General features: G+C 36.8%; 1 protein-coding gene across 4 annotated transcripts; it reads left to right on the top strand.

The window, feature by feature from the left end:
- Positions 1 to 1,032: 1,032 nt before the first annotated feature.
- SPECC1L (sperm antigen with calponin homology and coiled-coil domains 1 like) lies at positions 1,033 to 59,501 on the top strand. 4 transcript variants are annotated; one of them, XM_074159300.1, is made up of 17 exons: positions 4,863 to 5,015; positions 10,495 to 10,648; positions 11,586 to 11,942; positions 12,000 to 13,219; positions 15,092 to 15,299; positions 22,127 to 22,200; positions 22,708 to 22,883; positions 24,687 to 24,838; positions 25,019 to 25,042; positions 26,523 to 26,614; positions 31,785 to 31,875; positions 33,776 to 33,859; positions 34,384 to 34,540; positions 38,086 to 38,188; positions 48,219 to 48,335; positions 49,177 to 49,236; positions 51,903 to 59,501. In XM_074159300.1, the coding sequence occupies exons 1-17, from the start codon at positions 4,863 to 4,865 to the stop codon at positions 51,990 to 51,992; spliced, it is 3,312 nt and encodes a 1,103-aa protein (XP_074015401.1). In that variant the 3' UTR covers positions 51,993 to 59,501. The 4 variants fall into 4 exon arrangements, with proteins under 4 accessions (XP_074015400.1, XP_074015402.1, XP_074015403.1 ...); XM_074159299.1 differs by lacking the exon at positions 25,019 to 25,042 and adding an exon at positions 1,033 to 1,073 and having other exon boundaries at positions 4,826 to 5,015; positions 10,489 to 10,648; positions 11,586 to 13,219; positions 24,687 to 24,850; XM_074159302.1 differs by lacking the exon at positions 25,019 to 25,042 and having other exon boundaries at positions 4,833 to 5,015; positions 10,489 to 10,652; positions 11,593 to 13,219; positions 24,687 to 24,850.
- The last annotated feature ends 2,245 nt before the right edge of the window (positions 59,502 to 61,746 follow it).

Below are 61,746 nucleotides of genomic sequence, written 5' to 3'. Positions count from 1 at the left end.
TTTGGAATTATTGAGCAAGAGGTACTGTTTTAGAGTGCTTCTGCAGCTTGTAGGCTGAAAGTTTGAGTTGTGGGCGTTATAAGAGAGCTCTGTGTTTTAGTATGCAGCTTATTTCCTATCCCATCCCAGACATGAAGTTGGTGACTGTGCTGTCTTACCTGCAGACACTTGGGGAAGTTCTGAATCTGTGTTTTACAAGGGGTTGAAAAGGCTTTATTTCGTAATCTTTTCTTCACAGTTCTGCCTTTTGGGGCTGTGAAAGTGACCTAAAAATGTCATTCCCTAATTATTTAGGGAATGGGAAGAAGTTGTCAGCCTAAATATATCAAAACGAAAGAACTTGTACAAATAGAGAGTGAAGGTGTACTAACTCCACTGCTCTTAGATGTGAATATTACAATTTTCCTCTGTATTTTGGTATTTGATGTTTCAAAAATGCTTAGTATCCTCAAATTTGATGGGTCAATTGTTTCTATTTTTCTTGGAACTCTTAAAAGGTAATTCTAAGATTATTTATAATTTTCTTAGTAATTCACACTTTTTAAATAGATAAAACTGCTTAATAGCTCTTGATACTTTGTGTTTTCAACCAAGGTCAAAAGGCTAATGGCTTCTTTGCTGCTTAACCTTCTTTCACCTTACAGGCACAGGAAACTACTTTTTGTACCCTTTTAATTGAGCCTTACTTTTGTGACAGCAATATTAGAATAAATAAAAATATTAAATAATGGATGAGATTAAAATAATCACAGTAAGAAATCATACACCCCCTACTTCTCCACCCCCCTTCAGTTTTCAGGTTTCTAAAGAGTACATAAGAGTAACCTTGAAAGCATTTCATGTTGCCTGGGTGGATGTATCATATCAGTTTACAGTAAAGAGCAGAGCCATGCTATTGGGCAAAACACTTTTAAATTATTATTTATGGAGTTGTATTCGCAGTTGGTATAAAACGCAGGACTGGTTTCACATGCCTCCACCAGAGCAAGGAGAGCGCGCTCCTGAACAAGATTCCCTTTTGTTTCCTGTACTATGTGTGCTGTGGAAAGAGAGACGTCTGGGAAAGGGTACAGGTTAGAGCGAATAGTTACATTTTAGTTTAGGAATGCTGTCTTTCTATCTGATATTCTGGGCTTGTTTTGGCTTTTTTCCATCTTGATTAATTTTATAATTGATATTGTAGTGCTAGCATTAATCAAATGTTTTCCAGTAAGATCTTGTGTCTGTTGATAGATGAGTATTTTGTTTAGTATTATGAGTCACCTCCAAAAGTCTCTCTTGACTATCTGATGGAGTTACAACTCCTAATAACACTGTAACTTTTTAGTGTTAAGCTTCTACTTCACTTTTTTTTTTTTTTTTGAGGCAGGAGGAGGTGTGTATAAAGGGAAAGGAAGTCTTCAGTAATTCCGTCTTTCTGCCTAGGGCAAAATGTGAACTATAGTTTATATGCAGTATTTGCTTTTTAAAACAATAGTGAAGTAATATTTTAGCTCTCATTTGAATTATTAGTGTTCTGTGTAAATGTTCAGAAAGCTTTGTTTGGCTAGTGAGCATTTTATTTCTTATTTTAAAATTTAGTGTTGGGCAGAGACAAATACTCTGTCTTCCTAAAGAATGTGATGTTCTTTAGAAGCATAAAGGTAGTCTTTCTCTGTGATATCTGCCGTTTGAGAAACTGGATGAAACAGGGCTTTTTCCACTTACAATTCAACAATATTGATGTCTTCTGTTTTCAGTGCTGAAACCCCATCCTCTTCTTCCTTCCTGGAGAAGGTGGGAGGGGAGAAATTGGCACTGAGAGGTCATAAATTCACTGTAGGAGCCTGAGTGAGCAGCTGCTTTTAGAACCTGTAATGCTAATTAATGTCTTGTCCTTATTTTAAGTTAAGTTGGACTCATTTGTATCTTTTTCTTAGTTTTGCAACTATAATTACACAATCTTCTTTCAATAAGAAAGTAACTGCTAGAGCTCAGTTTCTCTGGAAGAAAAACGGGAACAGCGGTACCTAACCCTCCCTGTCCTCCAAGTATCTTTGAAGTTCTTGGAAAGGTGGTTCTACCTTTGAGTTTCAGTAAATCACAAATAGTGTTTTTCAATGTCAAATTTATGGATATTTTAAATTAATGCTGTGGTGAAACATGAGGATTATACTTAGTTATTTTGTTTAGTTTTACTTATTTACATTGCTTTGCTATGCAGTTGCTGTTCTTGAAGCAAATACTGTTGCATGTTTTCAGGAACATTTCTAAAACAGGCATTTTTTACAAATCCATTATGGATGAGAAACGTTTGACTTCACACAGTCTTTTGGCGCTGTTGACCTGTGTGATATATTTGTAAGAGTATAAATGGTTTGTACTGTAAAAGCTAATGTTAGCCTGCATTTCCTTTTGAGATTATACATCCAGTGGGTTATGTTAATGTATTACTCACTATAATAAGCGTAACCCAAATGTATTGATCTTTTACAGTGCATGCAAAGACTATGTGTGCAGCGTGTTATCTGGCACGTTGTAAGAGGTGTCGGACTTGATGAATGTGCTCTGTAGACTTGATAAATGTGTATTGTGAGTGGCGTTGCTGGATGTCTGCACCCAGCTGGAGCTACTGCTTTATCTAGATGGCCAGGCCAGGTTGTCAAAACTCTGCCCAAATATATGCTAGTCATATCGTTGCCAGTACCCAAACCTTTGTTATAGCATGGGTTTAGTAGCTCAATGAGCTGCCGGAAAGCCATGGTTCTGATTTACTGGCTTTGTTGCAAGAGTAGAGTTTTTTTTCTTTGAGGTAACTTTTTTAATGCAGTCAGCTTCACAACAAGCTGTGCGCTGAAATGTGTTTGATTATTTCTCAAGCATGCTATGGACAACTTTTTTTATGTAGGCTGTAGAACATCAAAAATATCATTCAATAGTAATTATGCCAGTTTCACTAAACAACTCTATCCTCTTTGGTCTTTTTTGTTTTAGTTTTCAACCGAGTAAGATCAAAAGCACAAGTAAGCGTTCGACTCATAAACATGGAAAAGGCAAGAAATGTAACTGTGGCAACTTGGTCCTACCTGTAAATGTTAGCATCTGCTTCTGGAGTCTAGTAGGCAGTTGTAGCACTTAAAATTATGTGTGTATAGCAAACATATTACCTTCATGGGGCTTTTCTGGTTTGGGTTTGGTTTTCTTAGGAGTGTCTCATTTCAAATTATGTCTCTGTTATTTAATCTTCTGTGAAGGCGTTCTGATTACTAGTAGCCATATGGCAGGACCGGTGCATTTTTGACATTCTGATGATGAAACTGCAACAGCAAACAAAGTTTTCTGTGTCTGTTCGTGCCAGCTTTCAGAGCCAAAGGGAGTCTGGAAGCTATAAACAAATATTGTCAGTGTCTTACAATGGAACTTCCTGTTGCTTCTGTTAGCAGCACTTAAAGGTCTGAGGAGACAAAACTGGAGTTTTCCTGACTTTGATAGAAGTCAGACGTGAAATATGCTTGTATGCAGCTGAGGTGGTGATGGGGGGGGAAGGAGTGTGTATTAGTGTACAGCGTTAATTTCGTTAGCTGAAATGAATTAGTACTCCTGATCACTGTATTTTTGTGTAACACATCTCATGCACTCAGTTATCAGTCTGCTTTTTCTGTCTTTGAAATGCTTCACTCTTAAAGAGGTAAAAACAACTACATGTGTTTCATGTTTCTAATCGGCCACAGGATATTGGGCTCAGATAAACCAAATCACTCGCTTCTATCCAGAATCTGTAAGACTGAAAGGGGAGTGGAAGTTTCCTCCTCTTGATCTTCCTTCCGATGTCTTGTGACTCAAAGGAGATGAAGAAAACAGCTGCCAACTATCCCACTCTTGCAAGGGGAAAGAAGGTCCTGATGTGACTAGTCCTTCTGGTAGTCCATGCTTCAAGTTGTGGCTGTTGGCTAATCTACCCTTTCTTAGGTTGTCTTTCAGAATTAGCAGTTCTTGTGATAACTGCTGAGTTCAGGTCTGCTGCAGCTGCTCCTGGTTTGAGTAAAGTCAGCTTTGTTTTCCAGGGTTTAGTTTATTTGCTGATGGTTGGAATGACAGTATTGAGAGTTGTCTCTGAGAAAACTTGAAGGCAAGTTTAAGATGCTGAAGTGTCCTGCCTGGGGACCATGGAACGTGGGGGGTTACTGCTCATTTCTTCTCAGAGATAATCCTCATTGTCATAAGATTGGTATTAAATTTTGTAAAATCCCATGTGTTTATTAACATGATTTTTAATAATAAATGGTTTCAGGGAATCTGCGTTTTTCAACTACTTTTAATTTTTTTGTCCTGGCATTTTTATATTTTTTTTTTTAATAAAAGTACTTTTTTCTGTACAACTGCAGTTACTCTCTCGGTACTTTAATTACCAAGCTGGTGGTAATCTTTTCTCAGATCCAGTGTTGTTGGTAGTCAGGCTGTTGCCTGAACACTCCCACGGTATTTTCCTTCCCACAGTCAGAAATAAAGAACATTGCTGCCCTAATAAGCCTTTCTTTTGCTAGCTAACGAGTGAACTCGGCAACATGGGTCACTTATAACATATCCTCGGTTCAGTGCCATTTGTGGAAAGAGAACTGAAAAAAAAATAATTTGGAGTGGAGCTGTAGGAAGCGCTTAGTTCTTGGTAAAAATTCTTTTTTAAGAAAAAGCAAAAACCATTGGTCAGTCACATGCGTTCTGCTTGGCTCTAATTTGTGGTCTTTAATGCTCTTCTGGACTTCTGGTCTTAAGTAGAGCATTATAGAAAAAGACGTGGCTTTTCATTTGTATTTTGTTTTTAAAATTTCTTTCTTTCTGCTTGTAGATTTGTTTGTAAATGCATCATAAACAGACAGCCCAGAATGAAGAAAGCAAGCAGGAGTGTTGGCTCAGTGCCCAAAGTGCCTGGAGTAAATAAAACTCAAACAACTGAAAAAGCCAAACCAGAAAACGGCTCCTCAGTGTCTGCAGTAACAAAACTCTCCAAAACTGGGACATCAGCATCTCTTTTGAAGGTAATAACTAATAGAATGTTCTGATTATTTATATTTTTTGTAATAAAACTTTAAAAAAAACAGAATTTTAAGGCATGTCTTTCATGCAGCTTAGACTAGAGGTTTGTTATACGGGTAAATGAAGGGAGTTTGTGTAGTTACAAAGCACTGCCCAGGGTAACAGGAGCTTGTGTGACATTCATGCTGTATTTTTCATACTGCGATGTGTGATGTGATGGTAAGTAATATACTTTGCAGAACTTGGCTCTTCTGCAAAAGCAGCAGAGTGGAAGTTCCATTCTGATGAATGTTATTAGTAGTGTCATGTGTTATGCTTGAATGGCGTGTCAGTGACTAATGGGATTTGATAAGAGCTATTTACGAATTCTGAAGAAAGAACTAATGAGGTATCTAACATGAGAAACTTTTTGATATCAGTGATCCGTGTCAGGTCAGTGCAGCTACATTCTTCTGGCTGCTTTGGCCTTTGCTTTGTGTGAAGCACTGCTCGAGCTGAATTTTCACAAGTTGATTCTTGCTCCTAGAATGAGTTCAAAGGTAGATGGTTTTCAGCAAGCAAGGAAAAATAAGACATACTGAGGTGTGCTGGTGTGGAGTTTTCACCTGGGAGTGAACGCATCTGGGTTGGACAGATGGTACAAGCCTGCTTGGTCTGCCTCCCTCTCCTGGCATGGACACATGGCTGGACCCACCTCCTTTTGCCTCTCTGCAGCCCAGTATGTGGAGCTGGGGCGCTGCTGCTGCCCTGGAGCGAATGAACAGAACAAGAAAAAGGGCTGGTGGCTGCAACCGGGGCCTGAACCACTGTCACCTACAGGAAGCCAGATAGGCCATTTAAATAACTGGCAAATAAAGACCTAGAATTAAAGAAGTGGGAAGGGTTGAGGTATCTCTAATAACTATGCAGGATTACTGAAGTCAAAAGGTGTGTTCCCTTTCTCTCTTTACTTCTTGTTTTTCTTTTATGGAAGAATGGTTAATAATTTTGCTGATGAACTTGCATGCCAGGTTTCAGCTAGGTTTTCTCCCGGTGCCCCCCCCCTTTCCTTTGCCACCCAACGTATCTTGCTGTTTTCTTAACTTTAAATAATCTTTTGATGGTTGTTGACACTACTTATTTTGTATTTCTAGAAACCTCTCAAAGAATATGGAAACAAAAGTCCTTTGTAGTTTGCTTATCGAGTTTCTTATGTCATACCTCTCAGTGAGATAAAGGAGGAGGAGGATCTAACACTGAGGAAATTTGACCCAGTATACTTTCACATTTTACTTATATTAGTAACACGGCTGGCTATATTTGGGTATAGGATTAGAATTTATGACAACTGTACGTTTGAGGCACAGTGAAAATTTTTCTCTTAATTATGAAGACTTATCTCAGCTTTATGTTACAGCCAGGCTTACTCATATAGTTAGGTGTCTTTTACTTAAGCTGCTGGTGTGCCAATTGTGTGACTTAATAATAATGACAACTCTTATCTTCCTTGAGTATTCCATACTTATACAACAAAGTTAGTTGTTTGTATTTTTTTATATACTGATACTAGCAAATCATGTTTATAATTACTGGCTTGAAAGAAGTATCAATAGCAAGTTGTATTGTTTTTAAAATAACTTTTTGTATAGTTTTTTATTTGATCTTGTTGATGAAGCATTTGGCACGTTGTTTTCCTCATAGTGGTTGTAGGATCTTCTCTTAGACTTGATGAATTGATGTATTGGATTCTTTGACCAAGAAAAAAATAAGCTGGCATTAAATAACTTTAATTGCACCATCTTACTAGTTTATTCAGTCCTCAAAGTAAATGTGCATAGAAGTGCAGAAAACTTTGAGTTGGATATTGAATGAGAGGCCACTATTAGGAGTACTATAACTGGTCTCAATTCAGTCAGTAATGATGTTGCAAATTTGAAAATTACTTTGTAATTGTAGTCTGGTTTTTTTCCTATTTCCTTCATCATATAACCCTAGCCCAGTGTTAAGCTTTGGGTGGGCTTCTTCCACTATGCATTGTTCCATAGATTTTTCCTTTTCTATGGAGTTTTCTAAGTGTGTGGACAATGAGCACAGGAAGAAACTGTGACACCCACCCTTCTGTACAGCTGAACGCTGTTCAGAGGTCAGGCTGTCCCTCCGCTTCAGAATGCCTCTTTGTCAGTTACTTCTTTGTAGGTTTTTGGCTCCCACTTTGCCCAGGACTTTTGTAAAAAGTTCAGCACCCCCACCACTCCACACAGGTTATTACAGCAGAAGGTTAACTGCCAGCCACTTCTAGTTTTTAATCTGTCAAAGAATATTCCGCATATAATAGTGTATTCTTATTTTTAAGGTAATTATTTTTTGACTTCTTTAACTAATGAGCTTGTGATCATGCTAACACTCATAACTTTAATTAGACGGCAGTTGTGTTTCATACAAATGAATTGCAAAATCCAGTGTCCCTGGAAAGCCAGGACTTGGACACCAACATTTGAATATTAAAAATTAGAATGTGTTTTCAGTATTCATGTGTCTAGGCTTCAGTATTTTGTTTGCAAAATGCAGCAACTTAATTACAGATTGTTGTGAAGTTTGGTGTTTCAAGCACTCAAATGCAGCAAAAGCAAGCATCAAAGAAAATCCCAGGTAGGAATAACTTTATATATATATAAAAATGGAATTGAATGAGGTGCAGTAAATAGGATATACATGTTGAGAAGCTAAGATGAAATGAATTGTAGAGGTGATCATTCAAGTTTCATTGCAATGAAAGAAAGATGTGGGAGAAAACGGAATATGAATTTTGTAATTACAGTGGGGGGTTTTTATATAGCAAATCAAAATAGGTCTGGATGAGCATTTCTAATTATATTTTCTAATGTTTCATATTTTAATGTAGGAGGTTTAATGCTAAGCAGGATAGCACTGTTTTCAGCAAATGGGAGAAACTGTTACTCCTTGAGGAAAAAAACCTGTTTAATAAACATGCGACATTGATTCCATTAAAAATACATGCTACAAAAATACTTTGATTTTTTTAAAGTCAAGAATGGTTGCCATTATGGAGCGTTAAGAAAAGAGAGCCGCTGGTTTGTAATTTTTCCAAGGCTTTGCTAAATAGTTTTCTTTGCCAAGAGTATAGTGTTACAGTTTTGAGAAACTGTTTACTAATTGGCTGCAGAGGAGGCAGTGCCTTCCAACCTAGACTAGAAATAGTTTATGGGTAAGTCAGAAGAAGAATGGCTGTCTAAAATTCCTTTGTTTAGCAAAGACTGGAGATGACTAATGTCAGAGAGTGTGTATTTTGCTTAGATTTTTTTTTTTTTTTCTTCAAGCTGAGTCACATCTTGACCTATTTGGCTTGATAACATGTACTTGTACTATAAGTGTCTAGAAGCTTAATCTAATTTCCCCACTCTTTCAACAGGGTAAAAATGCTGACAGCTCAGATAGTTGGCAAACTTGATAGTTCAGAAGAACTGATTGGCAATAGCAAAATAGAAAATCACAGTTCTATGCCTTTTGGTAATACCTTGTTTTAGGTGACAGTTGCATCACAGCATTGTTTCCCTCCCCCTCTACTCCCATGCCTACAGAATTAGTTTAGATCAGATATGAAATCTGATTAGATTACAGGTTAACGGAGGATTGTCATACAGTAGTAGCTTGTGCTCAGCTCTTGCCCCCCCACCCCTGCACAAGAAGTGTGGGCTTTGTTTGATTTTGTAGCCCTCCAACATTTTTATTTTCCTGTTGGTACTTCCATTGGATCTGCTGTTTTGCACGGCTGTGTGACATAGCAGATCAAGGAGCTGATCTGGCTCCTGGGAGGAAGGAGCCCTTTGAAAAGGCTTCAGTTTACCTGGTGCAGTGTGTAAGTGCATGGTGAAGAGCGACATAGAACAACAGTGGCTTTTTCTTAGCAGAAAAGACAGCTTAGATGCACATCAAACTAGACCCTCAGAGTAATGTTTTCTTCAACCCTTTTATAAACCTTTTTAGAAGGCCATAACCTTTTTAGAAGGCCATACCACTTCCTACACAATTCAATAAAATCATTCTTCTCCTAGAGGATTTTATCCTTACAAATACCTGTTCTATCTGTAAATTATCTGTATTTCTAACAACTGCATGCAGAACAAGTATGTTCTCTTCCCAAGCTCCCTTTTGTTTTGCAACTGCTTTTTGTAAATGGCACAAATCCTTTCTATGCCCTTTCCACAGTACTGTGATCAGTGTTCTAACTGTTTGGAAATTTGCACTTGCAAAAAGAAGCTATATAGAATGGAGTGAGATGCAACTTTCTTCTTTTTTTTTTTTTTTTTTAAATTAAGCAAATGTACCTTCATTCATAATGTATAGAATCGTAATGTTTAGCACATAGGTTTTAACATGAGTATGTGTGGAAGCTAGAAGTTACAAACCTGCAGAATTTGAAAGTCATGATGTAAAGCAACTGGTTGAGTCCAAAGTGCCACCCTAGCTGGGGTGGTGGTTGAGACTTCAAATGTGTTATTCAGCTGAATAGTACAGTTACTCAAGGAATGCTGCTGACACAGCTGTTTTCTTTTAATTTTTCTTGCCCTTATAGGAAGAATGTTTAGCCTATTTTGATTGTTTCCCCATTTGAAGAATTGCATTTTAAATAGTTGTAAAGTCTGCCAATTAATACTTAGGAACTTAGTATTTCTAGAGGTGGCTTTATTCTGAAAGATGTATTCTCTGTTTGGTAATCTGGTTCTTGAGACTCCTGAACTTACTGCCTTGTCACATTCCAGACAGCTTTTGTGGCTAACAGAAGTTTCACGAATGATCATACAAAGTCAGACAGAAGTCCATCAAACAAATATCCCGTCTCTGAGAGAGCGTAGTAAAGAGCATGAAAATAAGGGAAGGATATATCGTGAGGGTGGCTTTTTTTTCCCCCCATCCAAATACTGCCCTAGTCTCCAGTGATTTGTGGCTTAGTATTTTGAGCTAGAAAGGGTATTTTATTAATGTTGGATCAATTTATGGTGTTGTCTGGTTTGATCTTTTTGTTGTGAGCTTGACCACCAGAAAACGCTTCATCATATTCTATTGAAGGACATTATACTAACTTCCTAGTATTTGCTGGTTTAATTAGCTAAGAATTGTGTTCATTTTTATGCTCAAGCATACTTTCAGTAAAAATTGAAAAGTGTGACTGTGTTGTGTTACTGTGCTTTCCTTGATTATTTTTTTTTTATTCTCCTTGGTATTGAAACTTTAGTAGTTTTGTCTGGGAGAGAGAAGACAGTTTCTATGGTCAGTCATATGTAAGGAGTTGAAGTTCAGTTTCAACTTACCAACTCTGCACAGTGCAGCGCATTTATAATTTTCAACATTCTTGCATAGACACGTGACTAATCAAATATGTACTTTTTAAACTGGTGGAATCTTTAACAAAAGAAATGTTGGCTATGCAGACTTCTCAGCCAGCTGTCTTAAAGCTGCTTCTTCCCTTTCTTTCAGACTAAGAGTAATGATGACCTCTTAGCGGGGATGGCTGGTGGCGGTGGAGTGACAATGACCAATGGTGTCAAGGCAAAGAAGAGCACTTGTGTATCAACAGCATCTTCAGCTTCAGGGACGACCATGAACAGTCTGGAAAATAAACCCAAAACCATTGCAGGTAAGTGGATGTATTGATCCTTAAATATGGTAGTTGGGTGGCTTTTTATTTTCCTATAATGTGTTGAGGATCCAGGCTGCCTAATGAAGTTTGGTCAGTAAGGCTGTAGTTAAATCAAAAACCTGCTTTACTCTTTTCTGTTTTTTAATAATGTGATTGACTTTTTGGAGGGTGTTCCTTTTAATTTTTTCAGTACTGAGTATGCAACTATTGTATAAAACTAGATAATATAAATAATTAATGAATCATAGATATGTCTAAAATAGTTTATCTAAAAAAAAAATCAATGCCACAAGCACTAAATCTTTAAGAAGTGATAATTTGTTGCAGTCAACAATATGGACATTCTGTACTTCTTTATAGAAATAAAGTAAGAGAGCTTTCAGAAACTGTTCAGAAAAGTGAAATTTAGTGTGTTATCAGTATGGATGGAAATATGTCTTGCCTTCCACTGCTATGTTTTGGACTCAGTAATGCTTGCAAAGCTGTAAAGCATCTGGAAGTAAAGTAGTAATAATCTACCCTTAATTTTCATTTTGGGGAATAATATGCAACTCATCACTTAAAAGCTTGCATTGAAATCTACTGAAAAGAGAGACAAATTTGAACTAGTAGGAATACCACTGCTGCAGGTTTTTTGTACAATTTATCAGAAGCTGTTGAAGACAGGAAAAAAGAAACTTGCAAATGTTAAACTTTAAGATCTAATTCATTTTCAAAATACTGGTAAAGCTTAGCAATTGGTAAAGCATGTATCAATTAAAATATAACTGCACTGATTCATGATTAAGGTTGTATAAATGTTTACTCTAAATGCATTTTATAAAATGTATTTACCAGTGTGATTCAGAAAGTCAACCACTATATTGCTGATACAGTCTTCTATTACAGATACTGTACTTTATATTAATGTTCCTAACTTTCAAAAAACATATAGGTACAAGTTCCACAACTAAGCGTAGCACTTCATCTGGAAATAAAGATTCAAGCTCTTCTAGAGAAAGGATACGCGATCGTTCTCGTTTAAGCCAGAGCAAAAAGCTGCCTTTGACTGGACAGGGGACCAGTGATACGGTACTGGCAAAACGCTCCCGTAGTCGCACCAATCCGGAATCAGATATTCGAATGAGCAAGTCCAAATCAGACAATCAAATCAGTGACAAAGCTGCGCTGGAAGCGAAGGTGAACGATCTTTTAACATTAGCAAAAACTAAAGATGTGGAAATCTTGCATCTGCGGAATGAACTAAGGGATATGCGGGCTCAGCTGGGACTTAATGAAGATCAACTTGAAGGTGATGAAAAATCTGAAGAAAAAGAAGCCATTGTTGTCCATCAGCCAACTGATGTAGAGTCTACACTGCTACAGTTACAGGAACAAAACACTGCCATCCGAGAAGAGCTCAACCAGCTGAAGAATGAGAACCGAATGTTAAAAGACAGACTAAACGCATTAGGCTTTTCTTTGGAACAAAGGCTGGACAACTCTGAAAAACTCTTTGGCTATCAGTCTTTGAGTCCAGAGATTACAGCTGGCAACCACAGCGATGGTGGTGGTACTCTGACATCTTCAGTGGAAGGTTCTGCTCCTGGGTCAATGGAAGACTTGTTAAGTCAGGATGAAAACACTTTGATGGACAATCAACATAGTAATTCCATGGATAATTTAGACAGTGAGTGCAGTGAAGTTTATCAGCCACTGACATCAAGCGATGATGCCCTAGATGCTCCATCATCTTCGGAGTCTGAAGGCGCACCAAGTATAGAAAGATCTAGGAAGGGAAGCAGTGGCAATGCAAGTGAAGTGTCTGTAGCGTGTCTGACAGAACGGATACATCAGATGGAAGAGAACCAGCACAGTACAGCTGAAGAGCTCCAAGCCACGCTTCAAGAGCTTGCAGATTTGCAACAAATAACACAAGAGTTAAACAGTGAGAATGAAAGACTTGGAGAGGAAAAAGTAATCCTTATGGAATCTTTGTGCCAGCAAAGTGACAAGTTAGAACACTTCAGCCGTCAGATCGAGTATTTTCGGTCCCTTTTAGATGAACACCATATTTCATATGTAATTGATGAAGATATGAAAAGCGGTCGCTACATGGAGTTAGAGCAACGTTATATGGACCTTGCAGAGAACGCTCGGTTTGAGCGAGAGCAGCTGTTAGGTGTTCAGCAGCACTTGAGCAACACTCTGAAGATGGCAGAACAAGACAACAAGGAGGCCCAGGAAATGATAGGGGCATTAAAAGAACGAAATCACCACATGGAACGAATTATTGAGTCAGAGCAGAAAAGCAAAACAGCGATAGCGTCTACCTTAGAGGAGTACAAAGCCACAGTAGCCAGTGACCAGATTGAGATGAATAGGCTGAAAGCTCAGTTAGAGCATGAAAAGCAGAAAGTGGCTGAGTTGTATTCTATACACAACTCTGGAGATAAATCAGATATACAAGACTTGCTGGAGAGTGTCAGGCGGGATAAAGAAAAAGCAGAGACATTGGCCAGTAGTTTGCAAGAAGAGCTGGCACACACTCGCAATGATGCCAATCGATTGCAAGATGCCATTGCTAAGGTAGTGTTTGAAACAAATTTGCATTTTATCATCCCATATAAACCATGACTTACTGTTGGTAACTGTAGTTCTTCTAGAAGTAAAGGATTAATCATGAGGTTAATCAGATTGCAGTAGTGTTAGCATTGATTACTTTATCTTAACATTTTTTTATGGAAATAACATAGGCCTTTTAAAAAATTATATGGATGCATTCAGCCACAGGGTTAACTGTCGGGTTACGTATTTAAACTCCACAGTTCATCTCAAGGGCCAAACTTAAACAGTATTAAAGATACCATATGAATTTTGTGCTTAAGTTGCATGCCTTCTGCAAGAGTTTTGAGGAGTTCCACCAAACTGGTGGAAGAGGAATGTCACTGAGAAAGTACTGGGAGTCAAAGTTTGAGGTGACAACCCAGCTGTTGATGACTTGCAGGACTTTTCACAGGTGTTGAGAGAATATTTTGAAGTTTCAGCTTATGCAGGTTGGTTCAGCTAACTTAGAAAAACTCATTTGAAGGAAAGCAGAGAAGTTTCTTCTTTCTCCAATCAAGAAATGACTGATTTTGTGGTCGAGGTAGACAGAGATTTTACCAAATTTAATGTAGTTTCTAGTTTTAAATGAAAAAAACCCCACCACCAAAACATTTTTATAAGTTTTAAGCAATTATTATTAAATATGGCAAATACACATAAGTTGGTGTTGTTTGTTTTTTTTTTACTAATGATTCATCCAGAAGCAGCTTGTGTGTTAATTAGGTTTTGGATCAAAATATGTATTTCTAGTTCATAGAAAAAAGCTATTTTAACTCATTTTATCTAGTAAATATCTCTAGTAGAAGCATTTAACATAATTGAATATGAAAATAATAATCTGATAAAATGTGTTAAATAACTTTGAGTCTGCATTTAAAGGTATATCTTCCTGATGAGAAAATCTATGCCATATTTAATGTTTGAACTATATATTAGTTGCAAATCAACATGTTGGTCATGATCACCAGCCAGGTAGAATCAACCTCAATTTGGGAATAAAAAAGAATAAAATACATAATTTTAATAATTAAAGTTGGGTAGTGCTATTAGAATAAAAAGTACTGCAACAGATGATTTAAAGCAGGACATTTTGTGGATTAAGATTGGTGCCTGACTGTTCTGACCCACCCTAAGTCATGACCTAATTTCTCTTGTTTTTCTGACACCCTATTTTTGCTGTTGGGCATGGGGCTTAATGTTCCTGTGCCTCTGATCTCAGCTTGTTACTTACATGGCAGTTTCGTGAGGCAGGATAAAATAGTCTCACTGCTCCTGAAACAGAGAAGTCTGCTACCTCTTCTTTTCCCTGCTTTTTTAAATTCAGTTCAGTAGTTTGTAAGACTCCTCTGGGAACTACTTCAACTCACTAACACACCTCACACACAAATGGGAATCCTGCTACTTGGTTAAGAAAATGAACCATCTCACGGGTCCAGCAAGCACTAAAATTGCACAGAAGAGAGCAGGCTTTTTTTTTTTGGCAAGAGAAATAAAGGGTAAAGAGTTTCCCCCCCACTCCCTCCCTTTGCCACAGCAGCTAGGATGTTAAATTGGATCAGCCGCTCATGAAACCACGGCCTTGGTACTATAGTGTTGTTGCTTCACTTGAATACAGGATACTGCTGTTAGAGTAGCTGGGGAATTCTCATATATTCAGCTTGGGAAGAAGAGAGTTTAACGCTGGCTCAGGAAAATAGTTGCACTAGAACAATACCTTTTTGAAGGCTTACACTTGACTTCTTGTCCCATACTTTTTTTATGGTTGCAGAAATATATTGCATATATGGTAGTTACAAAACTAAAAATGTGTTTTAAAATGCAACCAATTTAGTTATGATATGCATTCTTTTTCAGGTTGAAGATGAATACAGAGTGTTCCAAGAAGAAGCCAAGAAACAAATTGAGGATCTCAATGTGACTCTAGAAAAACTTCGAACAGAACTAGATGAGAAAGAGACTGAGCGAAGCGACATGAAAGAAACTATCTTTGAGTTGGAGGATGAAGTAGAGCAGCATCGTGCTGTGAAGCTTCATGACAATCTCATCATATCTGATTTGGAGAGTAAGTGCTATGAGTTGCTCTTGTGGAAGAAATGATAATTTAAGGACAGCTGATGTAGAATGCTGTAATAGTGAAAATATTTCCACTTGTCTTTCGGGTGTCTGAATTCAAGTCAGACTGGGCTTTGTAGAACCCTTCTGCACTAGGTGAAAAAAATCAAGTTGGCTTTGCTTTTCCAGTCCTGGTAGTAGTTGGTGTGGGAATGAAAACCTATGAATTGAGAATAAATATGAAATCTGATAATGCTGTTTTCAAGTTGTTTTTCAAAGTAGAAGAACGTGTAATTACAGACTTAATAATAGTGTCCTCCTTGTGCATTTTGGAGACTGGATGGTTGATTTAGTGTTTTGGTGTTTTGTTGTTTTATTTTAAGAATGCCCTCTCTTTCAAGGGGCCAGATGTTAGGAGTTACCAGGTAGCTTGAGAATGTGTATGATTAATGATTTCTCCCACCTGGAGAAAGGTGTTTTTAGTGGAGTGAATGGGTGGCCCTGAATGGAGGGTGAACGGAGGCCTGGAAAGTTACAAACGTTAGAGCTGACTTGGCAATATGGATGCATTGTATATCTCCTTCCGTGTAGATTTGCTCAAGTCTTGAAACTGATCTGTGAACCTAAAAATGAATCTGACAAACTTCAAGCAAATTATAATAAAACTATATCTGTTGACTCTTGCCACCATATAAGAAATGTTTGGGGCTTATAATGAAATTCAGGTTTACTGGTCTAGCTCTCTGTGCCTTAGTTCCCTCTCTAATCTCCAAGACCTACTCAGACATTCCTACCACAGGCTGGAATTCTGCAATTAGTCTGTATCTAAATAGGAACTTGGGCAACTGTACCCTGGCAAGCTGTGTTTGCACAGTGCTACTTACAGGATTCAAATATCTGCTATACTTTCATGGTATACGAAGATGAAACAAGATAGCAAAAAACCTAAAGCATGATCCCTTTTAACAGCAAGGGAAGTAGTCATAGAAAGGATTTTAAATTGGTCCGCTATCAAGAAAAGGTGGTGTCTTAAGCAAGCTAAATTGTTTGTTCAACTGAAGCTCAGTGTCTTCAGACATGTGGGTGTCAGTTTAATTTCCCTAAGCAGCCCTTCCTTATTTTGAAAGGCAATCACTGCTTGTCTTTACAAAATTGCTTTGAGTTTTTATTCTGCAATTTATTTTTTTTTCTCTTTCTGTGCCAAAACCAAACAGACATTTACTTGGGAGCAGGAGCTCAGGCACATGGTCAGTGGCTCTGACTTTGTTCCTGAAGCCTTTCTGTAGCAAAAACTTAAAAAGGTTGAACGCTTTTCTACTTGCATTGTTTTGTCCATTAACTGAAATACATTCATACAGGAAACAGCACCGTAGTCAAGTAAACACTTAAGTATCTGCCTACTAATACCTGATTACAAGGCAGCTCTAATTTTTAGATGCTTCTGCTTTGGGGGTACAAGCCAGTTGTCAGATATTTCACTTAAACTCGTAAAAATTCAGGCAGACAAACCTCTGCCTGGGCAGAAATTGTCAACAAAAATTGCGACAGTCTTTGTTACTCATCGCTCTTGAAATAGTTTGGAAAATTCGAATGTACTAACTGATGGCCTGTGTGATCCTTTAGGGAATAAAGCTGCATTTTAGGTATAGGGAGGAAGGAGAGTGGCGTCTAGTGGCGGTAAGGAGGAATGGCACCCGAAGACTAGTAAACTTAAAAAAAATGTTTTTCTTTGACCACTTTAAAACGCTGTTTCATTATGGGTTCATAATGAAACCTCATACAGGAGTTTCTTGGTGGTAGCCTCTAATTAATGACAGCAAAGAATAGCATCTCAGAAAATCTGGGATTTGGAGGAATTACATACAACATGTAAAAGACAATTTTAATAATTTGTATTAAAGTGACAGAAAAGCACATCTTAGTAGTAATAATTTATCTTAAGCTGATCAGACTTTTGGTCAGTTCTGGTATTCTGTCAGCCAAAGGTAAAATGCCTGTGCTTTTTTTAAATGTGGAGAATTCAGTGTAGGTTTAGGTATTATAAGGTACTAGTTAGAAGAATGGTGGTTTTTTCAGCCTAAATAACCAAGTGTAATAAAGAACCATAAAGGTTTTCTTTAGTGAAATTTTATTTTAGATTTTAAAATATAAGGAAATCTAACCCACCCCATAAGGAGAGAATTTGCTAATAGGAAAGTTACTGAGTGAATGAAAATGATGGCAAGACAACTCATAAATGACAAGTGATGGAAAATTATCACTTAAAGAATTCACAAAAGGCACACTTTACAGTTAGGAGAAAGATGCTTCACGGATGAGGTGATGAGTGCTTGTTCAACTTAATAATTAATCAACACTAAATAGTAATGTAGGAATTTGAAATGCTCTAGCACTGGTACTTAGGACACGCTTTGTTGTGGCTTTCCAAAAAGAAGCACAACAAACATATAATGAAACATTTTTCACAGTAATCTGAATATTGAACTGTCACATTTTAGCTGTTAATACATCTACCTGCAAAAACTGGGAGCTCTTTGTGAACAGTGGGATGTAAATTGCATTGATAAAAACATACGGTATATTCTTGATGTCCATCCAGATGCAGCAGGAGCTGTAGTCAGTGGCAGCTGAACTCATTACTGATAGGACAAGGAGTTTTAAGCATAGTGCTTCTGTACTGCATATTAAAATTCTAAGAAATATAAAAACATAAAGGCTATTTTAATATCCTCAGTATCGCAATGAGTAGGTGCTGGCATGGGGGTGAGGGACTGGGAGAGGGCAGGGCAGGAAGGCATCGCACTAGATGGCGTGTTTCCTCCAGTTCTCATTTCTGGCTTCGGAAAAACTTCCAGGAGTCAGGTAGCCAAGCTGTCACATTTGTCATCTTTGATGGCTTATTCTTCCAAGCAGTTAATAAGAGTCTGTGGGGAAATTTTTTCAGTGAACTGTCTTCTGATTTGCAGAAAATTTGTATCTGTAGGTTAGCTTATCAATTGTCAGATGTTTTTTCTGAAGCCTGAAAATGCTCATTGGATGTTCACTTAGCACAAGGTACATGTGCTGAACATACCAATTCTCTTATTTTGTAACTATTTAAGTCAGTAAATGTTTTGAACAAGGGTGGGTGAGCAAGAAGGTTGAGCTATCTGATGTTCGGTTGATAAATAGTTCTTTTATGGAGCTGACAGCATTAGTTTTTAATTCTCCTATATCTCATTTTGAAAAGGATCTTGACAACAGTTATGAAACTAAATTTTTACATAACCACACTAAGACCTTTTCTACTCTAGTGTTGGAAAAGTCAATTGGATGTTAGTTTTCTAATTGTTAGTACATTTTAAAAATTTTTTTGCTAATATTGGACCTTTAAAAAATTCAGCTTTCTTGCTGTATAGATCTACTGTCTGACAGTGATGAGCTCAAAAGCAAGCTTGATATGCAAATTGCCTGAGCTTTGGTATATTTGTAACCAGTGCCTCTCCCTTGTATAAGGCTTAAATTAACTGTAATGCTGGCACTACTCTGTGTAGATGTGATAATACTTAGATACCCGTTTTTAAGCTAAAAAAAAGTAAATGCTTGCCTAGTATAAGGCAAACCAATGTAACTAGTGCAAAAACTGCCCATTGTGGATTTGCTTGTGTCAGGATTACTTGATTTAGCGTTGCTTATCAGGCATTGTAATGTCATGTTTTGAAACTACTATGCATACCCGAATATTGTGTCTGTTTTGTTTTTTTTTTTTTTTTTCCCCTGAGACTATTGAAATGAAACAATTGAATGTTGATACTCATTTTTTATTCCATAGTGATAAATTTTAGCTGCCAATTATAATTAGTAAGAGTTACAGATACAGAATACAGTGATACGTTTTCTGTGGCAGCCTTACAAAATTCAGATGATTTCTTAGTTTCTTCCTTCCACCTCCATCCCTAGTTGTAATGTTTTTCTTTACCATTTGTAGTCTGGATTTCCCATAATCTATTTTTCTACCGTTTTAAAAGCAAGGCCTTGTTAAACTGTGATTTAAATCAATATAATTTTGTAATATGTAGACATAATTGAATCCTGCATTAAAACACAAGCAGCTTGCTGATTTGCCATTTCTGATTATCCTATTCATTCATCAGAATGGTCTCCTTGTTCATCACTTACCCTAAACAATAGTTACATTTCTTTTTATCTCAATGCTCTTTCTTGTCTATGCTCCTTAAAAGGAGGAGACTGGATAATGGTAGAAGAGAAGTACGTGTCCTGCCATACTGAAAATTGCAGTGTGTACAGGTGGAAAGGGTTTGTGTGTGTTAGAGAGAATCGTGGAGGTTGTGAGGCTGCAGAAGGGAAGGATACCCCAGGGCAGCTGTACAGAGAATTGCTGCCTGTGGACCTATTTTGACTACTTGAATGTTCAGGCTGTAATCGGTGGCACAATGTGAGGAACGGATTTCAGGCTGTAAGAGGTGAAATCGCTTATCTTAGTCTTAATTTCTCACTACGTTTGAAATTCGGCTGCAAATTGGTAGTTCTTTTCAGTTCCTTTTTTTATTTATTTTTTAAAATCTCTTCAATTGATTGGAGGGGAGGACTGTTTCTAACAACTGCTGTAAAATGCTCTGTATTGTTTATAGTAACTACAGAATATTCAGACCATTGTGTTTTACTTCAAAGCATAAATATACTAAAACTTAATGGTGCATTTCATATCTCACGAAAGCTCAAAACAATGGCATTACACAAGCTTTAGCTCTGGATGCATTTAGCTTCTGGTTTGTGGTTATTTTTAGACAAACTATAGCTTGCTTTTAGTAGTAGAACAGATTTTATTTTTAAAAACACATTTTCTTTGAACTGTCTTTAAAAGAGAAAATGGTCATCTGCTAGATTTTGTTTCAGAACGCTACTGAAAGCTCTTCAGGGCATGTTGACTTGCTGTCATTGGTGAAAGTTATCTAATTTGCAGTGGGTTTTTTTAAGCATGTGTTTAAAGGAAAAAAAAAAGTGGTGAGGGGGAGCGACTTTTATAACTTTGACCTAAAGCTGTGCTGACTTTAGCCTAAACAAGTTATGTGCACAGAGACAAGCTAAAAATTGGAGGGCTTTGCTTAAATAACATGGTAGCGTGAGATTTGAGTGGCACGCTCTGTTAGGCTTATCTTCAAAGCTTAAAGATCAGTTGGATGCATCGTTAAATGTACAGTCTTGTAAGGAGGAGATTAATACAGAAATATCTGTCTAATTTTAGTGTTTCAACTTTTCCAAGCCTGAAAGGTTATCATGTTTTCAGGCCAACTGAGGTTTATATCATTCTTGTAAAAAAATTAGCTGTGGCATTGAAAGCCTCTGTGCTTGGGACTGTTGAGGCAAAACTCAAGAATTTCTTCTGATGAAGAAACCAAAAGGAATTCCATGGCTGAAAAATTGAAATGTTCTTACGAGCATAGTTGAGGCTGCTTAATGTACACATCAGCATAAATTATCTTAAATCTGTTCTTAGTTTCTGTTGCATCTGATTTAAGCATTTTAAAATGCTTACTATTTTTCCACTTCATCTGCACTAGCCTCATTTTTCTTGTTAAGAAAAGCCATTTGATAAAAGACTAGGAGTACTGAAAGTACAGGCTTTCTTGGGAAGACACTGGTAGGTATTGGCAGAGCAAGTCACTTTGAATAAACCCTGGTTTACTGGTTTTCCTGAGACCTCGTACCCAAATAAAAGCACTGGAAAGTTTTTCATGTTAGAAATTGAGAGCCGCAAAACTTTACTGTATTGAGCTGTTTGTATGAACCTATATACTGATCTTCTGACTATTCAAACGTTTATTTTGCAGTTCCATAGATTTATGCCAAGGTTCTGTATTTTGAACAGCCTAAATTTATTAGGCACCTTCAGTCTTTTTGTGGAAAGACCATTGCTAATATACAGGACAAATCCTTGTTTCCAGCAGGTTTTGGAATAATGAACATGAACTGGCCTTCAGTCCAGTTGGGCCATCGTTTTTACAGTTTGGAAATAGCTACATGATGCCGTAGAAATAAAATCATCCGAGAATCCAAAGATCAGTGTTCTTCTTCATGAGTTGCTTAGTTATAGGAATGGAGTAATCAATCACATTGTCCTTGTATATTGAAAAAAGTAACAAATGAATAATAATTGCAGTAGCCAGTCTGTCAGATGCCACACGAGGAGTTGGTGGTGATCAAGCTGCATACCCTTTTGTATAGCTGCTGACAGATTTAAGGGACCATCTCTTTCATAACATGATCTCATAGACTTTTTGTCCCTTTGCTGTAAATATAGCTTGTTTCGACTTCAAATAGTAGCTTGATAGACAAGAATGTAAGATTCTTGAGGACATGAGGAGACTTTTTTCCCTGTTGCAGACGTGGCTGTGACTGATATGTCAGCTGCTTTGTGGCAGGGAGTAAACTGTGAGTCAAAAGGTGTTGTGTAGCTGCAGCTTACCTTTCAAGAGTGAAACCCGCCAGACATCCATGTCTTTAGGATCCTCCCATGTTAAATTACCTACCTTGTTTATTTGCTCTTTGTTATCGCTTTGTCATTTTAATATTGAAGGGTGGAGGAGAGACTGGGATTTGTGTAAGAATTGAGTTTGCTTATGCTGTTCCCCTCACCAGTCATAGAGAAGTGCGTACCTATTGGTGCTTTCTGTCAAATTATTTTTGCCCATACTATTTTTCTCCAGATGGCTTTGGTTATAAAGATGTATTCTCTAAGTAAGTTTTTAAAAACATTTGCAGGTTGTTTCAGTTCCTCTTTTTTAAGTAAATAGATCCCTGATTAAGATCTTACAGAGAATTTGACTTTCTTTCCAGATACAGTTAAAAAACTTCAGGACCAAAAACATGACATGGAAAGAGAGATAAAGAATCTTCACAGGAGACTCCGGGTAGGTTAAAACCTAAAAACTCAATAAATTTTAAACTTGGAATTTCATAAGACCTGCATGTGAAATTGCGAAAAGGTAATATGATTAGATGTAATACCATTAAAATAATTATTTTTGAGATACAGGCATCATATGGAAATATATTTACTAACCTACAGACACTAAAGAATTCTCAGTGTCACAAAGATGGTGTTTGGCTTCGGACAAAATGTTCCTGTGTCTTCTGATGCATAGCTTAATATTGATTTCTTTTTCTGCTCTACTTTGAACATTTTCTTTGTTTCTAGAAAAAAATTCCACAACCTTGCTAGTCTAGTTATTTCCAGCAAAACTTCTATTTAACTTGTAAGTTAGGTAGTGCCTAGTGCCAGAGATGAGTGTCTTTATCATTCCTGTAAGTTGTCTTCTGTAACAGCATAGGGAAACCATGAATAATAAGGATAATTTTTATTTTTAACTTCAAAATTCTTGCTACTGCTTTCAATTTAAAGTTTTATTTACTTATAGGAGGAGTCAGCAGAATGGCGTCAGTTCCAGGCTGATCTACAGACTGCAGTCGTTATAGCAAATGATATAAAGTCTGAGGCCCAAGAAGAGATAGGAGACCTGAAGCGTCGATTACATGAAGCTCAGGAGAAAAATGAGAAGCTCACTAAAGAGTTGGAGGAAATAAAGTCACGCAAGTATGCAAAAGACAACAGGGATATTGTCTCTTTTGCAGGGGGGCTACAATTTTGGAAATCCAGTGTCTTAACTATTCTTGAGGCTCTGAAAGTTCCTAAATCCTCTCACAGTGAGGATCTGTATTTCAACAAGCTGCTTTACGCAGGCTTTCAGGGCTCGAAATAGGTAAACTTATAAAAACAATATTTGTTTCTTTAAGTCTATACTTAATCCATCCAAGAGTATTCAGTTTGGTGCTTTTGTAAAACCAGGTTGAAGTGGAGGATTTTTCCCGTTTAACAGTTGGACGTGATTTAACTTCCCTCAGTGTGAAAATCAAGCAGTGTTGGCTTTTCTGTACCATCATTAATACTTCTTATTAGCAGCCAAGACTTTTGGTAAGGTTAAAAATACAGCTGGATTTTTACCTGAGAAGAAACCTTCTTCTAATTCTGCATATATCTTGTACTGTTGCTGGAACTAATTAAAGATGCTTTGTGTATAAAAACATTTTTCATAAAACCAATTTAATCTGTGATGTATTGTGGCTTGAATTAGGTGCTACAGTTGTTTAGAAACAGAGTTATGTGTCTTTCAGAAGTATTAAAGTCCTTCAAATCCATGTAATAGGAAGATCTTGCACAGGACCATTTGAATCCTGCCTACTTTGTCTCTCTAGGCATTGAATATGCATATAGCTTATAATTACAGTAATCATGATTGTGGTGTATATATATTAAACAATTTTTTTTTTCCATGTGGACGGGCATTCTATAGGATATAATACACTTAACACAGCTTCCAGCAGGATGTGAGATAATGCAGGCTATGGAACTTGGCGAAAAGCTGATGGTAGGAAGAGCAGACTGGTTACACTGAAAATGGAGTATTATCTGGATGAATAAGTGATGGGCGTAAGGCTTCTTATCTGAAATAAGATCGCCAAACTAAGTAATATGAACAATTCTTACTAATATATTTCAGCCAGAATTGTAATTGTTCAATTGCTGCTTGCAAGTGAACCTTTGAGGTTACAGTTGGAGTGTTGAAGGTAGAATTGGCTTGCTGATTCCAGTCAGTGTATTCATTACTGTCTATGCACAAGCATCTTTTGATATTTGATTCACTGCAGACAGAAAACAAAATGGCAACTGCATCAAACTCCTGGTCAGTGGTAGATACTGTATTGCAGGGAAGGTTTTAGGAAAATCTGTTACAGTGTCTGAAGCAAAAATCAGTCAATGTTTAATACTTGCAGACTGTAGAAAATAGGTTGCTTCAAACAAACCTTGTCTCATGAGTGACACTGAATACAGTAACCACCATAAATATTCTGTACTAAAAATCTAATTATTTTAAACGGATTCATATGCTGCCTAAAGATATATGCCAGAAATGTATTCTCACTTCCTTGGTTATTCATTCAAATTGTTTTCTGTTTATGAAGGTGGAAAAAAGCCTCTCCCCTCTGAGCTGATTATTTTCATGTGAAATGATGAAATCCTTAAGGCTCAATTTTTTCCATCCATGTGTACGTGTGGGTGTTTGAGAGACAGAAGCAGGAATTAAGCCTGAAATCAAGTATTGATTAGATTGGCTTTTCACCTGGTGCTTAAGCTGTCATATTGACAAATAGTAGGAACTTACAATGATAATTTAGGTTGATAATCTCTTTCTAAATTACAGTGGAAAGAAAACTAGGTTAATGTAATGACCAATTTGGACCATAGATTTTAATTTAGCTTCAAATTCGTGTTGCTTTTAAGACTTTGCATGTTAAAATGTTTTTAAAATGTCTTAAATGGGCTGCATGTTGATTTTAGGCAGGAAGAGGAACGTGGTCGAGTGTACAATTACATGAACGCTGTAGAGAGAGATTTGGCAGCTCTGAGACAAGGAATGGGCCTGAGTCGCAGATCATCCACCTCCTCAGAGCCAACTCCTACTGTAAAAACACTCATCAAGTCATTTGACAGTGCCTCCCAAGGTAATTATTTTCCACCAGTGTAGTAGCTGTACCAACTTACAATTTTCCATATGTTGACATGGATACTTCTAATGGCTTAGCTAAATCAAAGGTAAGTTATTTTATTGTACTGTCATGACTGGTAAGTTACGGCTGAAACAAACCAACCTAAACTAGATTACACAACAGATTGTTCACTGCAGTTAAGTGCAAGCATCCTTTTTTTGTCTTGTCTTTATTTTTTCTTTACTGTCGCATTGCCAATGACTCATGTGCTGGATGCTTTGATTCACTGCTCCTGTATATTAGAAATACATAAACACATATTACACACATAATCATAGCTGGAAGCACAGCTGATTTGAGCCTGACTGTTAAAATGTGAATTTAATATGCCAAATTAAGCATTCTAAAAGCCATGTAATAGCTAGAGCAGAGTTTGTTTCTTTTAATAGCTTATATTCTTATAGTCCAAGTGCTGATGATGGTTAAAATAAGGTTCAGCCAGTATCACCTATTAAAAGATATAGGGAGTAATTTCTAAAATGAAAGGGATCTCGCTGTTGAGACAATGGACTTTACTATAATTCTCTGATTGTGGAAACAGGTGCTGTTGTCCTTCTCTATAGATGAGTAGAATAAGGAATACAAGTAATTATCCTGAAATGGGGAACACTCGGGTTTTACCTTTGACTACATATGAGACCTTGTATGGATTAAAATATTTCCCTTGCCAGGCCTCTTGGCTTTGAATATCATTTACAATAGTGTCACTGTAAGTCTCTGATGTAAAAAGGCTTGGCTGGAAGAAGACTATATGGCAAATCTATTTTCAACTGCTTATAACGTGAAAAAATACTGTCATAGAAGTATCTCTGCATTATTTGGTGATTCTGTAAATGACTATTTCCATAATTGTTCTCTTTGTTCATAGGTATTTACAATGTTTTACAGTGTTAATTTAGAAGCTTTTTAAAATCTGTTATTGGATAAAGGTGCTTTCTTGCCAGCGTTAGCTTGGTGAAATGATAAATCATCTCTCCCTTCTTTTTAACCTTTTATTTCAAGCTGCTGTCTGTCATCTTCCTCAGCATTCATGTCTAATCATGCTGTTAAATAATCAGATGATTGATTCACCAATTCAGTATTTGTCTGTTTTCACACATTTCACACATTTGAAAAGCGAGATTTCTAAACATGTCATTTGTTTAATCCCAAAATTCCAGGGACTATCTTTACCTTTATAATATGTAGTACTTGTTGACTTTGATTGGAAACTAGAGCAGAGAAGCAGGTGATCATAGGTTATATTTCTTGTCTTACTGGCAGACCCAGGAGCCTGCTACCATCTCTTTAATTATCAGGAGATCAGAAAACTAGTAATGCCATCATTTACATCTGCCAGGGTGATAGTATCCTGCACCTTAGCCTTGTCCACCCCCAGTAAACTTATGGTTTTACCATGGATGATATATTCAAGACAGAAACTTAATGTAATTACAGAGGAGTAAATGTGTAGGCATACTTTTAAATTATTTTGCAGTCAGTTACTAATTGAAATTCTGAAAGATGTGAACTGGTAAAACTAGTAATGTAAAAGTACAAGGAGAGAGTTTGCTGTAACAGCCAGTCTTCTGTTTCACTGCAAAACAGTACAATGCTCACGATGGCTTCCTTTCTGTGTTCCTGCTAGTTCCAAGCCCTGCTGCTGCCACAATTCCTCGCACTCCCCTGAGCCCAAGTCCCATGAAAACTCCCCCGGCTGCTGCTGTATCCCCTATGCAGGTAGGTGTTTTATAACTGCACTTAATCCTTCTTTGTAAAGAAGAGCATGTGAAACTACAGGTGGTAATATACGAATATCGGCTGACTTTGTGGGACATGGTGATAAAATGTTGCCTCAAGTAAGTAATTACTAAAATGTTCAGTCTAACAAAAGAGTCATTCACTGAGAACCATGTTGTAAATACAAGATTTGGCATAATTTGGAAGTTCTTGTTAAATATTCCCAACCGATACTGTTCCTGTGCTACTGAGAAGCATGGGAGAAAAACTTTATCTGCATTCCTTAGTTTTAGAGTTGCTGTTTGTCAGTTCTTAGTCCTGTGCCTGGCACGGAAATAGCAGTAATCCCCTTTGGGCAATGGACAGACCTGTGCAGAATCTGTCAGCAGTCATCAGTATAAATGTATCCCATGTTGCATAGGCTTTTGATACCAGACCTGACCAGAGAGGAATGAAATCATTCTGAATTGATTACCTTTGTTCATTTTGTACTGGCTGAGAGTTTGGCCAGTTAGTGATTGTACTGTGTATTTTGTCCTGTCCCCTCTGAAGCTTTGTCCGTTTGTTCAGCTGCGACAGGAGCCTGGGTATGCGAAGATTGCATCATCAGTACTGTAATGCCCAGCTTTATAGATCACTGTGGCTTTTATTATCTCACTAGATGTGTGAAGTGAGATTTCGGTGAAAGCCAACAAGTTTAAGGGCAAAGCAGATGGGACCAGATTCACAAAGAAAAATCAAATAATATACTATGTTTTACTCCTTTAATGTCAGTAATTCTCCTATTGCCTTCAAGATATTATTTACCAGAAGTAGCAAAAATTGATTTTTACTATAGGTCAGCTTATTGTTTCGGTAATAAATCCTCTCTGTGTGAAGTGAAGAATCTATATGCATATTAGCTTTTAGTGCTCTAGGAACAATACCTGGAACAAACTGACTGTTCTCCTGTGCTCAGACTAGTGCAGCTTTGATTAATTTAAAAGTGAACTTCATAGAACAAATAGCCTCAAAGCAGAGAGAAAGAATTAAATGTTTTTGTGAGAGCTTCTGCTACTTCTAGTGGCTCAGTCGCTCTTGACAGCAGTTTTCTAAAATCGTTAAGTGTGACAAGTTCCCTGACAGATGCTTTGTTCCTATTGATCTGTCTTTATATTTCTGTTTATTTCTGAGCTCTCGTAGGAAGAGGCACATTTAATCTCATGTTCTAAAGGGCTAGACCAGAGCTCTGGCAGACAAAAGAGTTTTTGAATGAAGCCTAAGGCTTATTTCACTTTATTTACCTGTAAATTAACCATGAATCAAAGTAGTATCTTAAAATACTGCAAACCTGCTCAGGTTTACAGCTCTCGTGTTGATGTTCTCAATCTGCCAGAATTACTTGAATTTTGAATTCTACTTCTGGTACAGAACCAAGTCATTAACAGCTGGATACTCATTAGTGGGAAACATGGCCTGAAAAACAGGAGGGCGTGGAAATGAAAACAGCTGCTATTGTCTTTTTGAAGATAGGTGGTTTTCTTGAAAATATTTGTAATTATCCAGAAGGCAACTGGGTTTTCTGACCTCAATTTCGGAAGTTGCATTTAAAGATTATTTTCTGTTCAAGAGAGAAGGGGGTTGGGTTCATCATCTTTTTCATCATCTTTTCCTTTTCTTTATTTTACTACCTTGTTTGGTACTGTTGTGTTTATGCAAATTGTTTTTTTTGTCTGTGGTTTTTACTCTCTTGCAATTGAAAAGCGAGATTTTAATGTCACTGTGTGAGTTGGCCTATTGGCTCCCACCTGACAGAATTCATCCCTGGTATAAGTCAAGGTGGAAGGGTTGATCTCTGTATGGGTGTTGCAGCGCTTTTATTGCTAATCTCAGTTGCTGTTACATGCTATCACAGGGGAAATATTTACATGGGCACTTACTGAGAAACTGGCACAATTTTGATATTATGATAAGATGGATTGGTTGCAAAAAAGATTCTCCAACTACACATGCATCAACATGTACCCTCTCTGAATTGTGTGTATCACTTCATTTTTGTGTTGGACTGCATCATGAATTTCCTCATCTTGGAGAGTTTTTGTTTGTTTTTCTTTACAGTAATATGCATATGTATAAGGAGATACATCCTTGGATACATTTTTGCAACTGAAAACAAACAAAAAACCCCTTTCTGGCTTCAGTCCAAGCCCACAGTGGACCATTATGTTATTTAGCGCTTTTATATTTATTTATACTGCAAAACAATTTAGGAAAAGAGGTACAAAGTGAATGCTCTTCAGAATGTAAACCCAACCCCGCTGGGTTAGCCCAAAGCCGAACTGGTCTGGTGTTGCCACTGGGAGTGACCAAAGCAGATGCCTGGGGAGGAATAGAAAGACAAGGAAGCGTATCTGCTGCTTTCCCCGAGTACTTTCTTTTTCTGTTTCATATTTAAAAAAAAAGGGAGAGAACTAAAAAGAGTCATCAGTAGCTAGCAGAAGCTTTATCTTCAAATTAGAAATGGCTGTGAGAAAGTAACTGTTGATCTTAACATCTTTAACTTTATCTGTTACTGTAATTATGTTACAATGTGACTACTACGTAAAAATACGTTATTTAACTCTATGAATGATTTTCTTTATACGCCACATCAAAAGTGGTCCTTAAAGTTTCTAGCATTTTCTTCTGCTAGATCTCAATGTAGGATGAATAAGAGGAGGATCACAGATTGCAAAGCATCTTTAGTAATTTCTGTCCCATTAGTAGCCTTCATGAATAGCTTCAAAAGCACAGGATTCCTCCAAACTTTTGATTCTTTCAATTAGTGTTGAGGAGTTTGAACACTGGTATAAATCACAAATTGTGTTTAGCAGTTAAGTGACTTTTACGATGTATTTCTAGTTGAAGAAAAAAAGTTATTTATAAAGTGATTGGTAGAATCCATACATGTTTGATTGCACATCAGATGTGTTTTTGTTTTGTAAGTAAATGAGGAATGGCTGATTTGCAAATTCAGCAGAGGCTCAGCTAAACAGAAAAGTTTCTAACACTTGTAAAAGGAAAAGTTATTCTCCAAGAGACTTGTGCAGTAGTACTATATAGTTATTGCCAAGCAGAAGTAGATAAACATTAGTTGGTTCACTTTCCTCTAATTTGCTGTGTATTAGGCACTACGTTGCTGCTGGTAGTTGTAAGAGTAAGATATGTAATAATGAACTAGCAACAGTGAGAGTAAGCCCCATCTGCAGTGTCAACAGGAGCAAAAAGACAAACAGTTTGTTTTATAACAAGGAGACAAGACCAGTACAGAGCAAGTTATCAGCTGAGTAATACAACCACTTTCTGACAATATCCGTAAAGGATGTTTGTTTTTAAGTGGTATCCGGAAGCTGAGAAAGTGATATAGGTACATGGTTATCCAGCACTGGGCCTGCTTTCTGCATACCTGTGTTTCCTGGATGAAGTTCTGTATTACACGGTCTTGCTAATGACAATCCCAAAGCTAGACAAAATGATAAAATGGAATGTTTTGCTTTTAACCTCATTATCTAACTCTATTGTGGTGGTTTCCTTTTTTGGGGAGAGGCTCTCACTTTGGTAGCGTCCTTGTCCTTTTAAAAGAAAAAATAATTCCTAGGTGGGTGAAGTGAACTTTAAAGTTAATGCAAGTTTGAAATACCAGTTCTTATGGGAAGCTGTTGTAGCCACTTCTGTACATAGCTCACAATTGCAGTCACTTTCATCTGTGCTTTTAAAGGAATGATCTTTGTTGTGTACGTGCAGGACTTTTGAGATATAAAGTGATGAAAGTCTTCAAGCTATATTTTGGAGTTAGATTCTTAGATGGTTGGCAGTTGTTTTCTCCATTTGATTTCTAGCGCTGGCACAAAAGCGTAAGTATTTTGAGCCTAAATGATGAACAAGTAGCCCTGTAATCCTGCCTGTGCTACAGGACGCTGCAAAGTATATGCTGTTAACTTTCTTTAATCACAATTTTGAATTTTTCTGTCTTGCCTACATGATTTGGCATGAGAAACATCTGACCTTTATTATCTTATGAAGATAAGGTTCATTTAACCTTCTCATCTAAACTTAGGCCAGATTGAGACCTGAAAGAGTTTTCAGGATACACACATTACTGGACTGATTGTGATTGAATACAGGAATCTATTAGAAAGGACAGGGTGAATAAAGAATATACTATAATTTGCAATAGGCTCTTTGAAATTATTAATTAAAAAAAATATATATATAATTGTAGATGCTCTTCCCTGACTCTTCAGCATCTGAATATGAGTTTCAGTAAGTTGAAAGGTAACTATTGCAGTGCACACTTCATTTGTGTGATACTAAAATGCTTATTTCAGTGCTATCCAGTGGTTAACTGTTGTGTGCGAGACCTAACGCATCTGTGATCATGTACTTGCACTTCAGGCTGCCTAAAGCCATGCATTGGTCATTATTTTACATAAAACTTGAAAAAATTAATTTCGTAGCTAGTTTAGAGCAGAACAGAAATTGTGACCTTAGAAAGAAAAAATAATTATATTTGTATTTTGTTACATATTTGAAAATACTTAGCAAAACATCTCTCCAGTTTTTTACAGGCATCTCAGTTAAATAGGTGGTAACAAAAGCTGTTGACGTTCTGAATAAAAAAATGTTTTATTCAGTAAGGTTTTTATTAGCAACAGGTAGTTCATGTCACTACATCCAATACACTGTTGTCCTAGTCTTCCAACAAAAGCCACAAAGCTATAGGCATATGTTAATAAGACAAATCAAGCACTGAAATCTTGGCTACATATAGGTGGTTGTATTAGTTTAAATAAACACATCAAGTTTAACCAGAACAGGTTTGTACAAACAAATTATAAATGAACATGAAAAATAATACAAAAACTGCAGAGAGTTTATAACTTTAATTTGCAACATTGGTTTGAGGAACAGGTTTAAGTTTAAAGATGTTACAATATCACTGCATAGTGTGTGTATATACATTCAGATTGACAAAAGCAACAGGTAAGAGGACACGCTGTTTTTCGCTAAGTATTTTTAAAGGTTCTTTTAGGATTTTAGTTACTTTAAATCAGTAATAATGTCATATCTGAGTTTCTAAAGCTGATTTTGTAGTTCCATGTTTGTTTTTTACCTTCACATTACGTTTGATGCAAGTATTTTTCCATTTCAGAGGCATTCTATAAGTGGACCAATCTCGGCTTCAAAACCCCTTGCTACGCTGACGGACAAAAGACCAAGCTATGCTGAAATCCCTGTTCAAGGTAAAATCCAAGTACATTAAACTTTGGTTTTGGCAATGCAATTAATACTTTTTTATTTTATATTGTTTAGTATCCAAAGTATTATCATATTATATACTTTTTATTACCATAATATTTTCATAGAATCATAGAATATTTCAAGTTCAAGTTTTTATTACTTGTGTTTCATCACATGTGGTGGCACATCATAAAGATATTTTCTTGAATTTTCAGCAAAACCATGATTGCATCCTAATAACTCAGCATTATTCTAACAGTTATTAATGGGTGCATAAAGTGAGATCACTTGCAAAATCAAGACAAGATGATTTCAGGGACATGTCTTACAGCTGTCTTCCAGATATTAAAAATACCTCTGGAGTTACATTATGTATTGTGTGGTTGGGTTTTTTTCCCTCCCCAAAATGAAACAAGGATGATGGTTGGCATTGCATCGCATGTGAATAACAAAATATAAACTTAATGAGTATTGAATCTTCAGGAGCCAGATTGAAAAAATTGAATGGAAATAAATTGAGTGTTGATTTATCTGTTTCCCAATATTTCCCTGTTCTGTGAACTTTGTTTTGTCTCTCAAAACACTGTTCACAATGTGCTCTTCCTGTGAGAATGAATGGCTATCATGTGTTGGGTGTAGCTCTCTGATTTATGCCTGCTTTAGGGTGGTTTTTTTGTAGATGTTTCTCAAGATAATCCCCATATGACTCCAGGCTGAATATTTCCTCTGAATTTGGTATTCCTGAGGTCTGATGGTTTCTAAAGCGTTGGTTGTTGCCTTTTTTTTTTTTTTTTTGTAGCACTTCATAATAGTCTGTATGTGCCAGATTTCCTTCTTGCTTTTGTTGAATGCATATTGAGGTTATTTGTACAATGCAGTTGGAGTTTTAATTTTAGAAACTTGGATATTTTTAGGAATGTTGAAATGCCTTTCCAAGAAGATAGTTTAAGATTCTTTAATTGTTAGAGAGTTCATGGCTAGACATAAGCTTAAAAACAAAAGGAGCGGTATGCTTTATGTAGTTCTTGTGTTTTCATTTTAGTCAGTTAATGCAGGAACAGGACTGAATTCAAATAGAGAATGTGCCAGACAGAATTCCTGTTCACAACCATATATATTTTTAAAGTATCTCTGTAGCAATGTATGTTTCTTATGTCATGTTTTCAGCTAATGAATGGGGTCTTACTTTTTTAATCCTCATTCTTCACTTTCATGGGGTGTTTTGTATTCAAATTACTGCCTTCTAAGTGTTTCTACATAGGAATATGTAAACCTTTTGTCTACAGTCTAAACATTTTATTTGAAGGAATATTTCTTCAATAATAGGAAATGGATTTGATCTGATGCTACAGAAAATTAATTTTGTTGTAGTTTGATTTTACTCATTGTCAGTAGACAGAACTCCTGTATCTCTACAATATGTAAAGGCACCTTTTTGATTCCGCTGCATGGGGGAGGAAAAAAAACCCACGTTTTTCTTTAAAAAATAAAACAAAACCCAACCCAAAAAACCAAAGGAAAAAGAAAATCATGAGGGACAAAGCAATCTGCTTTACCAATCCACATTGTGAATGGCATATAGAATATTTTTGGCCATGTGCTAAATGGGGATTCCTTGCTCAGCCTTTTGGTTTAACAATTCATTTTTTATAGACCAGGGCATGTGGCTTAGTAAGAGGCATTGGGGAAAAAGGATTAAGGAGGTCATGATGTATTCATAGTGATCTGTATTGGTAATAAGCAAATTTAGTCCTTCTCTTTCATATAGATAAAATCGGTTCCTCTCACTAAAACAGCCGAACTCAGTCACTGGTAGACAATATTCATGACTCATACTTAAATGTCTTACATTTAACTGGAATCTTTGTTAATGATGTTCTCTCTTCTTTTTTTTTTGTCTAGAACATTTGTTGAGAACATCTTCTACCAGCAGGCCAGCGTCTTTGCCAAGAGTACCCGCTATGGAAAGTGCCAAATCTATTTCTGGTAATACCATGTTTTATAGATTATTAGTAAAATCAAGAACTCTCATTTCAATACCGTACCTACAGATACATTTTACTTTTTCAAGAGAAAACTTTGTTCTTCAGACCATAAAGCTCTTACTAAAAAAACCCTCTATTCGGATATTTGGAATAGCTTATTTTTCAGTGTTCGACTTTTCGGGAAAGAAGCTAAAGTCTAATGCTAAAATCATATTCCCTTTTGTTGCATTAAGTGGAACTGAATAGATTATTTTTTTTAACTGCTAATCTCGTTATTGTTGCATATATGACTTGTACCAACACACCAGATGGATGAGTATGAATCACGCACATAACAATTGACTTCTATGTCATCTTTCCTTATATTACAAATTTTCTTGAAAGTATCAAGAAAAATGTTGAAACCTAGTATTGCATATGGGTTTCCATGCCTGGTTTCTGAACTGATACTCGTCAGAGAGCAAGAATGAGTTTGAAAGGTTTTATGTTTGCAAATTATAAATATATGGACATTTTCCCACTTAGTCTCTCGAAGAAGTAGTGAAGAAATCAAACGGGATATCAGTGCACCTGATGGAGCATCTCCAGCATCTCTCATGGCAATGGGTACCACCTCACCACAGCTCTCACTCTCATCTTCTCCTACAGCGTCAGTCACCCCTACAACCAGAAGTCGAATAAGGTAAAACCCCTTTTTTGCAATGCACTGAAATGTGTTAATTTCATAGCTATCTGTCTGCATATATCTAGTGTATAATATTGGCACTGTGACTGCAGACTCTAATGCCACCCATACAATAATGATCTTTAAATCTTTGGGAGCTTCAGAAAGTGTTTTCTGCAGCTCAGTGTATTAAAAGTTAGACCAGTAGTTAGGCTTTTAGATCTGATGAGGTTAATACCAAAACTTTATGCTCCACTAGAAAACCAAGCTAAGTCATGTCACTACGTAATAGTGTTATATCAGTTCAAAATACTATGAAGCCAAATTCAAGAAATGAGCTTATGTTATGGCGTGTTGAACAAATCTCTCAGAGTGGCTTGGACCCAAGGAGACCCCATGATAAACCTTAACTTCTGAAATTGCAGCTGAAGACAAAAAGCAGCATGACTAGGTCTTAATTCCAGACACTGGCAAGTCTTCTAAATAGCCCTGAGTGAATGGGCCTGGGTTATTTGTCCCACAGATGAAATCATAATGCGAGTCTAAGTAACAAATGGCCAGGCAATCCCCTTTCATTAGTAAGATAAAGAGATAAGTCTGTGATAAATTTAAAACTTTTCTATCTGTAGTGTTATCAGTCAAAGGACTTCAAAGTGTTTAAGCCTCGTGTTATGCAAGTGAAGTATGTACTTAGCCCTGCTTCATAGATTGGGAAAACGGCAGACAAAGGTTAGATCCCTTTCTTGAGACCATTTAACACAGAGCTTCCTGACAAAACTTTAGTACAGCAGAAATATTAAATTCTTAATGTTCTGAAACATTTGCAATATGTATTAATTACATTATAAAACTGTGAAGTTATTTACAGGTGTGGGTGCTATTGAGAATTATTTCCCTGAAGTCAGCTGAGGTGTCCCTCACTGCTGCTTTCCTTTCACTGTGCAGAAGAGTTTGGGTCTGTGGGTACTTCACCAGCAGCAATTAATAGTGTGTGGTAGCACTTAAGTTTAGACCAAGCACATCCAGAAACTTAAAAAAAAAAAAGACAAAAACACCTGTATATGGGCTTTGAACTGGTAATACATAAAATTGCATTGATGGCAGCCTGCAGATTATAGGAAATAGCGTGGCATTCCATGGTAAAATTGTACAGTTACGTTTATGATACTGTTACTCTGCTGCTCGAGCACTGAGTGCAATGCTAAGTGCTACAAGAAGACTTCCCAGTGGAAGCTGCAGCAGCGGGTGTGTGGTGATGAGTGCGCTCTTTGGAACGGTCCTCAGAATGTCGCTGCTGGACTTCAATTTGTTACGTGATCGGGTTTCTCTTTTTTCCCCTACCTTTTCCTGAAAGTTGTTGTAAAATAAACAGTTATTGCTGTAGTTCACTAAAACAAATACCTGCAGTTTACTGTTCCCTGTTCTAGTTGAAACTTCCTTGGCTCTTTGGTTTGGAATACAGTTGGCCTAATATACTAACTTGTAAGACTTGTATGTCAAACCATTTCTCATTGTCTCCATACAACTTACACTAATTTATTTTCTTCAGCAGTGTTTTCAAAACTGTGAGAATCTGGTATAAACCATGTGCTCTTACTGGAATTTGAGAACAGGCTGTACAGCTCTCATGGCTAAACAGTGTGTTTAGCGTAAAGAGAAGGAGCTTTTCATTTGAGTTCTCGTATGTTGTCCTGAATCTCTGCTCTGAAGTTCTCGTAGTGTTGCATAATCTTTGTTGTAGATTGAATATGCGATCCCATTATTATTTGTTTCAATCACCAGCGAAAAAAATACATCCGTTTGGATAGTTGAAATGTGTGCTGATTTAAGAACTGAAGTACAGAATTTCTTGAAGCATCATTCTGGCTGTGTGGTACCTATGAAATTTAGATACAGTAACCTATTCGGATAATTTCTTTCCTATTTAAAATAACACAATTAGCATCTTCTTTGTCACATTGAATTGCTCTGAAATTAGCAGTTGGGTTTGAAGGCTCACACTGCTGTCTTTCATGCTGAAAGGCACTTACTGTTTCCTGTTCTGATATGCATATATTTTCATGGATGTCTCAAATGCCACCACTGATACCTCTTTCTAAGCAACTTCGAGATCTTGCCATCTGTATTTCAGTGAAGATTGACCAACCAAACTGCAATACATATATTTAAGATTAGTGCCTTAGAACATTTTGTTGTATGTTGGCACATGTTCTCTTCTTTTGAGTTGAGTGACAGATGCTGATACGTGGAACATTCTCTGGTGTTCTGTTGGTAGCACACTTAAGTGAGGAATCTGCATTCCCTGCATGCTTTCTTTTCCTAGCAGGACCTGAGGAATTGCCACCTGTAAAACTGTAGCAGATAATCCACTGAAGATATTCTGTATTTCCACATTCCACCCCTCTTTTCAATCACCTAGTGGGTTGTAAAGAACAAAGAGTTTAGGGTTTGAGAGTGAATGCATACAATCTCTGTGTCTTTTTGGAAATGCCCGAAAGGAGTAACTTACGGTATTATCTTTGTTGTTGTTGTGAGAATCCTGCTTATATCTGCATAGAACTCTTTAAAAAATGGCAGATGAGGAAATCTTTGCAGTATAGATACACTGATAGTTACCTTAATTTAATTTCCCAAATGGAAATTATTAAAAATAAGAACAACTACTGGCACAATTAGTGCGGTAACTAAGCTCCATAATAGTGTAATACTTAGTCTTTTTGTCAGAGCTGTTCACTACATTATCTGTTGAAATATTGAATCAAGTAACTAGGCCACTACAAAAGTATTAGCCTCTATAATATATATTTCTTTAATCGAAGCACTCATTTTTGTAAGCCTGGTAAAGGGATATAATGTAACGCTCATATGAAAAACTCGCCAACCTGGATATATTCATTCTTTTCTTCCCCAGTCTTTCCTTAAAGAAAAAATGACTTAAGATAGCTTGGCAGACTGGAAGTGAAATTAATTGTTAGCTTTTATTGGTAATTGAATATTCTTATTTGAAAAAGGTGAATCATTATTGTGCCAGTATATCAAATGGCAGATCAGCCTAGTTAGAGCTCCTCCCTCTTTTTAAAGAACTCCAGATCTCAGGCAAATGTTCTGTTAATAATGGCGTGCTGCTAATATGCAAACTTGTTTCAAGGTGACATTTGTAATCAGCCATGAGATGCAAAAGAGATAGCATCAGTTTATTCTCTTTCTAAATACAAAATAAAGTCACTTGAGTTAGCTTAATGGTTTGAGCTGAAACTTACTGTGTTGTGAGTTTAATTCTCTGAACTCTTAGAAAAATTATCATTGGGGTTGAAAGACCTAGAAAAAGAAAAGGTTTAATTTAAAGGAAAAAAAAGGATGATTTACTAAGGAAAGAATTACTCCAAAATAACTTTTAAGTCTCTGCAGGTATTTCTGTGTATTCTGGTTTTCAGTCAGTAGTGATGTACCCTATTATTTTCACTGTGACAATAATTTGCTGGTTTTTTAGGCTTTTACAATAGGTATTTCTGTTGCAAAATACACATTACAAGCTCTAAGTTGCCCTTCTGCTTTGTTCCTAGGGAAGAGAGGAAAGATCCCTTGTCTGCCCTAGCAAGAGAATATGGAGGATCCAAGAGAAATGCCTTGCTGAAGTGGTGCCAGAAAAAAACAGAAGGCTATCAGGTAACTAGAGCCGTTTAACGTAGCAAACTTCTAGCTGCAACACATCAGAATCTGCCAATGGCATAAACCAGGCTGCTCCACAGTTGACTGCATAGATTGCAATGGCACTGGTATGTACTGTACTCTCTTCTTGGAACACATGCTACAAGTCCTAACCTAACTAACATTAATAGCTCTTTAGTCACTTTGCTCCATGTTGGTAATAGTTTCTTTCTTAAGGAGGCAGCTGACCTCCTATTGAGGCACTTCAAAACAACCTTTCACACTTTTGAAACTGTAACTGAAACTTTAGCAACTTAAGGTTTAAATTAATGTTTCCAAAATGCAATTACAGTACTATTTCTCGGATTTCAGAGATATTTTTTTTTATAGGTAATTACTGTAGTTTTATTTGGATCTTTCAGTGTGCTCCCATTTAGTCTCTATTTACAGACAGTTTGTTTTGTGAAGGTTGCATTGTCTTGCATTTTGAACTTGGCTTTCTACGTTGGTTCCAGACTTTTTTTTTTTTTTTTCAGTTAGTCCAAATGTTATCAGAAGCCAAAAGAACTAACAAGATAACTATCCAGAGTTCTTCTGATTACATTATTTTTTCAAAAGAATAGTGGCTTCAGCAAACTAAACCAGGATGTTAATAGTCTGACCATGATGTATTTGTTTGGTTAACTTGTATTGAAAGTATTTGGAGTTCCCAACACAATCCTCAGTTTAAGAACTTTACTCTTTCCATGACTTGAGACTCACAATGCAGGAGGAAGTTGAGAGCCGCATAACAGGATGATCGCCCATCCATAGGAAAAGTCGTCTTTCAGTACAATGGACAGGCTTGTGATATAAGCCCTCCCCCCTCTTCCTGTGGCACGTCTAGCACCAAACTGTGCTATTTCTGAGGATAAGCTTCTTTGTGGAAAGAGCCTTTCTCCTTCCCCACATTTTAAAAAAGGCAGGATGTTATATTTCTTTATAAATCCTCTAAAACTGAATGCAAAAATATTTTCCCATATTGTCTTGAAACGAAAGATGAATTTGACAGATTCCTTATCTGATTAGGAAAAGTAATGGAAAGTATTCCAAACTTTTCATTCTATAGTTTTGTGCACATGCAAGAGCACGCTTTTGTTTATATAGACTGCTACTTATAATTACTTGAGTTTTATGAACACTAATAGAAGAATAGGTTTTGAGACTTATTGCACTTGCTTCAACAACTGTAATATGGTTTTCTGCTTGTGTTGCTACTGAGAAACTGTAGCATATAGCGTCTCTAGAACCACTGTATGCCTTCTTTTGAAAGAGTAAGATAATATCAGGAGGTTACATTAAGTTAGCTTTTTGAGAAGAATGTCTTTTGCTCTAGGCACACTCATTTTTCATTTCTTAATTGTACAGAATTTGATTATTTTCAACATCCCCTGAAATTCGATTCTGGTTGAATACCATGTTAGTGGTGTTCTAATGTTTTAAATGTATCTGGCATTGTATTCATTGTGAGTAGTGCTTATTCAGCTTTCTGGCATCTCAACAACAGTATCAATACCAGATAAGGAACTTTTTTCTCTCTTTCTTTTTTTTTTTTTTTTTGAAGTTGAAGCTTTGCTTGGTTTTCGTTTTACTTTAAAATGATGTGGATTCAGAACTGGCAAGCAGTAAACAAGTATCAGAATAATGAACATCTCCCTTTCTGATTCAGTTGCTAAAAACAATCACTTTTTTGGTCTTGTTTTCTCCCTCATACCTGGAGGTGATGTCCCACAGCTGTGGTATTTTATGCAGACATGTATCTAAAATATTTATAGAAAATTATTTCAGTTGTTGATGTTTCACAGAGAAGGTGGAACCATGCACGTTGAGTTAAAGCCCCATTTCTAACAGAGCCATGTTTGCTCCTGGTATTGCTTTATAATTCCATTTCTGGAATTATATTTTGCACTGGATATTGGAGAATGATTGAATTTCTGGTTTATAGATGGACTAATAAATAGTAATCACACAAGTAGCCAGATACAAATCTTAATTTCAAAAAATTTTGAAACGTGTACAGAGTTATAGGTGAGCTGCCAGTGGCTTAAAATGTTGAAAACAAGGTATGATGTAGTTGGCTGACCCTTATTAATGAGCTGCAGCGTATGATTGAGCATTATTCTCTTGTAGGCCAGCTGTAGTTCTTGAGCTGCTTTTTATTCCATGTGTTGAAAATACTAAAGAAGAAAAAACAAACAAGCAGCCATCACCCCAAGGTCTGTTGTGTTTCACAGAGAGAACGTTTCCTTTATTCACAAGATACTTGTGGAGAATACAGTGCTACTTAATTGCTTGGTACAACTTGTATTTTTTTTGTCTGTTCAAGTAAAATGGAAGAAGAATAACTTCAATAAAAAAATAAGGTTAAAATGGACAGTGAAAATAAGAGAAATTCTTACTGATGTAAAAAAACTGTATGGTTTTTTTTTTCTGTTACTATATTGTTACTTTTAATATACATGCTGTCTGAATGTTGTTTGCAAGCAGAATTTCTCCTTGAAGTTTAGGTTTGGAGAATGGTGATCTGTAGAAGGTCATTGCAGAGCTAATGGCAGTCAGGTTCTGTATTAACTTTCATCTAAAGCCTGTTCAGTCTAGACAGTATTGCACTCACTAACTTACTGAGTTTAATTATATTCAGGGCTGAACAGATCCCTAAGCCACGAAAGAGAAGAGTTGCTCTCTTAAGGTAGTTTCTTATTTTAAAGCATTTAGACAAAGGAGGAGCAAATCACCTTTAGTTTTCGGATGAACAGGCACAAAATACTTGAAATTTGATCACGTTAGCTTTGCTCAGGATCTGACATACTGATGCAGAGCCTGGTGCCAAGTTCTGCATTTTCCAGAGAGAAGAGAATCCTCCTGGCTCCTCTAAAATATGTGCAGTGTCATAAAACTGTCATAAATTCCAGATATCTTCAAAGCATAAAGTAATCCTGTCCAGCTGTTATGGAGCATTTACCCTAGCTGGAACACAGCTACTTTCATTTTGGGTACACAACTCATGAAAGTCCATAAAAGGATGTGAGCATGCATGTTTCATGTTAAGAAGGGGACCGATAAACAGGATATGCACATCCTTACCCATTCTTATCTACAGCAATATTTCAATTTATTTTCCATTTTTTGTCAGCATTCTGAGAGATAATTCACTTCCAGAACTCTTGACACCAAAAAAGCAATTGACACAAGATAGCAGCAAGAATAGACTAATTATTTTTTTTAACCTTTCTTTAAGCTTTCCACGCTTCCTAGTTACAGATACACTGGAAGACCTCCTTACCATAGCGTTGTAGTACCTGTCCTCTAAGTCATGCAGTGTTGCTTTTTCTGGAAAGACCATGTGATTTCTGCCTCCTATACAGATCAGAGCTACGTGTCTTACAAAAAATTTAAAACTTATCTGCAGGGCAGCAATAAACAATAAAATTGTTTAGTGATTGAGCAAGGTGATTGATTATGAATGTGTGTGTACCTAATCCTATGCTGAATGCACCTTGAAATCAAGCAATGCTTTAATTTGTATTCAAGTATTAAGTGTAGATTAACAAAGCTAAAGGCAAAAGATGGTTCAAGTTGCTTTTTTTTTTTTAAACCTGTTCTTTTATACACGTCTTTATCAACACTATGCTAGATCAAATCCTATTGAAGTATTATATGGATTTTTAAAAAAGCACAGAAAGAGGACAAGACTGTGCTTGTGTAAACCGATGTTCAAATAACGATTGCGGGGTGTGTGTGCTTTCCCTGGTGCTGTCTGGTTGATTCATCAAAATAGTCAGGCTGCCAAAATACTTCTCTCCTTGCTTTAAGCTGCAATGCTTTAGCCAAAAATTGTTAAGGAAGGACATGCTTCCTTTTTCTGTTTGGATTGGATTCTGATACAAGAGGAATGTCAACTTGTTAGACTTAATTACAACAAAATTTAGAATAAAATAGGAAGCTGTCTGTATCTCTGTAAGTGCTTCAAATGTTAATGTCTGAAGCTATTATTGGGGTTTTTTTGAGAATGACTGCTCCTTTTACGGTTCTTTTTTGTGCCAAAACTGAAAAAAACATGTCTTTGGTATGGAAAGAAACATTAACAGTAAATATTTAAGTGTTCTGATGGTTTATATTTGCCATTTACTACTTTAGCTGGGATTGAAGAGGCAGTAGTTGGGACCACTGTTAAGTCTCTTCCAGAAAATTCTTACCTACTTCCAGAAGTACTGATACCCTCACCTTTAATCCATGATTTGAGAATCGGGCAATCCTGATTCAATGGAGTGTGGATAGCAGTTATTTTGTAGTTTACCTTTGTATTTTTTTTTCTTTTTTGTGTGCGTATGTGTCTTTAAAAGCTTTTTAATAGTAATTTTCTGCCATGGGAAGAAGCCTGCCAAGATCTGTACACTTAAACCTCAAATCTTGTTTTAATGGTTTAATATATTATAGTACAGAATCATATTAATGCTTTTGCTTTCTCAGCCCACTTATTTCATTAACTAATGCAACAGAGACATGAACACATGTTTTTATTTTCTCCATGTCGTAACTCATTTGTGAGCCGAACTGAGTTAGGATGTGGGAACCTCTCCTCCTTCTGCAGGGCAAGGGATGGAGAAAAAGCTGCTCTTGCGGTATGGTCCTCTGCTCAAATAGTAATACACGTAGTGCAGGGAGATTGAAGACAGCTGTAGATACGTCTGCTGAAGAGAGTTAAAATAACTTTGTTCTCAGTTTGTAATTATAAGTTAGAAACCATGGTTTCTATATTTGGGTTTTTTTGGTGTTTGTGAGGTTTTTAGCTTTGGAGTTTTGGGGGGGGGGAGGAGGTTGGGGGTGGCAGAAAGTTGAATCATTGAGTTAAAATAGTTAATATCTGTTTCTTGCCTTTTATTTTTTTTAAAAAAAAGGTATTTTCACTTGTTATGGAAGACCCTCAGTTCCTTTAGAATTATTGCAAAAGCCAGTAGGAGAAAATTTCAAAATTAGCACTACACTGGTTAAAAACGCTTTAAAACTGTGAATTCTAGAAAAGTCATAGGTTGGGAGAGACCTTAGATGGATGTTATGCGCAGCCCTGTTAAGCAATCTAGAAAGTTTCTAGTAAGGGAGATTCATCCACTTCTCTTGGCAACCTGTTCCAATTCTTAATTGTTTCATGGTGAAGACTGTTTTTTTTTATAATATCCCGACAGAATTTCTATGGAAAGAAATTGTGCCTGTTGTGTCTTGTTCTGTTACCACGTGTCCTTGTGAAGAGACTACTTCCATCTTCCCTATAAATGCCTTTTAGTCATTGGAAGACTGATTATCTTTCTTGAATCTTCTTTCGGCTGAATAAACCAAATTCCTTCAACCTTTATTCATCTGACAAGTTCTGCAACCATCATCTTCTTAACTGTCTGCTGGACCCTTTTTTATTCTTCAGTGACTGTTTTGAGCTGGGGGACCCAAGCTCTGCACAGTATTCCAGGTGTAGTCTGCAAGGGCCCAGCGGAGTGTAAGAATCCCGCCCTCGATCTGCTGGCTGTGCTCTTAGTGATGCAGCTCAGGACCCAGTTTGCCCTCTTTACCGCAAGGATGCACTTCTGGTTCCTGTTCAAATCCAGTTCATTTACTGTTTAACCACTATCCTATTGCAGTCTAAGCTGATGGATCGTTTTGTTCCTATTACATTTCAACCTTGTTTCAGGAAGAATCTTCTTACTCTTTTTTTTTTTTTTTCTTCCCTACATGAGCACAAGGGAATACTCATTTTGTAGTGGCTGCTCCTACTCTACACTTTGCAGTTTAATAGGAGCTTGAGTCATGCTTGAAATGGTTTTTGGTTGTGGATCCAGCAGGGTGTTCCCCTACCATCTTCCCCTTTCTGTCATGGCTGTAGAATGGGTTATAGAATTTGGTCTGTTTGAGTATGTAATATGTTATATTCTTACGCTCTGTCTCTAGAAAAGTCTTACAAATTTTTAACTCTGTTTTTTAGTCCTAGTTGGAAAATCTTCCACAGATCTTTTTATGACAACAGCCTGTTGCTTGACTCCTTTTGTTAGAATTGCCTTTTTAAAAATTCACTCCCAAGTACTAGAGGTGACTTCACTCGCATCCTAAGTATTAAACTTTTATAGACAAGGACTGATAAATCTCCTTGTAGTTCACCTAGCTCTAGAAAGGCTTATTCCTCATTTGACAATTTATCTGAAACTATGTCCTTCAATTGCTTTAATACTTTGTGGTCTGAAATGGCTGGAAGAAAAATTCCGGATTAGATTCCAGCAGAATTCTCTTAATAGAGCCAATTACTTAATAAAAGCAGTAACAAATAAGAAATTATGTCAGAGATTTTAGGCTGATGTTCTGTTTACCGTCAGTTCTTTGAGAAATAAGAGCTTAATGCAAGATTGATTTCATTATACTGACCAAGCTTTTTCAAAAAACCACAAGTAGTTAAAAGCATTTGGGAAATAAAATTGTGCTGAATTCAAATGTGCCAGTTATGTGCTCAAAGCCCTACATAAAAAATTAAATTTTCAGTTTAAATTACAATCTGTCCAGTCTCTAGATTTGTTTTTTAGTGTCTGACCAATATTATACCTTTTTAGTCAGAGAGATAATAATAATTCATGATGCTCAGAGCAATTGGAAACAGAAACCAGTCCCTTTTAATTGTTTCCTTCCGTTGTATTTAATTCAGCTTCTCTGGATACATTAAAATTCTTGGATGATGGGTTTGTTTTCTGCTTGTTGTCTTACTAATGAAAGCTGGGCCCTACAGGGACATTTACGAAAATAGGGTATTCCAAGTTCTTTTTCAGAACCAACCAAACTTATAGGTGAACTTTTAAAGTGGCCCTTTTTTCCAATGTTTATGTTGAAAATTCAACATTCTGTGGATGCTACTAATATTTAAAGTGACATTTTTAGTTTATAGAACTATAATATTAAAGGGAAGATGACTTTCTCTTATTTTAGTTCCATTTACCGTTTTCAGCACAACTGTGTCCTCTTTTTCTTGCTTACATGTTGGGGTGAGGGACTATGCTTACAAAACTATGAAAAATGTCTCTGGATTGTGGAGGTGAGCATTCCTGCTGGTTTTTTAATCATGTGAGGAGTTCTGTCTTCAGCCCCAGTTGTTCTATAGGTCTGTTTTCTAGTGCATCCAGAGTGCTTTGATACCTTGCAATTTCTTTCTTTGTGTATTCTGAGCACAAGTCTGCCTTCTTCATCCACAGGGTCAAACCTGTGGTTTGTAGGTTCAGATGTTCTCGTACACATCACCACAGCATCCTATTTTCTAATCTTGATGAACATGTTCTTGCCTGTTGATGCCCATCCTGACTGGTGCAGAGATCACTATCCCAGCTCAGTGTTTTACCAGTATTGCATCGTTTGCTTCTCCTTTCTCTGTGCTCCCTCATTTCCAACAGAAGATGTTGCTCTCACTTTGAAGGTCCTGTGCCCTTCCATCCTTCTTTCAGTACTGAGACCTCATCTGTGCTTCAGTGATGCTGGTGTTCAGGCACAAACTCTTAAATTTTCAAATAAATATTGCTGTGCTTCCTGCGAAACACATAGAGCAACCTGGGAGAGAGCAAAGACACTGAAGGCTCTGTGAGACAAGATACTACCAAACTTCATTTTATTGGTACAGTGACTGGTGACTGCCTTTAATGGACTCCTGGTCTTTGGTAAATAGAGCATATTCTGCAATAACAACCACGCAACAGGTACTTGTTGAAACTATACCCAGCCTTAAGTCACTAGATTGGAAACTAATGTGTTAGAAACTGTTAATTGGGTTCAGCGACGCTACAATGTACCTCTTTAATAAGGAATGTCATATCTCTCCTTGTAGTCCTGAGAGTTAAAAATTTTCTATTGCGCTACAGTAGCTTTAACTAGTACGATTTTTTTTTTTTTCTTAATAGTTTGGCTCAATGCATGTATGTATGTCTGAGCAGGTCTGTGTTTAACTTAACTGTGACAATGCCAACGCACATCTTTCTCTTTCCCTTCCCGTTTCACTTGGCCATCCTGGGGAAGGGAGAGGATTTTAGCCAAGGACTGAGTTTTTCTCCCTCAGTAGATTGTGTAGCAAAGGAAACATGGACATTTCTATTTGATTTTTATAACTAGCTTGCCACAGGTGACTGGGACAAGAAAAAGCCGCTCTCCCTACCTTTATCCATCATATTGATACGGATGTGTTGTGAGGCATTACTGGTTATGGATAGGGGGAAAGAACTTTTCAAAAAGTAACTTTGTAAACAATCTGATATTTATTCCCTTTTTTTTTTCCTTAAAGCTTTGTACTGTGTATTGCATTTGTTTGCCTAATTTAAGTAACATTGGAAAAGTTTTAACCAAGCATTAATTTAAATCCAATTTCCTGCCTCTCTTGAGGGGAAAGGAGGGAGAGCTTCTTTTTTTTTGGTTTTTTTTTTTTCATTTGCTTTTAAATTTTCCCACCCCTGTGGCTTAAGGAAGCTGTGTGAAGAACATGTTCCCACAGACTGGGGGTCTCCAACAATGACATTTCCGTTTGGGAGCAGGCAGCGGGACGGCAGGCGAGGCTCAGACCACTGCCTTGGGCATTGTGAGCCCCAGCACGTACGCTTACGTCACCAGAGCTTGAACCTGCTTTGGTGGACTTTGTATAAAAAGTGCTAAAGCTGAGCAGGAAATGGAGATTTCCCTCGCATTCTTCCAGAAATGGCCTTTAGTTTTGTTTTCTTCCTCTCTTGGAGGAGATTGCAGTTGTTTTCCGTTTGTAATCCAAATCATTGGTTTGACAAGAAATACAACTGCCTTCATTCTCAGCCTGCGTGGCACAGTCACACTGATTCCCAGTGGATTTTTCTGCATTAGGAGTGACAAGTTTTCATGTCTTGTCGAAGACAGGTGATAACTATTAAATTGCTGTCAGGTGGAAGTTTGACTTGTGTCATTGTGTTTCTGCAACTCTGACTGGAGGTTATAGTTCCTGATACATTAAAATTTTAAAAACTAAGTCGGGGAGCTGGTTAGCTTCTGCTTAAGCCCAGTTAAGTGAGTTAGATATTAAAACATATTTATATTTCTCCATAAAGGTCTAAAAGATAAACTGTGGGTTGTTGTTACTGGTTGTTGCTTAATTAAAGTTTAAACTGCCTGCTATCCACTTAGGCTCTTTACCATTGTTTGACTGCCAACAGTCAAGTATGCAGTAATTTAAAAGGTCACTGAGGCATCTTGTTCATAACTCTTTTGGACAGGACTGACTCTTTCTACAATAATATATACGGTCTCAGGAGATGCATTTACCAATGCCACTGAGTTTTCTACTGGAACTGAAAGACCAAGAGTGCAAGACTGCATTTTTCAATTTCAATTCTAGCCCCAAAGATAATGAATGATTCCCTGCCACTGTCAGTGTTAAATCTGTTGGAACATCTATTTCCAACTGAAACTTAATTTTTGTTTGTGATCTTGTCAAAGTAAGTTTCTGTATCGAAATTGTATGTTTAGAAGAGAAAATACTTGTCCTCATCAGCTAGAAATTTAGTCTGTATATTAATGAAGTAGAAGCAAAAACGTAAAATGTTATATTAACAGAGAGACTACCACATGGTCTGTTTCAGGGATTTTAGGCATTCACATCTCTAACTTGTTTGCTTTTCTATCTTGTGTGTACAGTTGTATCAAATCTATACTATGACCCTCTCTAGCACAATATTTTACACCCTTCACACACATTTTGCACTCTTTTTTTTGGGGGGGTGGACAGACTTAATATTACCTGTAATTAATATACAAGATAACTCATTTTCTTATTGCTAAATTTTGTTGTCATGGGTTTTGGTTTCTTACTACAGAACTTCAGTATTAGGCTGTTTGCTTTTTCTGCTGATTCTTTTTCAAAGGTATTAAAAAAAAAAAAAGAAAACAAAACCACAAAATCCCCCACAGGTATTGGTGGACTAGTAGAACTAATAATTATTAGATTGTGATTTTAATATTGTTTATATTTTTTCCTTTCAAGAATATAGACATAACAAACTTCAGCAGTAGCTGGAATGATGGTTTGGCTTTCTGTGCAGTCCTCCATACTTACCTCCCAGCCCATATTCCCTACCAAGAACTGAACAGCCAGGACAAGGTAAGGCATTAAAAATCCCATTCCCAGAACTGCAAGACTATGTAGTTAATATGGGCTAATAAAGAAGAATGAACAAACTCGTAACATTTTAATAGTATGAGATCACTGGGTTAAACAGAACTTTGGAACAGGTATAAGGAAAAAAAAAAAAAAAAAAAAAAAAAAAAAACGAAACAAAGTCATAAATTTAAGTCTGAGATGTTTAACCCAAACAGCTGGGAAGTAGTTTCAGTTCGGCTTTTGGAAGCAAGGAGCGTTTAAGCTTAAAGATCTTAAATCCATCAAATTTGCATCTTGATGTGTTAGGTTAATTTCTTCCGATATCACAAGGATGTTGTTTCATCCTATTTTCTCATACTGATAAAGGACTGTGATATTCTTCTCAAGTGATATGTATCAAAGGTAAACTAGAAGATGTCAAGACTGCAGAGTAGTCTGCATGTATTGTAGTGTGCTAGAGTTAATACCTACTAGTATGTTATCTGGACATGTATTATTAATGATAATTCCTAAAAATATTAGAATATTTAATTAGCACATGAAGACATTTTTTGTTTATGCTTTTAAAAGAACAAATAATTTATTCTTTAGCATTTTTTAATTCAGTCATTCTTCACGGACAATGATTTTTCAGCATTATCTTCTGAATGAGGAAATAATAAAAATTTTTGCATGATATTAGGACTTGTTCATTCTTATGGCTCTTTTTAAATTACTGTGGTCAAGTTATAGATTCCATTTGAAGCAAAAGTAGCAGCATTGCTATGAACATTCTTAACACCTCTTTATTATGCTTGAAGTAGTATTTCCTTGGAATCTAACATGTTTTTATATCATGCAGAGAAGAAATTTCACTTTGGCTTTTCAAGCAGCTGAAAGTGTTGGCATCAAATCTACTCTGGTAAGCTTTAAGTGCACACTGAATGAATTATGCTCCATTTATAAAAATCAAATTATTCTATTTTGAACTTTTGAAGGATTTTGATGCTTTATACTTAAAGATAGCAGCAGATGAGCTCAGCTAGAGGTTATTGCCTGTATCGTATTAACTGAAAAACATAAATTATACTCCCTACATTGGTGGCTTTGTTTAATAAATCCACTGTCATCAACAACTTAAACTTAGGTGTTTTTGCATTAAATAGTGACTGAGATACAGACCTGTACTCCAACTGCTGCAGCAAAGGCAACAGCATGATGGCCTATAGCAGATAAACTCTTCAGCTATAAAAGGAAGATTCACCAAAACTGATCTCTCAATGTAATAAGAAATAATAATAAACGCAATGGATTTGCTTTAGAATAATTTGAGAAATAGTTATGTGATAAAATCTTCAAGAATTCATCATTTCTCTCATGTCTCTGACCTACTTTCAAATTACTTGGTGTTTTTTTGAATTCTGGGGGTAGAAATCAAGCTATGTAATATGTTCTTTTGCTCAGTGTAATACGAGAGTCAGGATTTTAACTCTTAAGTTTAGACTTTTAATTCGTCATCATTGTAAATAGTTGCAAGGTTTTTTTTCAATTATTGCTTACAATAAGCTTTCTTAAACAATTCTAGCTTAAAAGAATTAGTTTTCAATAGTATAGTATTAACTAGAAAAGGAAGAGCACAAGTCTTACGAAGAGAGGCTGAGGGAGCTGGGGTTGTTCAGTCTGGGGAAGAGGAGACTGAGGGGAGACCTTATTGCTCTCTACAAGTACCTGAAAGGAGGCTGTAGAGAGGCGGGGGTCGGTCTCTTCTCCCAAGTTACAGATGATAGGACAAGAGGCAATGGCCTCAAGTTGCGCCAGGGGAAGTTCAGGTTAGATATTAGGAAATATTTCTTTACTGAAAGGGTTGTCAGGCATTGGAATGGGCTGCCCAGGGAGGTGGTTGAGGCACCATCCCTGGAGGTATTCAAGAGAGGAGTTGACATAGTGCTTGGGAATATGGATTAGTGTTGGGTGGTGTGGTGGTGTGTGTGTGGGTTGCGTGTGTGGTGGTTTTTGTTTTTGTTTTTTTGTGTTGTGTTTGTTTGTTTTTTTTTTTGTTTTTTTTTTTTTTTTTTTTTTTCATTGGTTGGACTAGATGATCTTAAAAGGTCCCTTCCAACTTCTGTGATTCTGTGATTTCTGAAGGTATGGAATTGGGAGAATCCCAAGCCCTTGTGAATAATGACAAAAATTCAGCTAAAATTGCCAGTATCAGAAATGATACTTAAGTGATACTTTTGTAACCTAAATTCTGACAAAGCTGCTATAGTTAGCAACTAATAATACAACAAAGTCAGACATTTTTAAAAATAACACTTTCTCTGATCCTTATCAGAGTCTTTATTCCCCAGCATTGTGTTTGCTGACAATGGGCAGCGCAACTGTTGGGCTTTAGTACTTTGACTTTGTCAGTGATTTGAAACATGGAAGTTTCTTACCAAGTGCTGATGTAATAAAGACTAGATTGTGGAAACTAACTGCGGTAATTCTTGCATAATTCAGCTTTAGTCTAAATGGTTGCTCTCTGTCCTCTCTTTTTGTAACGTACTTAGTTATAGATACGCTAAAAAGGAAAATTGAATAGAATTAAATCTTCCAAGAGCAAACTGTGTCCATCTTAAGGATTTAGTTAGTATCTCTTTACTTCACGTCATACACACTGTGTATGTAGGTGATGTTTGTGGATTTTTTTCCTTGCCAATATTACATGGATGGAGGGTGAAAAAGGTGTGAAAAGTGCTGTATGTAAACAGTAGTTTAATGTAAAGGGAAGTTATTTGTTCCCTGAAAGAAAGTGTTCGCTACTTTCCTGTGGAGGACTAAAAAAAAATTACTTTCTCTTTTTTGAGTTCTGAAGGTTCCTAAACTCAAAGCTTACAAAATAGACCCTTGCAATAAACAAAAATCACTCTGTTTTCCTTTGTGCTTGTGCTGGAAAGGATAGATCAGGCTTTGTTTACCCTGCTTATTCACAGACAATCTGGTAGACTGTTACTATGAAATACACGTGAACAGGTCTATCAGTTAGACACAGACGGACTCCTTTGTCTCTTGGATATACCCTAATTTGGTAGTAAACATCCCTCTTCCTTGTGCCTTTACTCAAAAATATGTATAAAGTAATCTAAAGTTCAGAAGTCTACTGTAAAATGAGGTTTAGTTATTTATTGATGCTGACTCCTACCCGATAGGAATTTTTTAACTCTAATTTCAGTTAATACCCAGTCCTTGATTCTGTGCCTCACAGTATCTGGGCGGATTGCATTGACTTGCAAGGCTGGTGTAGGGGTTTGTGAACACTAAAGTCTTGCCTGCTGTACTGATTGCACCGAGCAGGGGACAGCTCGGGTATCACAGCAGTACACATTTCCATCTTAAGTCAAGAAATGACTACAGATACGCTGTTCGTAGCTGTTTACATTTTGTAAGTAATACAAAGAGGTATGGAAGAAAACAGAGCTTTCTTCGTCAATACTTTAAACTGTGGAAACTTTACAGATTTACAATTCCCAGGAATTTGTAAAAACACTACTGTGTTACTCACAATGTTATCGTGCCTGATTTTGACCAATGTGTTTTCTGTGACAGGACATCAATGAAATGGTGCGAACTGAGCGTCCAGACTGGCAGAATGTCATGCTGTATGTTACAGCAATTTACAAGTACTTTGAAACCTGAAACCCTAATAATTCAAGAGATACATGGGATAAAACTGACATGAGCTACCAGATGGAAATCGTACTGAAATGCTAATCCCCATTTCACTAAAAATTGGCAACATTTGAGTCCCCTCAGACTTCAGTGTCGCTACCCTGGATTGCCTCAGATTGCTTCAGCCTGGAAACAACTGTTTCAAAGCAAGAACTTGTTGCCACAGTGCTTGGAATAACCCAAGTTATTAAACTATTGAGCTTAATTATGTAGCCTAAAGAGCCTGGACTACTTACGTGCTGCCTTTCCAGACTTCCTGAAGCTTTCTTTCCTAGGAGATGTACGGATCCTCTAGCATACAGGAGACTGAATGTACAGCTAAAGCTTTGAGAAGGAAAAGGATAACACGGCATCATATTTCTGAACTTTCTGTAGCATCCTGATACCACAGAGTCTGAATATTCTACCCACAGCATATGGCACCCTGATACAATAGAGTTCTTAATGGCAATTTAGTTACTGCCTTTACAGCTATTTTCCCTCCTTTAAAATATGCACAGTATTCTAGGAAAACAAGCTTTTATTCCGTAACGACAAAATGCGTGGAAAAGTGCTCTCGATACCTCGAAAACTTTGGCACAGAAGAACTCTTCATTCTAAAGCTTCATTATAAGCCTACCTCTGTCACAGTGATGTGGCTTCCAACTTTATCTTACGGATTGTAAAGACTAGCACATACAGCTCCTGGTTTTCAGGGTACGCTATAGTTCAAGGAATCTGTCCAATCTCCCTGTGCTTCCATTATAACAGAAATTAATCAATAACCAACCCTTGTACGGCTTGTTCTTCCCCCTCTTCCTCCTTTGCCTGTATAGCATGCACAGCTGCCCCAGGCTTCACTCTACAGCAATACGAGCATACATCATGGATTTCTGTGGTAGAATTTTGGAACTGGGATAGCATTTCCTCTGCAGAGAAGATATTTTCAATAAGATGTAATGATGAAGTAGGTTGTCTCAAAATCCAGCTTTGCCATGTTTTCTGTGTGTTTTCCATTGATCTTGCACATCCTCATCTGAGTGACAGAAGGTGAGGCGTTCTCTGACAAGAACTCTGGAGGAACTGATGTAATGTGTATGCACCCAGTAGTCTTGAATATTGCATGGAAATGACTCACTGTCACAAGGAAGGAACTGAGAAACTTTAGTCTGCTCAACTTCTATTTTCCTAAAATGTACCTGAATTCATGTAACAGCTCTTGGGCAAAAGAGTTCAAGTAAGTGCCTTAGCGATCATTGAATTGATACATCCTGGCACTTCAGGGCCTCGTGTAGAATGTTAATGGCTCAGAATGATTTCATATATCTATTTGTCATAAGATGTTTATTGTAATCTTGTTTGTCAAACCAAGGGAAGGCTTCGTTCTATCATTGCTTCTGCCTCTTCTTTTTCTGAATACTTATCAGCAGTTAAGCCACAGTTGAGCATCTCATTAATATTAAGCAGAAGTCTACTTTAGAAGTGAGTTCTGTAACAACTGCTATTTATAAGCACATGCTCTTTCAACACAGTAACCCTGTTATAAAGAAAATGAATCTGCCATTTCTGTGGTGCTCTTATGACTGTTAAGGACAGTTTGAATGTCATAGATGTTAACCCAGTGAATGCAACTGTGCTTGGCATCTGTGAAACTTCATCATGGTATAAAAGCACAGATTTAACTCAAAATTATTGCCAAATCAAAAAACCTATCATCTGAAGAACATAACCCACGTGAAGAGTAATAATTCAGCATGTCTCTAGCAGCTAGCATTATCTAAAAATATATGCTTACACTGATGTGTGCCTGTGAGAATTAGGAAAATTTGCAAAATAACTACTTAATCCATGCTGAGGGCCTTTGGAGAAGTTTTCAGAGCAGCAGTCTCTCACATTCTTGCAGTTCTTTAGAGCCCTAAAAGCAGCTAGATACTCTCAGATTATTAATTGATGCATTTGAAGAACCAACGTAATCTAAAGACGTTTGTTGCAAGAGGCTTCAAGTGAAAAATCTTCATTAACAGATTTTAATAAAAGTCTGAAATACAATTTCCTTTCCCATATATTTCTTCAAAGTTTTTGTTTTCTTCATTTCTTCAAATAAGTTTCAATAAGAATAGCCTTGTTGGAAATACGCATTATTTCTGTCTCACATTTCATCTCTAACTACTATATTCCAGGTTTTGCCAATTTGTATTTAAATAACCTTCTATTCATCCTCTGAACATTTATCATTAGCTATGATTGTCTTATTCATTGCCTTAGATTTTAAGAAAATATTTTTCTAATAAAAAGAATAGCATTTCTCAGTCTAAATTCATTCATGACCTGTTTTCTTAAGGTAATTTGAGCTTTTGGCTCTTTTTTATTTTTTCTGACCAGTGGTCAACTTCATTTACCTGGAATGTTGTATCAGTCTGAAATAACACTAATAGTATAACCATTTGTAAAAGGGGAAATCACATTTTCCAGATACTTTCTGTTAAAAAGGTGAGCTGCTAGTCTTCAGAGAGAGAGAGAGAGAAAAATTACTAGTAATTATAAAAATGATCTTCTTTTGAACGTCAGAGCTCTGTAAACTTCCTGGTGTGATCTATCTGATGACCCTCTGCTGTATTCATATCTGTAAGGGAGTATTGGGCTCCACGAAGAGCGTTCTTTTTATATTGATATATCCGAGCCTTTACATATAAGATGCTGCACAGCTGTCCCAATGGAAGGTCTAAAGCAAACATAATGCCCTGCTGCACTCTACAACATGTTTTTTCTGAAGGTTCGAACAGCATTAATTTTTTCAAGTGGAAGAATAGCTGTAGCCCTTCTGGCCATGGTTGATTCTGTTCTGTTCCTACTCAGAGTTAATCCTGAAACAGCCTGGGTTTTTGTACATATGAAGTACGAGTTTATGCTGATTTACTTTCCTTTCTTTTTAATCCAGAAAATATTTCTGAATGTACTAAAAAAAGGACAAATATTTTATCATAAAATTTGTATTATTGCATTTTAATATGTGCCTTGCAAATGCCTGTGCTGTAGTATATCAGGGTTACTCATTGCCAGCTGGGAGGGGTGGGGGCGGGCAAAAGAATGGAGCTGTCGAACGTATTGATGCAGATACAGCTGTGTCATCTTCTGGATCTTGCTTACTGAAACAATTCCATGGATTAGAGAGGTTGGTTTAGAGCCAGATGTGTGTTCAGTTTCGCTAGTTGTCCTTCTGATGCAAGATCATCAGCAGTGAACAGAATGATCAGTTGTGGGGTTTTTCTTTACCAAAAAAGAAGCCATGGGAGGAAAGACTTAATTTTGGTTATTCAGGAAGAAGTTTTGATATGGAGTATTTAACAATAACAGAATTGAGGTGACTTCAGAATGGATTACACTTGGTTTGGTTTTCAGTTGGTTTTGTTTGATCCAGTTTGATTTGGTTGTCTTGTATATTTAAATAGAAACACTAATTTAGTATCTATGGTGGGATCTCAGTGGCTCTCACAAAGATCTCTCATTCTCATGCCTCTGAAAAATTATGAGTGAAATTTTCCCTTTCAAATTTGTGTTTATGGATAGGTAATCCAGAATATAGTATTTAATTACAGTATATTCTGACGTAAAAGTAAATTTTTGTCTCTTTTGCATAAATTATATTCTACTAATGCTACATGTAGCATTTCTGATAATTTTTTGCCTCCAGTTTTGTAAAATATTTCCACTGTTTGCTTTTCTGTACAGTCCGTTATCATGCTTTAGGGGCCCCTTGATTTGCCAAAGCTAAATGAACTCTGCTTTGATGTATTGGTGTAAACTCATATTAATACCACTGGCAGCAGTGATACTCTGGTTTTACATGCATAAGGAAAAATAAATTCACCCCTTGCTCTAACGATGCAGTACAGTGGTTTAAACTGCTGAGGATCTGCCTTAAGAATTTTGTAGCTGTGACAAAAAAGTCACATTGGCATCTAATTTCTGTTAACGATCTCATTGTTAAGTTCTTATATATTTTTTCAGTTCCCTTATTAAACACTCCAGACATTTGGATTCTGTTGCATCTTTTGCATCACCAGAAAACCACATTTATTCAATTCTCTCTTTCTCTACAGTTTTGGCACAGGGTACAAATATTATTATAGCCTAGTTTTAAACAAGATTATTTGGGAAGTTGGAGATATGGGGAACTTCTGGGTGTTTTTCTTACTTTCTGTGTTCTGCTTGTGACTGATTTGGGAACGCTGTCTGGTTTTCAGGTGATATGTGACACTATCTTCCAAAGCTGCCCCCTCTGGATGACAGGCCTGAAACTATGCAAAGGCTAACGTTAAGCCTTTAAAACTGTGTTCATATGAAGCAAGTGGTGACTTCTTATTTGGCTCTTGCTACTAATACAGGCACAGCTTAACTGTGGGCTGCATCCAGCAGGAGCTATTAAGGAGCTGAATTCTTCTGGGAAGGAGTCCAGTTGCACACCTATACACTATTTTTTGCTTATTGTGAGTAATAGCCTTGCTGAGGTGGCCTAAGAAAGAGGATTTAAAAATAGGAGTGTTCATGTACAGACCGATTTAACTATATAGTTTGTTTGTGGTCCTTTCTTTGACTTGGTAAATATTTATTTCTGTTTTATTTTTATGTTTTGCCAAGCTTTATTTCTGCAATTCCTTTCTTTAAGCTAGCATTAGTATATGAATACTCAGTAATATTAACCAGTTTGAGAAATGATTTGGTGAAAAGTGGTACCAAAGTGTAGTCGTCATCCATGAGCTCCGGCCACGCCACCGTGCTTTCCCAAGTTACCACGTGTTGATCGGCAAACCATGTTGGAGCTGCTTGACTCTCCCACGACTTCCTTATCTCCCATGTAGCCTACATCACCCCAAGGTGTCCATCGGGTGTTCTTCCCCCAGATTATCAGCTTCTTAAATTAGTTAGGGGTTCAGAGACATCTCTTAATATATTTAATTGTCCTTATTTAGAAAGCTATCTCTAATAGTGTTTCTGCTTTCAAAGGAGCGTGGCTGGATGGGTTTTAAATGACTGGCTTGGTGAGCATTCCCAGTCTTTCATTCATCTAAGTTTTTTCTGTCATATTCCCTGTGATTTCAGTATCAGTGGTGCAGTACACTTGGTAGTTGTCAAAGCAAGATGTTAAGCATCTGGAATATGTAGCAAGTATGCTTTTGATAATTATTGCTAAATAACTTAAAACCTTAAGGTTCGTACAGTTCTGATTTCTGTTAGAGTGTTGACACAAGTGTCTTTTTTTTCGTTATGTATTTGTGCTTGCTAGTTTTGGGGATGCGACACCCCTGAACTCAGTTTGAGAAGGCCACTGTTCTCGCCTCATAAATTAATTTTTTCTGTGATAATAGGATTATTTCCTCACAGTGCAACTGCAGTAAAACCTGTGAATACCCAGATGACTTCCTTCTAACCAACACTTATCTTCCACTTGGACTATTCCTTACCCTGAGGGCACTGTCTGCCACAGAGTTGCACGTAAAGTTCCCATCAGTTCCAGCAGGACTTGTGGATGCAAAAGAGTAGAGGAAACTTTGGGCACAATATTACGGCAGCCTGATGCCATTAAGCTGGTTTAATTTTAATCCCCGATTTTCGGGGGGGGTTCAGTTCAGCCAAAATCATTTACTCAGAGCTGAAATGTGGCACGTTTTTTCACCACTGGGAGGTATGCTTCTGTTCAAAATATTTTTATGAGATTGTATTTATGGAAACCGAGAGAAAAATGTCATGAAGCTAGTTTTGTTGCACTTTTCTAAGGCTTTTGTATTTTGCATAGAGCTCTAGAATATGAACAAGTTGTTCGGGGAAGTCAAGGCTTAAAACTTACTGTGCCCCAGCGTAGCAACGTATTATGTGCATTCTCATCCTAGTGGTATGTGTCTTATTTTAATGGCATGTAACTAGTGTATTTATATGGTAGTTAGGAAGCCCAGTGGACATTTCCTGCTGCAGAGGAGCCATTGGCAGTCCTGGTTCCACAGTTCATGAACTGACCTGTTTTGACAGGAGACTGCATCTGCAATAACGGAATAGTCAGTTTTTGTTTCTGAACTCTATTTCAACAAATGGGGAGAAAGAGGCTCTTCTTTTTTTTGTTGTTCCGTTGTTGAAATTTCTCCGGAGGTTTTTTACTGGTTACCAATTATTGCATGTGTTCAATTAGGATAATTACTTGGGAATCAGTTCAGTCAAGAAGGCATAAGTACACGTAACATACTCAAGTAGTGAATCCTTGTAACTTAGAACATTTCAGTTTGTTAGAAACTTTTGGTTTTGCATATATTGTAACGTCAATTTTACTTTTTTTAAGTAGCACTTTTATACGTATCTGAAGGGTTTTTTTGAACAGAAGTGTTTTTTTCTGTGTGTTATCTAATGGAAAGTATAACACTACTAAACAAAGAATAGACTAGTTAGGCTCCAGACTGTAAGTTCACTTTAGGTCAGTAATGATCAAGAGTTGTTCAATGTGTATGAAATAAATCAGTGATCTCTTTTATTACTGGACAACTCTCCAGATCAAATACAGAAGGGCATTAATTGGTACCCTCCAACTCTTGGATGAGGGTACTTTCGGTTCAGGTGTGAGGCAGAATTGACAGAACAGTGTGATGAATTTTGGACTTCATGAAAGAACAGAATTTTACTGATGTCTCAATCTAACTTCACAGCACTGTATTGGATAAGGACTAACCTTGTTTGAGGTGACGCTGCAGCCAGTACTAATATCTCTTAAATAGCTAATTTAAAGCTTATTTTCCATGGCCTTTAAAGATGATGTAAAAAAACAGTGATTCTTAAAAGCTCTTCCATCCATCCAGCTTTTCTGATTTGTATTGATTTTATACTCCCTTGACACACAACTGTTAGACTGACCTAACAGTACATGTATGGGTTTAGTAATTCTTGTTATAGGCAATAAGCTCTTTTCTCTTTTCCGGAACCCTTTCAAATGGTTTACACACACACACATTGACATATATAGACATTTTACATAGAGAGGTTTTACATAAATGTATATATGTACATATATATACACACATATATACGTGTGTATATATATATGTACATATGCAAGTTCTTAATAAAAATATGTTTCAAGAAGTGCTTGCATTTTCAGTACTTAGGGTAGTGTATTAGCGTATACATTTAAAAGGTAAGGAGGAAAAAAACATTTTGTTTGCTTCTGGTTAGAGCTGAGAAATACAGGTTTGAGGAAAATTTGGAAGTATGTTCAAATTGTATTTCACCCTGTCTCTGGTTTGAAAGGCACAAGCTGTTAATCATTGGAACTTAAAAGGTCAGGAAGCATATTTTAAGCTAAACCTTTTGGAGGACCAATATGCTTTTAGTTTGCAAGGACCACTAAAGATCTGGGCATTTACTTTCTTCATAATGTATTCTGTATGAGTATTTAGTATGTATGCCTTCAATTTGCCAATGTTGCCATGTTTTCTTCTTAATTATTCATGAAATAAAACTTGCAAAAAGCAAAATGTGTGTTTATGTTTTCTTGAGTGAAGCTGCCGCAAAAGGGAATATTTTAACGCTGTTTGCGGCACCGTGGTTTTTCAGGAGTAAATGTTACAGGAAGTAGTTTGTGGAGGTTTAGACTCTCTGGATGAGAAGTGCGTGCTAATTATTTGCATGCACATAACCTCACGCTTGTTTGGAAGTCATGTCTCTGTTGGTATATCAGAATACTTTACAGTATCTACCCCCAATGGGTTTTAAATGATAAGATGGTGATAACCGAAATAAGAGGTATGCATTTAAGGCATCTGCTTAGCCTGTATTGTCCTGGTCATGAATATGAGTAATGAAGAAGGGGATTGCAGAGAATATGTTCAATTTAGGCAATTTCTGTAATACACTGCAGGATTAGAATTATTTAAATGTTATTTAACCCAACCCGAGTAAGGCGATGCACGCGTGTGTGCTCGCTCCCCCTGTCTCTCTCTCTAAAGGAATTGGGCTGGGGAGGGACTGGGGACTCCACCTCTATAACACTTCAGAGTATTCAAAGCAGATGCCTAAAAATAAAATTTCCAGGTAAAGATGAAGACTAGAACACCTTAGATCTGATTTGGTCTCAGTCATCCTGGACGGTAACTGTTTTCAAATACTGTTTTAGAGATTTAGTTTCAAGTGCTCTGGAATAAATTGGCTCCAGAGATTTGGATTGAGCTCCTGTTTATTTCAAATGTTGTTCTTAAATGCACCGATTAGTATAGATATTTTAATTCTAACTATTTATTACCTTTTTTTTTTTTTTTTAATTTTGTGGGGTGTTTTGTTTGGCAATCCAGAAGAGTGTTTGTCTCGGTAATACTATTCTGCAAGAAGACGTCTCGCTTCTCCTTTCTTGAGGTGAAATATTCTCCCTGAATTTGAGCAGTTTAAGAAGACACTTCTTAGTTCTCAAAATGGATTTATATCCTGTTTTTAAGCATGGATCTTCAGTTTTCATACTTTTAAAAATAAATGTTTTAGAAGCGTAGTATAATAAACTCATGTCAGAAAATAGATGTTTTTCTTTTCTGTAGCAAGTGCATGACAGCTTTGTAGAAGTGACTTATGCGCCTGCAAGTGGCAATCTGAAGGTGAAGACAGAAGCAGGGAACCGGAGACAGCTCAGGCCTGAGGTACGCTAAAACAGTAATGGCTGCACAATCTGTAGAGCTGCAACTTTTTTTTTTCCAGTTAAATAATTTTGAAGGTCTTACTGTAATGAAAAACTGCAGCTATATGGAATAGTGAAATAAAAACCTCAGAAGCAACAGCACTATAATATTCCATTGTATTAAATCACAAAAGCTTAAATTGGAGTCATGGTTGTTCTGCAGTTAAATCCTGCATAGGAACTAGATTAGCATTACAGAACTTTCAGCTAAAATTCTTTTCATAAAGGGTTTCACAATTGCTTTGATCAACGGAAGAGACTTGGATTATATCGCGTATGTTGCCAAGAGCTGTATGTCGTTCCACAAAGTGCATGGACGAGAAGGGCTCCAGAAGATGTAAGTTCTTCCCACGCAAAATTCTTTTAAAACAGAGACACTAACTTATCACAAAAAGTTAACACCCTTCTCCAGATGGGAAGTTATTAATAGCCAGCAGCTACTGTTAAGAATTTTTTTTTCTTTTTAAAAAAAATTGTTCACATTGTTCACCCTTTCTTAGCTCCCTCACTGAGTGTTTTGTCTAGGAGGGGGTGGTTCAGCACTGATTTTGGGCGCAGCATTTGTGTTCTCCTTGTTTCTAAAACTGCTATATTTTCTTTTTCATCCTCAGTACTAAAGACTGAGTGAGGTACAGAATTCTAGATTGAATTGTTCAAAAAGTAGTGATGGTATTGTGGAAAGCTCCCATATCTTCTGTATGAATTACTGTTTGATGGTGCAACCCAACACCTTGAATGGAGAAGTTAGCTAGTTCGGGTTTCTGTTCCTGACAGCTCAAGATTAGAAGATCATTTATGTCTAATTAAATGGGTTTTATTGTCTTCACGTATTAGAAAAGTTGCTTTGAAACTTCTCCCATGTGTCATTGTTTAGAAAATACTTTCTCTATGAATTTAAAAAAAAAGAAAAAAAAAAAAAGAAAAGTAGATAAGGGACTGATGCCATCAATCCTAATGCAAGTTAAGGTTTTTACTAGTCTTTATGTCTGCCATTTCCCTCTGTATCACCATGGTTTAACTGAACTCTGTAGTACTGAATTT

This window comes from Numenius arquata, chromosome 16, assembly GCF_964106895.1.
Source record: "Numenius arquata chromosome 16, bNumArq3.hap1.1, whole genome shotgun sequence".
In the NCBI taxonomy this organism is placed as follows: domain Eukaryota; kingdom Metazoa; phylum Chordata; class Aves; order Charadriiformes; family Scolopacidae; genus Numenius; species Numenius arquata.
The sequence above is the reverse complement of the archived record's forward strand: the minus strand, read 5'-3'. Positions and strand labels throughout refer to the sequence as shown.

Excerpts from the sequence above, each read along its gene's own strand:
- SPECC1L (XM_074159299.1), top strand. The coding sequence starts at position 1,033 with ATGTGTGCTGTGGAAAGAGAGACGTCTGGGAAAGGGTACAG. Across the intron at positions 22,201-22,707 it reads ATCTTCACAGGAGACTCCGG|GAGGAGTCAGCAGAATGGCG; the intron begins GTAGGTTAAAAC and ends ATTTACTTATAG. Across the intron at positions 26,615-31,784 it reads CTGCTGTATCCCCTATGCAG|AGGCATTCTATAAGTGGACC; the intron begins GTAGGTGTTTTA and ends TTTCCATTTCAG.